The sequence below is a fragment of the Impatiens glandulifera genome, chromosome 6 (genome assembly GCF_907164915.1).
Source record: "Impatiens glandulifera chromosome 6, dImpGla2.1, whole genome shotgun sequence".
Classification (NCBI taxonomy): domain Eukaryota; kingdom Viridiplantae; phylum Streptophyta; class Magnoliopsida; order Ericales; family Balsaminaceae; genus Impatiens; species Impatiens glandulifera.
In genome coordinates, this window is record NC_061867.1 from 47,938,500 (window position 1) to 48,010,588 (window position 72,089).

At 28.8% G+C, this 72,089-nt stretch overlaps 7 protein-coding genes across 7 annotated transcripts; 3 read left to right on the forward strand and 4 right to left on the reverse strand.

Moving 5' to 3' along the window:
• The first annotated feature begins 6,514 nt into the window (after window positions 1–6,514).
• Window positions 6,515–7,325, forward strand: LOC124943718. The gene is made up of 2 exons (XM_047484193.1): window positions 6,515–7,097; window positions 7,246–7,325. The coding sequence occupies exons 1-2, from the start codon at window positions 6,515–6,517 to the stop codon at window positions 7,323–7,325; spliced, it is 663 nt and encodes a 220-aa protein (XP_047340149.1).
• Window positions 7,326–11,079: 3,754 nt separating this feature from the next.
• LOC124942547 (putative ankyrin repeat protein RF_0381) lies at window positions 11,080–20,146 on the forward strand. Its single transcript, XM_047483073.1, has 13 exons — window positions 11,080–11,230; window positions 11,313–11,375; window positions 11,475–11,645; window positions 12,487–12,618; window positions 13,942–14,081; window positions 14,575–14,661; window positions 15,040–15,165; window positions 17,065–17,217; window positions 17,972–18,028; window positions 18,179–18,280; window positions 19,417–19,587; window positions 19,672–19,751; window positions 19,833–20,146. Exons 1-13 carry the CDS (start codon window positions 11,200–11,202, stop codon window positions 19,882–19,884), a joined length of 1,365 nt encoding a protein of 454 aa, XP_047339029.1. The 5' UTR covers window positions 11,080–11,199; the 3' UTR covers window positions 19,885–20,146.
• A 1,773-nt stretch (window positions 20,147–21,919) lies between these two features.
• On the forward strand, window positions 21,920–22,889 carry LOC124942072 (PRA1 family protein E-like). The gene has a single exon (XM_047482484.1). The coding sequence runs from the start codon at window positions 22,136–22,138 to the stop codon at window positions 22,724–22,726; it is 591 nt and encodes a 196-aa protein (XP_047338440.1). The 5' UTR covers window positions 21,920–22,135; the 3' UTR covers window positions 22,727–22,889.
• A 1,437-nt stretch (window positions 22,890–24,326) lies between these two features.
• LOC124941922 (probable prefoldin subunit 4) lies at window positions 24,327–27,475 on the reverse strand. Its single transcript, XM_047482305.1, has 3 exons — window positions 27,306–27,475; window positions 27,086–27,196; window positions 24,327–24,803 (listed from the first exon to the last, which is right to left on the reverse strand). Exons 1-3 carry the CDS (start codon window positions 27,312–27,314, stop codon window positions 24,543–24,545), a joined length of 381 nt encoding a protein of 126 aa, XP_047338261.1. The 5' UTR covers window positions 27,315–27,475; the 3' UTR covers window positions 24,327–24,542.
• Window positions 27,476–31,535: 4,060 nt separating this feature from the next.
• On the reverse strand, window positions 31,536–33,043 carry LOC124941872 (pentatricopeptide repeat-containing protein At3g18970). The gene has a single exon (XM_047482234.1). It carries the CDS (start codon window positions 33,004–33,006, stop codon window positions 31,585–31,587), a length of 1,422 nt encoding a protein of 473 aa, XP_047338190.1. The 5' UTR covers window positions 33,007–33,043; the 3' UTR covers window positions 31,536–31,584.
• Window positions 33,044–34,055: 1,012 nt separating this feature from the next.
• On the reverse strand, window positions 34,056–35,797 carry LOC124941896 (sec-independent protein translocase protein TATA, chloroplastic). Its single transcript, XM_047482266.1, has 2 exons — window positions 35,391–35,797; window positions 34,056–34,378 (listed from the first exon to the last, which is right to left on the reverse strand). Exons 1-2 carry the CDS (start codon window positions 35,700–35,702, stop codon window positions 34,241–34,243), a joined length of 450 nt encoding a protein of 149 aa, XP_047338222.1. The 5' UTR covers window positions 35,703–35,797; the 3' UTR covers window positions 34,056–34,240.
• Window positions 35,798–37,467: 1,670 nt separating this feature from the next.
• Window positions 37,468–40,845, reverse strand: LOC124941094 (light-inducible protein CPRF2). The gene is made up of 5 exons (XM_047481365.1): window positions 40,407–40,845; window positions 39,137–39,233; window positions 38,429–38,618; window positions 38,147–38,348; window positions 37,468–37,982 (listed from the first exon to the last, which is right to left on the reverse strand). Exons 1-5 carry the CDS (start codon window positions 40,815–40,817, stop codon window positions 37,629–37,631), a joined length of 1,254 nt encoding a protein of 417 aa, XP_047337321.1. The 5' UTR covers window positions 40,818–40,845; the 3' UTR covers window positions 37,468–37,628.
• Window positions 40,846–72,089: the final 31,244 nt, after the last annotated feature.

Genomic DNA, 72,089 nt, shown 5'->3' on the forward strand with positions numbered 1-72,089 from the left:
TTACCCGAATCTGGCCGGTTCTGACCCGATGGGTACCCGACCCGGACCCGTTTAAAAAATAATCCCAGAATTTTTAATTTTTTTTTAAAATTTTAAATTTCTTTTATATAATTAATAATTTAATATTTATTTTTGTTTATTAGTAAAAAAAACCATTTTCAATAAATTGTTTTGGTTGATGGTATATGTATGAGAGGATATTTTACTTTTATTTGATATATTTTTAAATTTCAGTTTATCATTCTATCTATGTAGGTTATGACAAATTTTCTGGTATGAATGAAACTAAATTGGACCTGATATCGCCTTAAAAAATTGAGTATTCAAATAATTCGTATTTTTCGTTGATACCCAACCTAATTTAAGAACCAAATATTTATAAAAAATTATTTGCTTAAAAATATATATTTTATAATTTTGAACTAAATTTGTATACCTTTATAAAGTTTAGAATTTTTGACTTCTTAAATATTATTTTTAACTCTTTAATAAATAATTATTTTTTAATAAATAAAATATAATTATTATAATATTTGATATTATTAAAAAAGTTTAAATTAATTTCATAAAATATTTAAATAAGGAGAATTATACCTCTAATATTAAAATTATATTATTTTAAAAGAGTAATAAAAAAATATTACTATAAACTTAAATTTTGAATTATTAAAGGATTGAAAAAAAATACAAAATTAAATATAATTTCATTTAATTATAAAGTTGTAAACTTTTAATACATCTTTATTATTATATTTAAAAGAATAAAAGATTGTAAATCTAATAAAATCAAACATCTTGAAATGAATAAATATAGAATTTGGTCAATTTTTCTTACCAACGTACTCTCTCTCTAGGCTCTAAGCTGAAACATAGCATTTTTTTCAACAATGGCGGTATTTGTCTTCTTTGAGCTAGAAGAACCGAAACAGAAGTCGTCGGAACCGAAACGACAAAGGAGGAACCGAAACAGTTTCTTTTAATTATCGGGTCTCGGTTCGAGTCTAGGTTCTTCTGCCGGGTACCCGGAACCGAACGATTCTAACCCATAATAGCCCCGAACCGAAATGAAAAAAAAAATATCCGAATCGATCGGTTCGGTTCCTTCAGGTACCCGAACCGTCGGGGCACAACTGCCATGCCTAAATTTGGATATATATGTGAGAGTAAATGAATACTTGGGTCGGATTGTGGATTGTGAATTGATCCGCCCATAAACTTAAAACGGTTAAAAATAAAATTAAAAATGCTATATTTATGTTTCGAACTTGCAACCTAACCAGTACAACTCTTTAACTAACTAGGCTAATAAGACTTTATATATTAAAATTCAACACCAAATTTGATGAACGCGAGACCTTTGAACCATATAAGTTCAATTTTTTAACTAACTAATTTATATATAAAAGATTAAAAATAAAATTACTCGTACAAATGCATAGGCTACATGCTAGTTTTCAATAATGATATAATGTTAGAAATCTTGTCAAACCCTTTAGTAAGTGTAGAGGAAGATGATATTTAAGTTTGACCTTGGTCTAATGATGAACAATATAACGTTAATTTTGGTTATCTAGCTAAGACTCGGATAAACAATAAGAATAATTTACAAAATGATTTTGATATTTTGGGGAAATTTTGACTCCTTAAGTGATCATCAAAAATAATAATAAAAAATATGTGAAGAGTCCTTAATGAAGTAGTGGCATCAAAAATGAATCTTTCAAAAAAAAAAAGTGATCACTGAGATTTTATGTAGTCAATGTAAAAACTTATATGAAAAAACTAAACACGCTCTTCTTGATTGTGATTTTGTTAGAAATATTTGACATAAATCAAATATTCAAATTAAGTATCCTAACAATAATGATTATTTTTGAAAGATTTAAAAAACATTGAGAGGAGAGAGGATGATCAGTTGGAAAAAATTGTGTGGATATGCTAGGAGATATGGAAGGCTATAAATAATCTTACATTCAGAAATCAAAATATGGACGAGAATCGGATTATTACAACTACATCACAAAAGTTTTGAGCATATGGACAGGCTAACTTGAAAGAAAAGCAAAAAAAGGAAGCGGGTTGAAAGAAGCACTAACACATATTCACCCAAATCAAATCATGACACATGTGGATGCGGCCATTAATAAGTGTACGAAAAAAATTATGTTGTAGTGATATTGTGCATGCCAAGTGGAGAAATTATTACAGGAGGAACAAAATCTTTTGAGGGTGTTGATGTCACAATTGCTGAAATGGAGGTTTTAAGACTAACAACGAGACTGGTGGAGAAACTACATATCAATGATGTTATAATATTCTCTAACTGTCAATTGGCTATTAAAATCTCGAAACGTCAAAGTTGAACACATAATGGAAGGCGAGATCAATTAAAATAAACATTCTTACATGTCCAGAAATCAACAAGGTTTCAAAATAGCTTGGACTAAGAGAGAATTCAATTATGTCGCACATTGGATTGCAATGAAATGCAAAGAAATTGATTCACCACTGTCTTGGAATGAACACTTCAACAAATTCTAAACCTACTTCTCATTGACCACAAATATTTTGGTGAATTTGAGTGAATTAGGGACGAACCAAATTTTCGATAATCAAATTAATCAAGATAACTTGACAAACAGAATGGATGGAAAATGAAAGAATTTTGGAGAATACATATATGCAACTAAAATATTTGAAAATTTTATTGAGTTCTTTTCTTTCTCATCTACGTAATATATTTTTCTTTTACATTTAGAGTAAGCATTTTGTTTGAAAATATGTATATATTACACAAGATTGAATTTAATAATTAAATAGATACCTTAATATCAAGGATATCAAATTAGAGTAACGATATAAAACAGTAATTTGGTGTCACGAATTATATCAGAAATTATGTAACAACACGTGAGCGAACTTAAAAAATAATTTTTTCTCTCCTATTAAATTTAAAGTCTTATAAAACTCAATCACGTTATTTCCGATAGTATTTATGACACCAATTTTATATCATATATTCTTATTCATCAAATTAATTATTAAATTATTGTTATTTTGAGGACTAATCAAAAAAATATATAATAAAAATTGTAAGAGTGTCATTTTGACACCACTTCTTTCATAGTTCTTTCACAAATGAATAAACATTAATCTCTGATTCCCCTTCCCCATATAATTTGAATTTGATTACTTTATACCTTATAAATAAAATCTTTCAAGATCTCTCAATGTATTAATTTAATTTAAGTGGGAATTATAATTTTTAAATTTTGAGTTGATAAATTTAGTTTTACCCAATTGAATTTGTTAACTAATTTAAAAAACTGACTTTATTAAGAGAATATCAAATTAATTATTAAAAACACTGAAAAAAAATTAAATAAATCAAACAAAAATACAAAATAAACAAATTAAATAACAATCAAAATATTAAATAGTAAAATTATTAAATAATTTATGATCAATAAAAAACAAGTTTTGGCTATAAATAGAAGCCTCAGTAGTAACTGAAGAAAGGAAAGAAGAAAAGAGAGATTGACATCGTTTTTTGCTGTCCGCTGTACAAAACTTGCAAGTATGGAACGATCCCACATCGAAATTGGAAGAATTTTGATGAGTTCCATCTCAGCTATTAATAGAAACAGTTGTGCATCTTCAAAATGACCCCTGAGTTTTGGAAGGCTTTGACGACATTGCCTCTTAATTTTGATTCTATGTTCGTAGCGGCATCTGGAAGCGGAGAAGCGACCATTTTAAGGGTTTCAGCTTTTGTTCAAGTAAGTTCTTTTTTCAAGCTGCACTGATTATTGTATTTTAGTCTGCATGAGTAGGGGAACATAGAAATCATGCCTAGCTAGCTAGGATTGATTCTAAATGGAATTTAAAGTTTAGAGTTATATGTAATGAATAACTGATGGTTTTGATCATAAGATGAAATCAGGCTGAAATGAGAAATACTGAAATGTACATTCTGAAATCCAAATTGTCAGGTTGGGTGTAATAAGTTCATGCTATGCTAGGGGGTGTAACATATCTTAAATTTTAAATTAAGTCATATAAGTATTTAATTTCTCTTCTTTTTTTTTTGTATGACAGGTCATAATCCATTGTTTCCCTTCTATGTGAATGAGATTTTGTGATGTAAGTAAGGCATTATTTTATTTCTTCCATTTTATGGCTGTCCTTTATGGGGGAGTGTTTAATAATTAATTTGATTTCTTCTATGGTATCAGGAAATTGTTGCATGTTATTTGCTTTGCTGGAATTGAAAAACGTTACTTAGGATGCATCCACATCAACACTGTCCAGTTCCGCAACTGGACATAGCAACTCAATCAGCGACAATTTGAACCGCCTTGCTATCGGTTTGGATGGAAACGAGTTATTCGTTTCTAAGTTCAAAGAGGGCGGAAATACTTGTGCTGACCTTTCATAGTTTTTGTAGATTTTTATGACCTTCTTCTTTGTTTGTTGATGATGACCCTCTAGCTTAATAGGAAGTTTTTGTGATGAAAATAGAGTTTTAATGAATATAGTTAGTTATATGTATGCTTCTTCAAATTTTTATTTCAAAATAAAGGATTGTTAGTTAATAATTTGTAAATGTTTAATGTTTATATGTATATGAATAAAAGCCTTGGCTATATTTACATAGAATAACTAAGACCAGATTACTTTTTTTGAAATTAAGTTAATTAGCAGAAAGAATTTCAAAATATTTCAACCCACTATTCTAGTTATTTATTTTTTATATATTAAAATTACATAATTATTATCATTTTAACAGAAAAATATATTAATAATAACAATTATATATAACAAATATAATGATAATAGACAAGCAAACCCTTTTATAAATTATTTATTATAATTAAAATTGTTTAAAATTCACATTTTATCTTCCTTTTCCTATTTGAATTTTTATGAAACTTTCATGAGGATCATAATCCTTAATTTTAATTAACTACTCTAAATCTTTATTTTCTCTCTTTTCTCATGGTTGGTCTTGATCATCCTTGTCGGTTTTATTTGATGTGCCTAGAGGAGTTCAAGACCCTTCGCCATATCTATGATGTCAATATAAATGATGAAAAAGTTCGAATAGCAATTTGGGTGCTACTTAAACTTGGATATCGCAATCTTAAGAAAAGACCAAAGCGTAAAAGCATTCCATTCATAGTTTTAGATATCAGAGAAATATTATCAGAAGAAATAAAATTAAAAATATGGGACATGAGTAATATTTTTACCCACAAAATCTTGTCTCTCGTTGTTGGAACGAGCTCGTCAAAACTAATGAGGGAATGCAAGTACAACTCTGAAGTTTTCGCGTTAACAATCGTCTCTGTTTTGCTCTAATTCGCCTTAACCCACTCGAATATAGCAACGCTGAACCACTTAATAAAGATATTAGTCTTATTAATTAATATGTAATTTGTAGTAACAAGTACAAGTATTTAGTAGTATAGTGGTTATTTAATTGATTTTTAGTCGTAATTTTGTTATGTAAATGAATTTAATAAAACATATCAATTTATTTATTTTACTTTTAATTAGTTTTTAGTAGTTATTTTTAGTATATAGATTAATTCAATAAAATTTATTTATTTTAATTTCTTGTTGAAGAATCTTAATGTATATTTTTAAGAATAAATACATATTCAAATTAAGGGAATATTTTTATATTAAAAAAGTCATGATTATGATCGAATTAATTATAGTCAATTTAAATATTAAACTAAATTAGACCTTTAGATATTCAAAAAGTGAGAAAAGAGATATAAATGCAAAATATAAGGGTTTAAATTCACATCGATAACCTCCTCTAATTAATTATTAGTTAATTGAGATGTGACAATCACTATTTTTCCTCCTTTCAAATATATATAAAAATTATTTTATTTTTTATCAAAAACAAATGTATATAATATTATATTTTTTAATTAAAAAGCTAAATATAAATATAATGTTTTATTTATTTAAAAATATAATTAAACATATGTTAATATATATAATAGTATATTATTTATTTAGTTAAATTCTAATATATATATATATATTAATTTCCTTTCTAACTGTCTTGAATTTGAATAGTATAATTTATATTAATTTGTATTAAGTTATAGTATTAGAAATATTTTTAAAAATATATTTATCATTAAGGAAAAAGAAAAAAAAGCATTGTTAGTTAAGTTTGCAACAACTACCCAATGCATGGGGGAGAATTTGTTATAAATGGGAGGTAGGATATATGGAAGGCAAGACAAATGCCTACAAACCCTCGACTACCATCAATTAGAATGCCCCTAAAATAGGGGATGTAAGGCTTCTTTATACCCCCACCAAACTCCCCATCCCACCCTTTTGGTCTTTGAGAATTTCAATCATCATCAACTAAATCATCCTTCTATCCCCTCGTTGATCTTGTCTTGTCGGGTAAGAGGCGGTCGACCTTTAAGGCCACCGCCTCCATTCCCCACACTTGCAAGACGATATCTCATTGTATTATACAATGGGAGATCACATCATGATATACGAGGAAAAACAAATGACTATTCTTTCATCTTCATTATCGTTCTCTTCCTCTTCCGCCTCAGAGTCTGAAGCGGAAGAGCTTCAGATGCGATTGGACCATGCCCCTCCATTTTGGAAAAACAAGAAGATGTTGTCAAAGCAATTGTCAATGCGTGAAACTCCACGAGACATTGCGTGGGAGAGGCGTCGTCGTCAGATGCTAGAGCAAGAGACTAAAAAGAGCCGGATCGCAACCAATGTGATTAACGAATGCGACGATTGCTTGACCGATGAAGACTTAAGCGAACTTAGGGGGTCCATTGAACTAGGATTTGGATTCAATGAAGATGGCATTAAGGAGTCGGTTGGTAAGAGGCTTTGTAACACATTGCCCGCGCTTGATCTCTATTTTGCCGTCAACAGACAATTCGCAACTAGTCCCATGACTTCTCCATCATGTAGCCATCGATCTTCGCCATCATTCTCATCCTCGACGTCATCAACCTCTAGTTCATTCACAGGAGGATCACCATCGGTTGGGAGCCCAAACAGTGAAGATTCATGGAAATTATGTTCCCCGGGTTAGCAACTAGATCATCTTTTTAAACTTCTATATTTTTTAACGTGTACCATTCACCGAGTTTGATTCTCACTGAAAACATGTGTTTGATAATATTATTATCATTCACGGGTAATAAACTATAATTTAAAAATTATTAATTCTTGTAGGTGATAGTCCTCAACAGGTGAAGACAAAGCTAAGACATTGGGCTCAAGCTGTTGCTTGTTCGGTAAGGCAGGCTTGCTAAAAGGAAGGGGGTGGCAAAGGTGGGAATCAATAATGATGAGAAGATTTAGAGACCAAGAATTACTTAGGATCAAACAAATTAGATCACATATGAGTGAAAGAATATGTCATTCTAGGTCTTATTTCCATTTAGAGTACTTCATGTCGGTTAAACCGCGCTAGAAGTCTATATGACAGTTCATAATTCTTTCACAATATTTGTGATTGAAGAAGATAAACCGCAAGTCGTTGCATGTCCTTCTATAATCTGAATGTGACAGACGACATTTATATCTTCGAAAAACTGATTGGTAGCATGACATGCACCATCTTCTAAGTTATTACATTCATTTTTATTTCTTACACTTATGGATTTACTATAGGAGATATTTTGACGGTTATATGTGTATTAATTTTGTATGTCATTTTGAATTATTCAATGATAAATACAAATCTTTCATTTCAATTGAATGGTGTATGTGTTTTTTCTCTTTAATTTCCTAAGTGTGTGTCAATTCAATTACATGATTACATGAGTTGTTTTAGAGTTTCTTATTGTGCTTTTTAAATTTCTTGAGAAGTTAAATGAATGACTTGTAGTCAAATGATTAACCTAACACAATTTTCTAAATGGGTATTAACAAAAAAAAATTAAGAATATTCAAATTCATAAAATGTGGGGGTAAAAACTTATTTTTTTTCTTTATATTGAATTCTTAATGGATGGGCTAAACTAATCATAACAAATATAATTTGTAAACCAATAAAATGTGATTAATGTTATTTAGATAATACATTATTTATGAAAACATGTTTAAGGTTTAAACTTTAGGATTTAAAATTTGAAAATAGAGCTAATAGCGATGATCATATCATAATTGGTCCTAACAACGTTAAAATATATATGAAGCTTGGACGAGTCAAATTGATTTAATATAAAATATATTCACTCCCAAAGTGTGATTCATTATCTTCTATCATCATTTTTCTACCCCTATAGAAGAATGAAGAGTTTGATATAAACATTTTTTTTTTTTACTGATTCTTACCCTAAAAAGAAGGGACGTCTAATTTCTATTTTTAGGATGTCAAAAGAATCTTTAAATCCTAGTTTATGTGCAATTGATTTTTATACTAATGCAAAAGTTAGAATGTATCATCGTGTTAGAACATAGGATGATAATAGTAACAAGATCGGTTACATAAATGAAAATAATGGTTCTTTTTATTAATTTCATTTTGTATATTTTAAATTAAATTGAAAACATTTTTTTATATAAATTAAATCAAAGTTATGTTCATTTGGTTAAAATTCTTATTAAATTGTATTATGATCTAGGTTTAAACCTTAACCATTTATTATTTTGTGATTGTGTTGTTTTAAATTAGTTTTTGCATCATATTTTATATGTATATATATATATAGTTTAAGATGGAGAGTATAGATGGTAATAGAGTTGATTAAAAGGGAGAATGTTGTTTATCATTTTCGCATCATTCTACTATGACGGAAAATTTTAGAACACTTATACCATATTTTTTAAAAAAAATATTTAATAAAATTATATAAACAAATTTTTTAATATTATATATAATAATATATAGAAAATTTATATTATTATAAAAAAAAAATTAAAATATATATATATATATATTTGAAGGATAATTATTATATTTGTGGTGATGTTATATATTTAATTGTGTTTATTAGTATTCGAGACAGAATCAGGTGAGATAGGTGAGATCGGGGCACATGAGACACAGATATCATTTCAGTCCTCTTCGATGATCAACCATTGATCAAACTGGGAAAATCGTCTCTAACAGAATAATTATGATCGAAAATCATGAGACAAATTATAATTCACATCCTTATTAAATAGTGGGAAATATCTTCTCCGAAATTAAAAAAAGTATTGTTACAAAAAATTTCATTTGAGTTCAAATGGGATCCCTATCTCACTTGTTCCCTCAAAAAGAACGAAGAATCAATAAAAGAATTATTTTTTTTTTTTAAATATTACTAACACTTGTTCCCTCAAAAGGAGCGAAGAATCAATAAAAGAATTATAATTATTTTTTTAAAAATATTACTAACTGTGAGGGTACATTTGATATCCGTAACAGAGAATCTCATATATGGTTTAAATGAGATCATCTGATACAAATCCCACCTGTTCTCCCTCAGAAGAAAAAATTAGTAAAAAATTTGAAATAGCAGATAATCCCATATGGGGTTCACATAGAGGCAAATTAATAAAAAAATAATATTATTAACTGTGAGGGAACATGTGACATCCATAGTAGAGGATATCATTTGTAGTTCAAATGAGATCCTTTGTTACAGATCCCATATGTCGCCCTCATAAGGAAGGCAAATCAATATTTTTTTTATAAATATTACTAACTGTAAGTGGAAACATATGGAATTCGTAGTAGAGGATCTCATCTAGGGTTCAATAGGGAACATGTGGGATTCGTAGTAGAGGATCTCATCTAGGGTTCAAATGGGATCCACTATGGATCGTTCTCTTTGTTCCCCATAGGAAGGGACAAATTAATAATTTTTTATTTTTATTTTATTTTTAAATATTACTAACTGGTACTTGAAATAGAAGAAACATGTGAGATACATAACAAATTATCTCATTTGGGGATCAAATGAGATCCACTACTACGGATCAGACATGTTCCTCTAACATGAGGGGCAAATCAGTAAACATTTTTTTAAAAATATTACTAAATATGAGAGGGAATAGAGAAAACATGTGAGATCCGTAACAGAGAATCCCATTTAGGGTTAAATGGAATCATCTGCTACAGATTCCATATATTCCCCTCCTCATAAGGAGATCATAAGGAGAGACAAATTAGTAATTTTTTTATATTTTTTTTTAAATATTATTAACTGTCTGGGGTACCGAAAGAAACATGTGAGATCTATAGTCGATGATCTCATTTGGGGTATTTGGGGTTAGATGAGATCCTCTACTACAGATCACACATGATCTCTCACAAGGAGTGACAAATTAATAAATTTATTTTTTTAAATATTAAAAACTGTGAACGGGAATAAAGGAGTGAAATCCGTAACAATCTCATTTCCCCTCACAAGAAAGGAAAAATTAAAAAATATATATATATATATATATTTAAAATTTGACTAAATGTGAGAGGAGATGTGGGAACTCGAAACTATATTAGAAGATCCTATATAGGGTTCGAATGAGATCTTCTACTATATGTCTCACATGTTCTCCTTCAAAGTGAGAGAATGGAGGTGGCAAATTAATATGTTTTTTTTTTCTGGAAATCAGTAAAAGTAAAGAAGTAATTTTTATTTTTCTAAATATTATTAAATGTTAGGGGAATATATGAGTTACCCTCTTTTTAGTTTAAGTAATCACAAATTATTTTTTTAAATATAATGGAGTTAATTAATTTGTTTTAATATTGGGGTTAAAATGTAATGTCATGATTAAATTATTTTAAAAGTTTATAAAATTTTAATTTGATGTTTTAGTTAGAGTATATTATAATATTTAAAAATATATAATATATATAACCTACAATTAAAAAATCAAATATTACGATCTTATTTTTCATTAATTATTTTTTAAATCAATAAATCATATTCATAACTCCATAAAATAATATTATCCTAAAACAAAATTATGAAATATAATTTAGTAATAATTTTATTTTATTTCAAATAAAACATTCAAAATTAGGGACAGCTGGAAATAAACATATTGAAGTCATAGAAGTCTCTAAGAGCTTCTTCTTCTTCTTCGCTCCGCCTCCTGGTTTTGCAGTCTCTTAAACCCTACAAAACCTCTGCTCTCTCTCTCTCTCTCTCTCTCTTCTCTCTCTCTTAATAGAATCATTCCTTGCTCATGGCTTCCGATGCATCTTCTGCCCTCGCAGGTCTCTCTATCTCTTCCCTCCCAACATAATCTTTTTTTTTGTTTGTTAAACTGCATAATATATATCCTTTTTCTAATTGCAGAGAGGCAGAAAGTTCAGAACTTCTTATCTGCCGCTGTTAGTGGAAACCTTGACCTTTTCAAGAGTACGTTTTTTTATCTGTATTTACTCGTTTGTGCAGTACCTTTTTTCTTTTGAAATTCATGTTTTTTTTTGTATTTTCTTTTGAACTTTCTATGGACAGAATTAGCCGCGGGGTTTGATGATGGGAATGATTTAGCAAAATCTGTGGCGGCTGTTAAGGATGCTAATAAACGTGGGGCCCTTCATTTTGCTGCTAGGGAAGGGAATATCGATGTTTGCAAGTATTTGGTAGAGGAGCTGAAACTAGACATTAACGAAAAAGATGAAGATGGTAATTGAATTCAGTAATGTTGTGTAACAAAATGCTAACCTGTTCTCATATTTCAGTCTTAGACTCATAACTTTCAAACCAAAGGAACTAGTAATTCTTTAATCATGCTAGAGTCATCAAATCCGTGATAGCCAAACCCAATTGACTTGGACTCCATACTGGAAGTTACTAAATGTTACCATTTTGATTTGAGCTATAAAAAGTTGATTCTGTATTGTTTGTATGATAAAGCTTTCATCTTTCAGTCTTAAGATTGATAACTTGCAAACTGTAGCAACTTGTAATGCATTATGCACAATGTCAACTGAACTGTCAAACTGAATATTTTAGAGAGTAAATCTCATAATCTATTTGCATTTCCTTATTTACTCATGAAATTTAGTATCAAAGAAGAGAAGAGAGTATGCAGTAGACAAAAGTCTGTATATTCCATGTGTATAAATGGGTGTAATTTATACAAAGTGATTATGAGTAAATAAGAAAATGCAATATGGAATAAAAGAATCAAAATCTTTGATTGCTGCATATCTTACATTAGTCCAGTTAGCACAATTTATTACTTAAAATCTTCAGTTTGACTTTCAGTTGACATTTCCATAAATTGATTTTGCATAATGTTCTTACAACCTTGCATATGATTAAATTTTAGCACCTTGTATTGATTGGCTTTGTGTCCAGTAGTTATATTCCCATCAGATTTTCTCTTGATCAGGACTTTGGGTTCCTCAATGTTGAGTTTACTATTTTAAAGTCTGAGATTACGTTGCTGTGGTTAACCTATTTTACCTCTTATCTGTATTCTCTTATTTAACCAATTCAAAACTCCATTTTGTGCATATAGGTGAGACTCCCCTTCTTCATGCTGCTAGACTGGGACACATTGCCACTTCAAAGTACCTTGTTGAATGTGGCGCTAATCCTGCTATCGCCAGTGAGCTTGGTGCTACAGCATTGCACCATGCTGCTGGAATAGGTAGGTTGTTTTTCCTCCGCATGTAGAATTCATTTTTTTTTGCCTCCTTTGCTTTATTTATTTAGAAAAGATCTGTATATTGGAAATTCATCAAGCTTTGTACTTAGGACATTCTAGTTAATATTAGTTCCAAGTCAACATATGTTATCAAGTTCTTATTCTTTCTCAATTCATGTTTCCGGAGCCTTTCAAACCAAAATATATGCGATCTTGCTTCTTAGAGTTCACCTAAGTTACCTTGAAAATATGTATACTAACAGTGTCTATTTTGGGTTTGCTGCAGATTGATGTTTTTCTGTTTTATGTGATGATATCAACTCAAGTTATTTAGAAAATGGATTTTCTTGATATCTCTTCCATGTTGCCTACAAGATTTATGTTTAATTTCCAAAATCACGTTATCATATTGAATCGCATCAATATATAAAATCTACATGTTGGTTTCTCATTTACCAAGAGGTGTTCTTCTGCTAAATGTTTCTTATATAATTTTTTTTCTTAAAAGGGCAGAGGAGACAAATTTGAATAAGTAAAGTTGTCCGGTAGGATATCATCATTATGGAAGAGTTGAATCCCCTTTAAAACTATCTCTAGACAAAGAAAGAGAAAACAATGGAAGGGTTGAATCCCCTTTAAAACCATCTCTAGACAAAGAAAAGGAAAACAATGGAAGGGTCATTCAACTATGATCTCTAATTATTAAAATTTGATAGATGTAAAATACAAGTCTGCTTTACTTGTATTATTACTTTCCTCACAATTTTGGGATGCTCTTATGCCTTTTATTTTGATAGATTTAGAATGAATCTACTGTATAAGAATCTATGACTGCATTTCTTTCATTGGCATCACTATGCATTTCTTTTGGTATCTAAGGTGTATATCTATCAGTCCATTTTATCAAGAGCTATGTTGCTGAATATTCTATGCTATAATTTTGTGAATTCATTGTACGTTACCTACTGTGACTTTGTATAATTGATTTCCTTGCATGTGTTAACCCATTGAGCTTTTTTTTTTCTGCATTATCTTGTATATAATCTAATCTTTGTTTTTTCTTGTCAACTTGGATTGATATGTAGAGTTATTGCCTTGAGTGGCTGTTTTGCTTCTTATATGCATTTATGTGATTGTTTATTCTGAGCATTAATCTCTCGCCTTCTTAGCTCTTCATAGATATATGTGATGATACTTGCGTAAGTTTATTGTGTCTAGATCTGCAGTCATTTTGTCATCAGCTTTGGACTTACCATTCAGACTAAATTAAATAATACTCTTTTTGTATGTGTTCTTACGGTCAAATTTAATAATTACATTTTGCAGGAAATGTTGAGTTGCTGGAGTTTCTACTTTCCAAAGGTGCTCAAGTTGATTCACAGAGTGATTCTGGCACACCTTTGATCTGGGCTGCTGGTCATGGACAGGAAGATGCTGTGAAGCTTTTACTAGCACACCATGCTAATGTAAGCTATTAATTTCCTGCATTTTTCTGTTTGAGTATCAATTGCCATTTCTTGTTGGTTACTCATTACTAGTACACCATGCTACATGTAAGCTACACATTGCTGATACACTAAGCCCATTTACCTGAATTTATATTATATTTTGTGGGTGTTGTTCTATCTTTTCAATTACAAGATGAAAATTTTGTATTGTGTTGGAATAGTCCCATTCTCCATATCCTGTTTGAACTGGTGCCTAACCAATCAAAGTTCTCCAGCAGAATCATGATCGGTAGACCCCTAATTGGTAGATCATCATTTGCACTGCATGTGAATGGTTTCTCATTTCATAAATCTTGGAAGACACCTTTTGGATAACATTATCAAAATACAATGTTGCAGGATTAAATAAGTCCTTCAACTTCAATATATTAAATACATCTTTATGTTTTGTTTCTTGTTGGATTGTTTTGTTAACAAGATTGTATGCCTGTTTGTTTCTTTGTTTTTTCAGCCCAATTCTGAGACTGATGATGATATTACACCATTGTTGTCAGCAGTAGCTGCAGGTTCATTGTCATGCTTAGATCTATTAATTCAGGTGAGTTAACATTATCTACTGCTCCATAACTCTTTGTATTGCCTTTTGGCTAGTTTTTTAAATGCATGATCAATGTATTTGTGTATTCCTTTCCTATTTTCTTTATTTACCATGTTTTATTTTACAAGACAATGACATCATCCTAATTTAGGAAATGCCATGAAAAATTACTTGGCTTTCACAACTGCTTTCTGACAACTCCAAAGTGAAATTTTAAGAATAAGATAAGGGCTTGGTAATGGAGAATAACACTGGTTTATAGAATTATGGAGCATTATAGCTACTACTCTTTTTTACTGTTCTTCACCCGTACTTAACTTTTCGTTGTTATTTTGCAATATTGGGATGTGAATTTTGACAGCATTAGTTCCTCTGCAGGCAGGTGCTAAGGTAAATATTACTGCTGGTGGAGCCACCCCTTTGCACATTGCCGCTGATATTGGAAGCTCAGAAATCACAAACTGCTTACTTGCAGCAGGAGCTGATCCAAATGCTACCGATGAGGTTGGTAGTGCTTTGCATTACTTTATTTTCTTGTCTTTACTTCTTACTTTCTATATTCGTTTGAAAGTGAAAAGCTCTGTGTTTGTCTTAATTATCTGTTATTTCAGCACACTTTTGGGAAATCCATTTCTATTTTATTTTCCCAACCCGTTTTCTTCTTTCTTTCACTTATTATGTTCCTTTCCTGATGGATACATATTGTTCAAATTTCCTGGGACGGAGGAGTCTGTGGGGATACCTTCTTTTTTATATTCTGGCTTGCTCTTTTATTTGAAACTTGAGTATCAAATACAGTTTGACTGGAATGGAGAGAATGAATTCCTGTCAATTTTAATTGTTATAGACTCACAACATGTTACCTGTATTCAACTAAGGGAAGAATCTCATATTTTCATTCACCTTCTCACTACAACCAAATATGCAATTATCTTTTGCCACTCATGGACGATGCTTACGTTTTGCCACCTGGTTATACATGTGAATATGTTATACCTTGTAGTAGAATTAAGTATAAATCTTGAATATAAAAGGATAGAAGAATTATATTGAGATGAGTAATGAAGAATCAATGGGAAGAGATAGAACCCTAACTGTTAGGGTGAATACAATAGGGATGAGGGGATGAGGGTGAGAAATTCTAACAAGAATTTTCAACTAAATCATTTCATTAACCATTCTTAACAACTATTATTATATTTATACTATTCTATCAATAACTGTGACTTCCACCATAGTGTAATAGCCCTAATATTATTTCCCCGTTATCAGAATACACCTATTGTTCTTTTTACTCATTTCACAGACCCCTTCTTTCTTTATATATTTTTTGTTGAACACTGTCACTCACACAAACAAACCCCTCAATAATCAACTCCCTATCCTTCCGCGACTGAACCCTCATTCCGCGAAAAAGATCCATCCGCAACGATATGCTTCGTCGTTCTCCCTAGCCATAGACATCGCCTTCGCTGTTCTCCCTAGCCATAGACATCGCCTTCGCTGTTCTCCCTAGCCATCACCTCAATGAGGAAGCCATTATGTACAGTGAAGAAGAAAGTTTGTACATATTGCTAAAAATTTATTTACCTCACTTTGTTTCGGCACAGGTCTAGAAATTGTTATATATTTTACAAATTTTGTATACATTTAGAAATGTTAGAAACTGTACAAGTTATATATCCATTTAGAAGAAAAATGTTAATATTTTCCCTTGCTAATCCATTGTGTTTTATTTCACTTGGAACGATTATAAATTTATTATACATCATGGAGGTATACTTCATATTAGCATAGTGAAGTAAACAAAGATACAAATTCATCCAAATTCGTTACATTTATAACGGATTTGGATTATGCTTTTGGGATAAAAATCAATACATTAGCATAGTGAAGCAAAGAAAGATACAAAGTTTTATATTGCATACCCACTCTCGGTTTAACCACAAGGCTTATGCTAATAAATTGTGCCAAAGATATCTTAGCGATTTCGTCATACTTAGAGGGTATGAATGATAAATTTAAAAATTGGTCCCTTTTAGTCAAATATGAATGATAAATTTAAATATTGGTCCCTTCTAGACATGGTAAATAATAATTTAAGATGGATCTAGCTAGATTCATTTATATGTGAGTACTCTAATTTAAGTTTGAGAAATGACAGTTATCCAAAGTGAAGCTAGTTGGATGAAAATAGAATTGCATGTTGTAACATTTTACTTGAGAGTAAACTCCCTAATACAACAGTTTCTTATTCATATTCATTTATGTTCCTTTTGGAATTCCTGCCTATCAAAACATGACCAACATAGATTACGCTTCATTGGTGATGAGAAAGGTGAAGTAAGTTTTTTCTTGTGAATTTTTACCTTCATTCTTTTCTGCATCTTCTCTTCATTGCAGGATGGGTTAAAGTCAATACAAGTTGCAGCTGCAAGAGGTAACAGAAGCGTTGTCGAGATTCTTTTTCCCGTAACATCACAAATCCGAAATATACCAAACTGGACAATTGATGGAATCATAAATCATTTGCAATCTGATACTGAAAAGAAACTTGTAAGTGGAAAGATCATAATTCTTCTGTGCATATTTGCAGAATGTATGTTTAATTTGTTGTCTCCACAAAACTGGTGGATTTAAGCTCTGTAAATGATCCCCATGGCCTGGAAGACCAGTATTTTTCTAGCATATATGATAAAAAAAAGTCTATACTGTTGCATGTCTTTGATTTTCTCTCGATATATAGCAACTAAGCAATATCTTTTTCTTTTGAGAACGCTGGGTTCCGCATCTCCTTTGGAGTGCGACTAATCCCTGCGGGTTAAGCACATAGCCCCCGCAAACACACTTGACCAATTAATCAGGCGAGCAAAACTTGTCGCCTGACGGGTTCGAACCCAAGACCTCAGGGAGGCCGGGAATATCCACCAATATATAATTATTAGATGCTACAATAACCAAATTAAAAAAATATATTTGTAAATGTATTTGTATTTGCATCTCATCCAACCACACTTTTCATACCAAATGTATCTGGATCCAGATCCATAAATTATTTCACGGTCTCTCAGTCTGAACAGTGACCCTTCTTTTTCATGTCCTTGTAACAACCTTTTATTTGTCTGGGTATTTCATCTATATCCATGAGTTGGCCAACTAAGCTGCCAACTTTTATGATATATTTATATTAGAATGAACTTCATTGCTTTGATGATGTTTTCACTTCATTTTTCCATCTTTCAGTACTTGGTTTTCATTCATCTATTGGAGAGTTGTGCTTATTTTTTAATTTAATGCATAAAAATTGCAGGAAGGAACAGTAAATCCACATTCAGAAAATGGATCCAGTGATACAGTCAAGCTTGAGGTTGCCATTTGGTTATACTTTCTTCTTTACCTTATTACCATGATTCTGTTGTGGTCCTCTTTGTAATTTATTAACAGACGTGCTCTCTTTTATGTGCATACAATTAATCATTGACCTATGTTTTGGGATAATGTTTGATGATTTTCACAGGTGACACCTGAAGCTAAAAAGAAAGCCGCAGAAGCAAAAGCAAGAGGAGGTGATGCCTACAATAACAAAGACTATTCAACTGCCATTGATGCTTACACTCAGGTCAATTTTCATTGAAAATTGTGTGTTCTCTTTATATTACATCTATAGAAGGCATTACTAACATTTTTTGAGTCAGTATAGCAAACTTGTAAAGATGGACATGTTTAAACACTTCTAACCCCCTAGTATAGGAAATCAATTAGGTCTAAAACCTAGAAATTGAAAATTACAATCTGAATAGGAAATTACAATCAGATGGTGTGAGTAATTGGAAGAACAGAGAATAGAACTTGAGATGAGGAGCTCTTAACAAACTAAGAACTAGAGAAGAAGATATAAATTCCATTAAGCTTTTCACACCTAACTTTGGTGTCATAATACCTTATTTATAATAATAAACTGCTAATCAACTTTTTATTAACGGCATTAACTGCTAACCTAAGCCCCTCTCGAATCATATTTGTTTCTATTTCTGAAATTATAAACAAAACAGTCTATGTATGAATCCAAATGATCCCATATTAGGATTTGGTGGTTGAAAATGTGATAAGGACCCACTTGCCCTTTTGGTAATAGCTGGAGAGTAATGTTACTCCTATTTACCTATCAAGTACCTACCATACTGTACTTTCCCACCTTTTAAACATAATCACAATCCATTCGTCAAGGATCTGTAGTAGAACTGAATGTGCCCAATTCGTGACCTTCCTAATCACCATTGAAAAATGAACAACACCACTAAGAAAAAGGGAATGAGAAAGAACATCAAGAGCTTGTTTGATGCAGTTTTTTAAAAATAAATCATGTGTTTTGGGGGAAAAACTTGTTTGATGAAAAGTGGATTAATTGGGTTAAACTACTAAAATACCCTTTGTATTTAATATTTAAAAACACAAGAATAAACTACATTGGGCTGGCTTAGTCCAAATATGCCAATTCAATTGAATTAGATGTCAAGTTCTCTCAAAAGGGTTTCAATTTCGTTTTATCAGGAAGCATGTTTTCTGATTTCTCGTATTTGCTTTATTCTGCATTTTTGAACTCTTGGCTATCACAGTCAATACTACTTAAGCGTTTACTATGGTTTTTATTTTTTGCAATTCCGAGCTTTCTCATATGCTGTGATGTTGTCTATGAGAGCTTTCTATACTCCCTCTTCATTAACTGGTTTGATTAAATGATGGTTAAATTTACAGGCAATAAGTTTTGACCCAACCGATGCAGTTTTGCTTTCAAATAGAAGTCTTTGTTGGATGAGAATTGGGCAGGCTGAATATGCCTTATCTGATGCAAAGGCCTGCAGGGAACTAAAACCAGAATGGTCAAAGGCCTGTTATCGGGAAGGGGCAGCTCTACGGCTACTACAGGCATGCTATTATCATTCTTCCTTCTTAAAGCTCCATTTTTAAGGTTGTCTTTATAGATTTTTTTCCCTTTTTCTTTTTTCGCAGAGGTTTGAGGAAGCAGCCAATTCATTTTACGAGGGTGTTACACTTGATCCTGAAAATAAGGCGCTTATAGATGCTTTCAGGTTTAATAAAAATACTTTTATTCTGGTTAAAGATGTCTTTTTTGTGGTAAAAAGTGAAAACAAGTTGAAATCTCTATTCAGGGAAGCTGTTGATGCTGGGAGGAAATTTCATGGTACAGACAAACAAAAGTGATCATGGCTGCAATGAAGTTGTTGAAATCTCTTTTTTTTCTGGTTCCTTACTAGTTTGAGGATCTTAATTCAATTTTGCCTATTTATTTTTTATTCCTTATTTGGTTAATGACAAGATTGGAGTGGATATTGTTTAGGGTTAAATATGCTTGTTTTCACCATAAGATAATCTCCAACTTTCATGGGTTTCTTCATGTGGGTATATTCGTGAAACCAAAAGACTTTATTGATAATTCGATATTCTTAGTTGGTTGCGATTCTTGCATGGATTTGTAAAATGATGTATATTGGAGTGAATGTTATAACGAGCCTACACCTACTAAAGATATTTTTTTTTTAAATAACTATTTTATTAAATCAACATTTTGACCTATAATTTGATTTATTATGAAACTAATAATCAAATAGCAATATGTATATACATGAACACAATAAAATATTGGAATTTTGAAAATATCTCAAATAGTAGGTTCTTTCTTATCCACTAAAATTTATTTATTATTTTTATATAAAAATCAATCATGAAAGTCATTTAGAGAAGGGATCCACTCAAAATTTCAATTTTAGTCATTCCATTATGAAAGCAAAATTTATTAAGAAAGAAATCTCATAATGCATTTCCATGAAGGAAATAAGAGTACTAGAAAAAGATATAAGGAAATATTTCCTTCAAATCTTATTAAGATTTACCTTACATTGTTCTTCGCATACAACCTTAAAGACTTATTTTCCTTTGCTTTATTTTGAAACTCATAGATTTTAGTGAATTAAAACTTATATTTATCTTTTATTGTAAAATGATGGGTTAGCTCCTTAAAAAAATGTAAATTAATTTATTTTACAATAACATAAATTTTAGTAAGTTGCACAAGTATTTTGACAATTTGAGGAAAGAAAAAAATATTTTTTTCTTTTATTTATTTTTTAAATAATAACCTGTTATTAAATAAATAAAAGAAATCATTATTAATAACTTAATACATGAAATAAAACTTATTAATTATATATTTTTTAAACAGTAAAAAAAATACAGAATAATTTTAATACACCAAAAACTAGTTAATCATCAAATTTTTTTAAGTGTTCAATTAAATGCCTCATTTCTTTCTAATGGGTTGGTTGCAATTATTTAAATAATTTTAACATAATTAAACACTATTTTACTTCTTTTTTCATCCATCAATCATTCAATTTATTAATTAAAATACTAAAATATACTTTATTAATATCTATGATGTACTTTTACAAAAAAAAAAAAAATCAAAATGACCCAACTATAATTATGAATTGACAATAAATAGTTAAATACGAGTTATTTGTCGGGTATTGAAGTATCCGCCCTGAATCTGACATTTCAATACCCGACCTAGATATGTATATCTATTTTTATCATCATCCTCTATTCGTTAGGTACCCGATATTTAACAAATATCAATTTACCCGATTAAATATATATAAGATGGTAGATTTAAAAAGAATAAACATAATCTTGAAGATATCGAAGAAGATAAAAAACCTAACATACTCGATTACATACTTAGTTAGTAAATGTTTTAGGAGATAATAATTTTGTTGTTAATATGTGAAGAAAAAATGAAGACAAAGTAAAAGTTAAAATCAAAATTGAATATGAATAGTGAAAATAAATAAATAAAGTTTTGTTATTAAAATAAATAATCGAGTACCTTCTCCTCTCTGATTCAAAACCCAAACACAATTGAAAATAGTGGATCCCACCACACATCCTATTCATTATCATCCATAATTTATTTAGATAAAGCAACAAGAACTTAACTAACAAATATTCATGAAACTTAATTTTGCATAATAATACATTCTTAAATCTCTTTTTCATCTTTTTTCATAGTTTTTAAGTTTAAATTTATTTATTAAACAAAACAAATTTCATAGTTAAAATTCAATAATGAGATCCAACATATAATTTAGGGTGCATTAGCAAAATAACATCAAGATTATAAAGCACATAATCTTTGACCTAGCTCAAAAAGGCACCTTTTCAATCATTATTTATTGAATTGAACAACTGTCACGTTTTGGGCTTCAGGAAGAAGAAGAAGAAGGAAACCCATCTCACCTTCTTCATTCCCGTGGTGGGTTTTACAGTTTCTCTCTCAATCTCTCTCTCAATCATGGCCATTCTCTTAAAGATTTGATCTTCAATTCTTCATTTGGAATATGTTCTTGTGTTCATATTAAAGCCTCAATCATCAGATCTCACTTTTTTTCTTTCAATGTCGACTACAAAACCACCCCTTTATCCTACTTCCTCCTCCCGTTCATCAACTCCGGCCAATCGGACTCTCCCTCCTCCACCATCGACGTTTCTATCACGCACCAGAGCTCAATTCGCAACTTGCCGTCCATGGCGTGAGGTATTATTCAACTTCCACGCCTTCTCTCTTCCTGATGGTTATGCCGATGCAATTTCTCGCATCAGGAGGAACGTGAATTACTTCAGGGTAAATTACGCATTGGGTATGCTGTTGATTCTGTTCATCAGCCTTATATATCATCCAATTTCAATGATAGTCTTTTTGGTCATTTTCGTTGGCTGGCTCTATCTTTACTTCACCAGAGATGAACCGATTGTCCTGTTCAATAACACAATTGATGATCGTGTTGTTCTTGTGGGATTGATTGTTGTAACAGTGATTGGTTTGGTGTTCACTAATGTTGGTCTGAATGTGTTGATTTCTTTGATAATTGCTGTTGTTGTTATTGGGTTACATGCTGCATTTCGAATCACTAATGATTTGTTCCTTGATGAAGAAGAAGCTGTTGAGGGAGGTTTGCTGTCTGTTGTTGGAAGTGAACCGTTTTGAATGATCAAGATTATCATCTTGTTTTGTTTTTCCTCGTAATCATTGTTCATTAGTTGAGTTGTTTTTGTACTCTGAAAACTTATAAATGCTTTTATAATTGTGTTTATGCAACTTTTTGTAAAGTTCTTTCTTATCTATATGTTCATTTGATTGATTCCAGGTTTATGCAATTCTTCTTGTTCAATTTGTTTATGTCTATCTAGAATCTAGATAGTATAGGTGATTGGTTCTGTTATTCGATTTTCGATTACTGGATAGTGTAATAGCTTTCCAACTGCTCTGGCCAATGCCTTGACAGATGATGAATTGCTGTAAAGTTGAATCATGTATGTATCTGGTCCACAATAATGACCTAACCTTGTGGCTCCTACTTGGGTTCATTTGGTAACAAATTGTTTATGTTAGATTTCTAATTCTAGATGGAATTGGGGATGCGACATTTCCAATTGCGATTCAAGTAAAAACAAAGTATGATTATTTGAAACAGTCTTGGATCCTTAGTGCAGAACTTGATCAAGAGGCTATAATCAAGCTCCAAGATTGCATTGTGGGGATCCAAATTGAAAGTAAGTGTGAATCATTCTATTTTTATTTTATTATTTGTGTGTAAATGATCCGAATATGAATACTCGAATCTATAACCATGAACACATGAGTTCTTCAATTATACAACTGAACTCATCTCGGGTTCTTTGTGATCAACCTCTTCTTCTTGTCTTAATCTTTGAAGTTCTCTTTTAAGCTAGGTATGGCCCATTTCTATATAAAGCACAAACAATTTCCAGCCTTTCAAATAACACACATTCAGAAATCTATCCATTCCATTTCACTTTAGGAATGGCAGGGGTACCCTTCAACTGATTGATGAATAATCCTTTTTAATCTCCTTAAGGAATGACACGGTTATCCTTCAATTACCCGTTTAAGAATGACAGAGGGGTACCCTTCAACTAATCCATGAATACTCCATTTTAATCTCCTTTAGGAATGGCACGGTTATCCTTCAACTGACCTTGAGGAATGACTTTAGGAATGGCAGGGGTACCCTACAACTGATCGTTGGATACCCTTCAACTGATCGATGACTACCCGATTAGTTGGATACCCAATTCTGAACGACGAAGAAGAAATGTTTGTCAATTTACATATTCTTATTTAGAATGAAATTAAATCTAAATCTAAATTTAATTAAAATCGCAGGTTAATTATAAACTTGTAAAATCGAAAATTTATCTTAAATCATAAGAGTTTACTCTCATAAAATATTAGTTTATATAATTAATTAAATAAATAATACTAAAAGAAATAATATTTACAAAAATCAATTGCATAAAATAAAATAAATATTATTTTGAATTTGTAAATATAATTTCATTTCTTTTTTCTTGTGAAATAGTATAAAACTATTGATAAACACTTTATAAAGTCTAACTTTTATTAAAAAGAATAAGATAAATTCAAACGTTACAAAAATAAAAGAAAACAACTAACAAAAATTATAAACTCCTTTACAAACATAAAATTGTCATATTTTAACATTCAAGGTGACAGATTTCATGCAACTAACAAAAACATTCTTAAAGAGAAAATAAAAAGCAGATACTGCAGAAGCAAGAAGTTCAAATCTCATATCTTTTAATCTTTTTTGTGATGTCCAAACAAAATAGAAGAAATCAAGATAAATAGATGTTCTAAAATTGTTACAATGATGGCAAACATTTAACAAAACCAAAAATGTTCTTTTTTTTTCCTTTTACTCGAGAACTTCAAACACGATAAAGGAAACCAACAAACAGAGGAGGACGAAAATGTCTAATTAATCCTCCTCGAGATTGATAGAGTCATTGAATTTTGCATATAAGATGCGCTTCAGGTTGGCCATTTGAGCAATCGTAGATTCCTTTTCTTCTTCAAGCTTCTCCAAGTTCTTGGTAGTGGCCTCTTTCATTTGCTCTATCCTTCCCTCAACCTCATCTTTATCCACGTGGGTAAATACCTCTCCAATCTGGAAACGAACAATTTCCTCATCCGTCAGGATTAATTCATTGCTCGCATCCTCAAGATTCTCGTTTGTTTCCTAATATATGAATCCACATACAAAACAAACAGAAAAACTATTGTTAATTTTCCCGCAGATCTGTATCATTTTCAGAAATCATATACAATATTGAAAAGGATGTGTTTCTGAATTTGGTTTAGAAATCGACAATAAGAATTATGTGTCAAATCCACCTAAAGAAGAGAAAACTGACAGAAATAGTGTTCAATGAGCTGTTTTGTTTACCAACATGAACATAATCAAGATTAAAATCTGTACCAAAAGATACAAAAAAATAAGTTGCACTATAATTTGGATCATAATCAAGACAATACTTTGTATACCAAGTGAAGCAACTAAATTTACATTATAATTTAAAATAATCTCATGATCCACAAAAATCTTTTACCAAACCTAAAAACATCACTTTCCAACTTTTTTAACTTTTGACGATTTTCTAATGAGATCGTAATTGTGGTAGATTACTGATTTCCAAATATTTCCACAACTCAGAATTTCATGGGATCGTTGCTCATAAGTTCCTTTTAATTGCTTGGACATATACAAGTCAATCAAATGAGGATATTCAAGAGCCTACAACTAAACAATGTTGCAAGATTCTCATAAGTGAAGAGGCAGTTGTAGTTTCCATAATGTTTTGAAGCTCTTTCAAATGAGGATATTCAAGAGCCTACAACAAAACAATGTTGCAAGATTCTTATAATTGAAGAGACAGTTGTAGTTTTCGTAATGTTTTCAAGTACTTATCTATAATAAACAACAATCAAATTCACTGTAAATGGCAAGTATATGTTGGAATAAGAATACCCACCATTTATTGAGAAAAAAAAATGAGGTTTGTGCAACATAACATATTTCGATTTTGAAGTACAACTTTTAAATCAATCATAAGACGACCTATCACCCTAAGATGATTAACTGGTTCCCACAAAATGGCTTCATTTGAAGACAACTTTTATGTCACATTTGGGAACCAAACTTAGTGTGACACAAATTTATAAATTTATTGGATGTTTATCAACCGAATCTGGATCAGAAATAGAAGTGTTTCCAAGTAGGCCAATATTAGCATTAATTAGGAGTACATTATGTAGTTAAGCAAGTATACATCCAATGCCAACATCAAACAGATTATGAAAATTTAGGGTATTATAGGAAATAGTGAATAATTAAACTACAATCTAATCACAATCACGATTCCATTGGAAATTCGCCAAAATTAAACTTGAAAATGATTTTTTTTTTTTGATATGAAATTCTTTTGTAACGATGACTCATTTAGCGGTAGAGCATATGAACTCACGGATCCAGATTATAAGATGACTTTTTTGCTTTATTTAGTATCAAAATTATTGTTTGGTGTGATTTTAGTTTCATTTAGTATAGAGATTATTTTTTGGATCATGATCTATATTATTTTTTGAATCATGATCCATATTATCTTCTAGATTATTGTGATTTTTGAAAGACATATTTGGGAATGTAACCCAAATGAAGAAAATGCATCCCAAAACATAGCATACTATAAAATGAGGGAATAGTTATGCAAGTAAGATAGAAGTGTCAATTCCGCATACCCCCCCATACCCCCCCCCCCCCCCCCCCCCCACTACGGACACATTGAAGTCTCGATTATGTATACCCAATAACATGCATAGAACATTCAATTTCATAAAACATAGCAAAACATATAACATGAACAACAAAAAATCAGGAGTTCGCTTTGAGTGTGAGATTTGTGCAGCAAACTGAACTAGATAGAATGTAATAAAACAATCCATAATTGCTTACTCTAATTTTATCTAACATATTAGTCAATCATCTCGTCAATCAAATCAGTAACAAAAATACTAAACTACCCTTACTTTATGGTTTTTTCCGAGATTATCATAAAACAAACCTACATCAAACAAGATCTTGGTTCATTGAACAAGGTGATATGTGATGCAGTTCATTTCAATCGTGTAGAATAATGAAACTTGGTGTAGACTGTGGATTTCTCTCCAACTTCAACAACTAGCTTTTGAGGTATTCTTCTCTTAATATCTTGGTCTGGGTTAAAGCTCAAATCAAGATAATATCTCGGCCTAGGTTATTTCAGTTGACATTAGTTTCTCTAGTTCGTTTTATTCAATTTTCTATTGAAACAGAAGTAAAAGAATTGGAGGAAAACCCAGATTCCAGATCAATTGGGATCTTTGGAATGTATTCACAAACAGTTTCCAGCAACAATCCTGAAACCCTAAATAACTAAATCCAAAACATATCTAGGCATGATATAAAAGGTTCACTTTATTTACCTTGGCATGCTTGATTTCATCTTCAAGCTCATGAAATCGATTGTTCAATCTTCCGAATTTGTTGATGTTTTGCTGATCTTCCCATGTAACTTCTATTCCAGTACCGGAACCCTTTAATCAGGCAAGGAAATAAAAGAGGATCGTTGATATCAACAAACTGGGTACAGTATTTTAAAAAAAAAGTAGACATTTCAACTGGGATTAGAGAATTTCAGTTTACCTGCTGCATATTTTATAGAAGGAAGAGCGATGAGAGATGAAGAAGAAAGTTACGAATCAAGCTACTAGTGATGTACAAACTAATGCTGGAAGATCACAGCCGCTGGTATTAGTGTAATAACAGTGCTATAATACCCCCACAAAGACAGCTGAATGAAGATTTCTCGGTGACAAGGTTTTGTTTTGATTAAAGATCCCGTCTTTTCTCTTTATTTCATATCTATGTTCTTAACCCTAAATCTGTCTGCTTGAAAGAAAATAAAATAAATAAATAAAATTACCTTCAAAAGTTAAATCCCATTATTTATTTTATTTTATTTTAAAATAATTTTAGAAACTCATTTTACTCTTCAATTTATAAATTTTAAATAATTCCGAACAAATAAATTATTTTTTAAAATTTTTTATAAAAATTTATTACACAAAATTTTAAATAAATAATTATTTTGAAGACAGTGTCTTAATTTTAAATAATTAAATTTCTTACTATTTTCCAAAAAAATCAAGATTAATCAATAAATAAATAGATTAATAAATAGATGAGAGAAATAAATAAATTTATTATTATTATTATGTTTGTTTTTTAGAAATTAAAAAAAATATATATATTGACAAAGTCGAATGTCGTCACGACTGTCGGACCACCACAGAGCACTGCGTCGTAGTTGGTTAGGCAGCAGGGTCTGCAATAGAGCCAACGGACATTGTCAAAATATTTGAAGTAGAGTTCGTGCATTTTGGGACTAACACATGAGATATAGTGTCGATATTTTTCTCACATTTAACCAAACACTGAACCCTTTGAATTTTTTTTTTAAAACATTATTTAAACGTTCAAAATTTTTATTTTTTTAATTTACGAGAAAAATTAGACGACGACTATTGGAAACTTTATATTCGTAAAAGTTGGAAGGGGTATAAGTTATATGAGGTATTAAGATATATAAATTATATAGGTTATATGTGTTTGGTTTGAAATATAAAAGTGGTATAAACGGTATATGTTCTATAATTTTGTGTTTGATTGATAATATAAGAAAATGAATAAAAAAGAATAAAAGACTATTTTACCTTTATATTTATATAAACTATTTTAGTTATTATTTTAATATTTATCATATTTTAATATTTATTATTAATTATATTTAAATTATTAAACATAATATTTAATTATCATATAATATTTAAAAATAATATATATATATATATTATTTTCCATTCTTCTCATTTAGATCACAATGACCATAAAAAACGGCTTCATAATAAAATTATTCGATACTTATCGCATAGAAATACATAGTTCACATGTGTCGGTCATTGATTGAATATGCCATCATGAACATTGCTCTAATGCACAATATCTTTAAAAAAGTACGACAAAGTAAAAAAATTAATATATAAGTTATTATATTTTTGTTTCAAATGAATTAGTATACAATATGAAATTTATGTGGATGATCCAGACCAAACACATTGAGCTTCTTTACTTGCATTGATTGATAGAGTTAATTATGAGCATTCCTTATTATCTGCAACAAAAAAGTTAACAAAACATGCTTAAATTACGAGTCCAAGTGTCATGTTTATGCTGAATCATGTTTATGCTGAAGTATTTGTTAAGTCAATACAAATGGTGGAGTTGGAGATACTCTTGACTCTTGAGGAAGAAGTAATATGTAATGAATTTACATATCCATAAAGGAGTATATAATTGGTTGTGTGAGCAAAAGAGAGTAAGAAAAAGTGCTTACGACAACCCTAGTGTGCAGTGCGAGAAACAAGTATAAGAAGTTAGATGCAAATTACAAAAGGATACCCAAGGTAATGTGTGTTAGATCAAAGTTCTGAAACATTGAAAAATACGAAAAATGTGACATCATTCACAACCCCTTCTCCAAACAAAAAACTGTACAAGAATGGAGTCTCATCTTGATTAAGAAGCTAATCAAAAAAGTTGAACATTTTCAAAGGCATTCTTGTGCTTTGACAATGGTCAAATAAATGTTATTTACTTGCACCTTGCAAACTGAACCAATAACTGAAAAAATTGCCCCATTTGCTGCAAAATGAATTAAGAAGAATGATACCCTTTTAAATAGGTTCTAACAACATGGAGGAAAAGAAGCAAATGAGACGAAGAAAAGAGTGTACCAAGATAATCTCCTATGTCCAAAGAAACTATCTTCATTTTCTTCAAGAACTTTGTAGCCCTGGACCACATATCGGAACAATATGCATAATTTGAAAGACAAAACTAATAACTAAATGTGGCTGGCTTACCAAAGGAAATTATTGCGATGAAAATCAAATTACCAACCGCACCAAAGAGTACAATGGTCACAAAATTCCGAAAGAATTGTGCTTCTTCTTCGCCTGGAATCGGATGAATTCATTCACTGAATTGGGGGAATTCATTACATAAGAATTCTAAAAACAAAATACAAATACAAATACTTCTTACTATAATACATTATCCCATGTTAAAAATAATGGGTGGAAGAAGGTAAATGAAGAGAAGATCTTCACTGAAAACCAATAGATGTGAATTTTTTTCTTAGAAAGGACAATAATCCCAGTTCCTAAACCTAATGTAATTAAAGAAAATATCAGCATTTATCTCTTACTCAACAAGACTACATAATCATGAAGTTTAATTAATAGAAAAAATTCACAATTACTAGAGCAGACTCATTTATTTAACAGCCACATAAGTGTGGTGAGAAGCTAAAACACTCTTCTTCATCACTATTAAGGAAACACAAAAATCCTCCCATATTGACCTATATACAAAGCCAAATCACCATAGACTTCTTTTTGACTTATGAAGTAGGATTCCCAATTTTTATATGGATTTGCTCCTTAGGTTGAAGTAGAAGAAGAAATTGATAAGATTAAAAGAGAGATAAAATGAAAGATTAAAAATGGCCAATGGATTAATGAGAATTTAAAATTTTATATGGAGGGTTAAATATGGAAGGATAAGATTAGTAGAGTTTATACCTATGGACTATCAGTTACAAGTTTTTACTTAGTATGAGTATAATTTATACTTATTATAATATATAATTTCTAACCAAAATAGAATGTTATTTGAGAATTATAGAAGGGATTTAGTGTCACTAACCTTTTATCTTGTACTGACACAAAATTCCTCGTATTTAGATATTTCATTTGACCGCGAAACAAACAAAATCTAATCAACAAAAGAAGATTGATAAGTCAAAAAGAATTTTTTTTCAAGGATTCTAACCGATTTATTTAATATATTTCAAAATTTTGAAGACGTATTTATAATATTATTTATTATATAAAAAAGAGAATAATGTCGTACATATCAAATTTACTTATTAAGTTTCTAAATTCTATTTTTTTCTATGAACTTAACTAACTTTGTCACTTAATTCTATTTTTTCTATGAACTTAACTAACTTTGTCAATTTTATTTAAGTTGACAGAAATTTCAAACTGTCCACATATTATTTTTTAATTTCATATTATCACGTTCAAACAAAATATAATAATTTTTTTTTTTTTCAACATATAACCTTTTTACCGGAACCTTTTATGTAAATCACTAACAAGCATAAATAATTTATTAAAGACTTTGAAAATCAGTTCATAATTGATGTAATCGAAGACAGCTGTTCTAGAGCACACAAGGTCTCAGCCTAAACTCAAATAAACCCCTAGTTTAAACAATTCACAAATTTCATTTTTATTTTTATTTCAGTTTTTACACTCTTTAATCAATCCATGGTTCTTAATTCTTATAACATGTGAAGGTACGAAAATATTGAATCTAGTAGTCTTGATCTATTCATCTTTAAGAATTTAGCAGCAGCTTAACTGGAAGTCATCAATCAACGCTCGCTCGACAAATTATGCGCTTGGTAGAAGAAACTATACAAACGAAGTGAAGGATCTCCACATACGAGAAAAAAAACAATTATCTTAATAATATCCAATATGTCAAAGTAGATTTAACTTTAACAGATAAAACAAGAACAGCAACGAGAGATCTTCACACTCAGATCAAACTTCCTTTCATGTAATTGAATCAATTTAAAAAATAATTTAAGCATTAAGAGATATTGAACGACAACCTCAACTTATTAATCTTGTTCTAGGGTGGGTATATGTATTTTTAAAAATGGTCTAGAACCATGACCAACATAAGTTAGGCTTTCAAGACTTCGTTTGGGAGGCTTCGATCGGTCATACATACTTTTTGACAAAGTGTTTTCTGTTCATACTAGTTACCCCGAAAAATAAACCGTTGGTCATGAGTTATCGAATAAATGAACACGACTAAATCCTGGATCAATTTGTACCCCTTTAACCTTCATAACCTCCCTCACCATCTCCACATCATCCCATCTATCAACTAATGCATATGCATTTGACAAAGCTATATAATCTTCACTTGCATCGATTTTCTCCGAATCAAACTCAAGAAGTATCCGCCCCACTTTCTCCGCCATCAACACTTCCCCATGAAGCTTACACGCGTTTAACAAACTTCTCCACACAACAGCATCAGGCTTCCTATTCATTCCAATTATGAATTCATACGCCTCGTTCAAAAGTCCAGCTCGACCTAACAGATTCACAATGCAACCGTAATGCTGTATAGTCGGTTTAATTCCAAACCGACCCTCCATGCTTTCAAACAAACATAAACCTTCTTGTACCAACCCCCAATGACAACAAGCAGCTAACAAACTAGTGAAAGTCACTTCATTTGGTTTTAAGTTATTAGATTCCATAGCATTCATAAGCTCTATAGTTTCTTTTCCTCTTCCATGAATTGCTAAACCTGTCATCATGGCAGTCCAAGTCAGGACGTTTTTAATCTCCATTATGTTGAATATACGAATAGCAGTATTGATCAAACCGCATTTTGAATACATGTCTATTAGTCCTGTTCCTATGAAAACATCGATTTCAGGTTTATAAACCGTCTTCTGTATATACCCATGAATGCAAATTCCATTTTCTAGAGAACCCAATTGAGAAACTGCAGAAAGAATACAAACCATGGTGCTTTCATTTGGCGATCCAACTTCACGATTAATCAACATTTCTCTAAACAATTTGATTGCATCACGAGCATACCTTGGAATTTTTTCTTTCTGAATACAGTACCCTCTGATCATAGCACTCCATGTTACTGAATTCCTCATTGACATTTCATCAAACAGTTTACGTGCAGAATGAATCTCCCTATGAATACCATAAAAATGTATAGCAGTGGTTTGCACCATAATATCTGAAAACAACCCATCCTTGATTCCTCGAGCATGAACTTGTTTTCCTTCGAATAAAGCGGAAACAATGGATAAACGAGCACAAGATCCTAAAACGAAGACGTAAGTGCGATTGTCGAAAACAAGATTGGGTTTTGATGATAAAGAGTCAGCGAAAGATGAAATGGAGTTTCTGGGTGGAGAACATCTGATGAGAACGTTTAGAAGATATACGTTTGTAGTGGTGGAAGTAGAGTGGGTCTGAATTGATTTGGCATGGTTGAGAGCGGGTTGAGTTGATAAATTGCAACAAGATTGAATGAGTTTGGCGAGATTAGATGAGTGATTGTTGCCATTGATGATCAATTGAGCGTGTATTTGTTTGAGATTAGAGAAGGAGATGTTGTTGGATTGAAGAAAAGTGAGGAATTGAAACCTTGGTGAGTTTGATTTCATCTTCAAGTTTGTGAAATCGATTGTTTAATCTTCTGAATTTGTTCTTCCATGAACACTTTATTGAATAGTAAATTTTGATTTATTGGTTACTTCGGATTGTTAAAAGGTTGGTTCTTATAATAGATTTCATTTGTTTAATAGAAGCTACAATTATACATCAAATTTGTATTAAAAAACTTATATAAGTAGCATGTATCCCGTGCATTTGTAGGAGTAATAATATAAAAAATCGTGAAAAAAATATTACAGTAAAATTTTTATGAGCGGGTCAACCCACAATCTGACATAAATATTACTCTCACATATATCCAAATTAAGCACAGCTCTCGACCGGCAATCCGAACATTTTAAAAATTAAGCATCATTATATATATATAGATTATGTATATTAGTTTGAGAAATAAATAATAAATATATAGATATTTTTTTAATTATTTAAAATTTAATTCTTATAAAAACAATTAGATATGACAAACTTTTGTTTTCTCCTATTCTATTTTTAGTTATCTCTTCCGTTTCAACCCAATTCAAAACACTTAGAGTTAAAATCAAACTTGTAAATATTTTAGTTTGTCTAATCGATATTTACTTTGGTAGTTAGATTTAAATAAATCTTAAAAGTTAAACTCTTATAATTTATTTTTAAAAGAAGAAATATAAGAGTTTTAGAAGAGAAAAATGATACGTATGAATTATGATAGGATAGAAAAATTTTAAAAGAAAAAATTTATAAATACGATGATTTCAAAAGATTAATGTTACAAACGTTCGATTCAACCCGAAAAAAAGAACTTGTATGGGATTCAATTTTTTCGAATTTATTGTTATTCAAAATTCTTATATTATTTTCTTATTTTTGTTTTTGTATTTTTAAATAACATATTAAGTTCTTTTAGTAAAATTGACATATTTCAAAATAAAAAAAAGTACTACTTATTCAAATTAATAAGCTATTTTAATTAATTTTGTAATAAATCTTATGAACTGAGATTAAATTCATTTTATATCCAACCTAACCTATATCAATATTGGATTTTTCTTTTTCTGAATTGAGTCAATATACCAGCTAGACGGATCATATTTATTTTGAATGCTTATTCATAATATTTTGAATTAGGAACTTAATTGATATAACAATTCTCACCCATTAATCAAATTTCTAATAAAAAAAATCTTTGAACAATAATAATTTTCCAGCTTCCCTATTTTACATTACACATTATCTCATCGAGCGTCAACTCTCTTTGGCGCTACTCGAGATCTTGTTTTCTTGTCGCTCCACTTCAATTGCAGTTGTCGCGGATTTCTCAGCATCTACTTCTGTTGGAGAATCCGGTTCTTTCTTAAGCTCAGTCTCGAACTCCTTCGCAGCCTGCGACAATAGAAGAAGAAAGAAAAAATGATTTAAGGATGTAGTAATGTACTTATGGTGGAATATAATTGGGGCAAATTTCTACCTTAAAAAGTACACAATTTAAACACCAATGTCAAATAAAACATGAGAAGATTCATAGATGTTCATTGTTAAAGGCTGGTTTGAAAAATCTTGTTTCCATTTATTTTTCTCAAAATTCAAATTAAGAGCCTCAAAAATGTATCCAACATGATGTACTACAATACCCGTTAATCAAATTCAATCGACTTTCTTATATAAAGAGCATATCAAGCACTCGAGAAACAATTGGAACCAATGAACTAAGATTACAAACATGTATTCTAAGCATTTACCCTGGTTTAGAATCATAAAAGAACTTGTTTTGGGCAGTGACATCATTCAAAACTCAAGTTCATATGTATAATAATTCTAAATGATTTTGATAGGAAAGAGTATGAAACTAAATTAAGAAGAATCTTGCCCCCAAAAAACAAGATAAAATCCTAGAGTTCAAGATGATAAACTCCATGAATATTTTTCTGTCATTTCATTCAACTCAAATTTTGTTTCCCATCCAATTTAAAGTCCAACTAGAACACACCCCAAACACAGATTGTCCACATTCTGAAATACAAATAAAAATTGTTTTCAAATAAGATTATTATCAACCTTTTTACTCATGAATATATCTGATTTGATTAAGAACTTGCATAAGAATCTCACAATCTACTTACCAAAAACAGAGCATTCTTACTGAGAATTGAGTCTTAGCTAACAACATCTGTGTTTCTTCTATTCTATTGTACATAATCACTAGCAAACACATAGTTCCAAATCAACTATACAAGATATAGCTTTGTTCCAAAATGAGCTGATAAAGTTTGTAAATGGGGCAAAATATGAGGAAAAGATGACCCAAATACACAAAACCATGAATTGCAAGAAAATTGAGATACATATGAATATAAATCCAAGTACCCAAATGAGAAATATGACAGATAAATCTAACCTGCTGGAAGCTCCTAACAGTCTTGCCAATACTACGCCCAACTTCCGGCAATTGCTTAGGACCGAAGAGAAGGGCAGCAACGCCGGCAATAACCGCCAGCTCCGGCACGCCGAGTCCGAACAAACAGGTGCAAGAGAGACCAGAGGCGTTTCTGGGTCGACCCAGAACGGCGATTTGGCTGGCCTTGATGTTTTGGGTCAAGGTATTGTTGAAGAAAGTAGAGTTTGAAGCAGAGAAGGAGATAGAAGGAGTAAGTGATGGATTTGTTCTTGAAAGGGGAGGAAGAGTTGCAAAACAGACGGGAATCGCCATCTTGATTGAGGGTTTCGATCTATCTATGAAGAAAACCTTTAATTTTTATGGATTTGATGATTCGAGATCCACGATTAAGATGATATGCTGAGCGGCGGATTGCTATTGGTTGATGATGATATGGTTCTTATAGAACATCTCTTATTTCTATAAAACTCTTTTGATTATATTTATGACCTGTTTGTTTCAACCATTTTTATGTTGTAAAAGGATTTTAATATTTATTATGAATTATATCAAAACATGAATTTGATAATGTCAATTTCAAAATATTTATTATGCATGAACCATTATGAGCTATGTAGTTAACCACTATTTCTCCTTGTCGGAGAATTAACAAAAATAAAATAACCTAAAGTTTAAAAATAAAATGAATTAATTAGAATAAATCATATTGGTTAATTTTAATACAAGAAATAATTATATAAAAAAAAGCTCTGGGTTGTATAGGGTACCCAATGCTGGCCACTAAATATAATAAATTTATTTTATCTAATATATTAATAATTCAATTTTATCAATCAAATAAATTAAATATTCATATTATTAGTTTAAGACAAAATAAAATCTTAAAATCTTAGGCTTATTTGATAAGGATTTAGGCAATGTCAACCTATATTGGGCTTAAGCCCAACCCAAAACGCTTCTGGATTTAGGGTTAGTGCGTAGGGGAGAATTATAATATGTCATCTACGATTTTTTAACCAAATTGTCTAGTTTTGGATTTTTTTTTCTAGTTTGACCGGTAGGTGATCAAGAATGGAATAGAGATGATATTTTTTTTGAAAAAAAATGGGTAACTCTATATGTTGGATAGTGAAGTACCTGTCTCCGAACCCAATTTTCATTTCACTACCCGACCCCGATGTGTATCTCTATTTTTATCTCCATTCTCGATTCTCCGGATATCCGATTCCCGATTGGTATCCCATTACCCGATTAAATAACTATAAAGTTGTAGATTTAAAAATAAAACATAATTTTGAAGATGTTGAAAAAGATAAAGAGACGTAACATATTTGATTACTTACAGTAGATTTTGAAAAAGATAAAAATTGTATTACTATAATTGAAAGAAAAGTTATGACGAAGGTTTTAAAAAAAAATTAAATAGTAAAGAGTAAATATTAAAAATGAAGATTGAGAGGAGAGAAATAAAGTTTTGTTATTAAAAAATATAAACTTAAGAATATTAAAAATATAAGTTTGAAGTGGACTACGGTTAAAAACAAAATAAATAATGTATTTATTGTGTTGGATATTGATCCTAAGTTCGAGATGAAAATTAACCCTAAGTTTTTACATTTAACTCGTTTCTGCGCTTAGATTAAATGGCCGAAGCTGGTAAATGGATTCTCCACTCTGATCTGCCTTATTATCATTTTTACTCTTTATGCTCTATTACATCTATTAACCACAAAAGACTAACTTAGTTAACTATAAACAATCTAATAATATATATTTATACCAAAAAAATAAAATAATAAACCCTAAAAAATGAAGGTAAGTTCTTCTCAGAGACATAATATTTTCTAGAGATAAAAAGAAGTTAAATACTGTTGAAAATTAATCTCACATCATTCAACTCATAACTAAACTAAACTATATGCCTCTTTGGGCCACAAGATGTTAATTCTAAAATAGCATAAGAAAGTTGAACATAGTGCTCATTATTTTACTTGAACAAAAAAATAACAAATGCTTTTCTGAAATGTCATCTTCCAATTTTTCAAAGAGAATGGGCAAAATAGACAGATGGAGGTGGTGGTGGTGTAATGACACATATAAATCATTGAACAATAGAACTCCAAGGAAAGAACCTGTTTTTTTTATCAACAAGGGAACACTACAACAATTGAAATCCCTTAAATACAACTAAAGGGTAAAAAAATGACAATTTCATTTGGCACCAATCTTATAGAAAATCTACTGTTCTCCATTTCCCTTCTGACTTCCCTTCGAACTGCAACCGCCCCTTATCCGCTTCTGCAGATGCTCCAAACTAGCCACTCTTTGCATTGACGATGTCCTCTCCATCTTATTGTTACCTCTTACAATGCCTGCAGGAGGATTAATCTCGACAATTATGTTCTTATCAGATGCAAAATTGTAGAAATTCTGCTTTGATTCGTCTTGTATAGGAACAGCTGTATCTGTTGTTGTATCGGATGGGCTACTTCTATCAAACGATCTCACCCCCATTGAAGATGCTTCAGACATTGCTTGAAAAAGCGGATTTAGTCCACTCATTCGCTTGACAGTCTCTTCAGCCATCTGAACCTGTATTTTTTTAAATTTAAAATTGTTAACCATCAATATAAAGAAACCTGTCAAACATGCCCATTTGGAAACACTTTCTGGATCTAGATGAGATTTTTAGTAGATAGATAAAAATTATAAATTTATTGATGGCTTCTCTCATCTAAATCGATTTGGAAACTTGCCTTTGCCCGTAAAGTTTCTACATCAGCTTTAAGGACTCGGTTGTCGACAGATGCATCATTGTACTGTTGACTGATATGGGTTAATCTTTTAAGCAAAGAAGAATTCTCGACACGTAATTGAGCAACCTGAGTCTCGAGATCAGTTAAATGGGCTTGTTTTCTTCTTCTAGATCGTCTAGCTGATTCCCTATTCGAAAGCATTCTGTACAGCAATTTTAAGTTCAGTTGTAAAACTTGGGAAATACATAATTAAAATAAAATTGAAAAAGGAAGTATTGGTACCTCCTAACGCGTTTAGCATCGGTTGGATCAGTGCTCTGCATTGTTTCTCCCTCGAGTTCATCGTCGTCTGACTGTTCAGATCCACTTGTTGCCGACTTGAGAGATTTACTTTGTATGGATGCTGCTGGTAAAGAAGGTATTCTAAGTGGTCCACTCACTTCTTTATCCTTGGAAGTTCCAGATTCAGTTACTGCAAATTTTTTAACCCCAAAAAAGAAAAAAGATGTATTAATCAAGTGCATATAATTCCATCCACCAAACAAGGACATGCGACAAAGTGCAAATTGATAAGGAAAAAAGGGGTCTTTTCTGTAATTATTTAGAGCTTGTACCTACTTGTTTGAGGAAGGTTTTAAATTTTTTTTAAAAGGTTTGATAAGATACGAGATAATCGGGCTTTTGTAGGTATTGTCCCATATGCCCGCTGAATTGAGGTTTATATTTTATTAAAAATTGTACAAATAAATTAAGAAGAAAAGTATTTTAGAGTGTATAAATTGGCTTCATTTGGAAACATGATTTCTATCAGATTTATCGTGGATCCAGTTGATATCACATTTGAAAATTAAACTTAGTCTAACTCATATCAAGCAATACCATAGTAAAATCATACACTTTGGTAAGTAGTATTAAGCATCTGGTTATTCTAAACATGAATCAACATTAATATAATTACAAGACTGCGCTTATTTACTTTGAGATACAAACCTTTTGATGTGAGCTCAAAACCGAGCTGAGCAGTACTAGCTTGTGTCCCATTTTCAGTAGCAGCAACACCAGTTTCTTGTGTTTTTCCAAATGATCCCTGCATGGAAGTGATTAAGAACGTTTGTTAGCCTAATCGCCATATCCTTTTTTAATTCAAATATAAAGGAAAGAAATGGTGAACAAAGCTTATTAATGTATATATAGGGATGAAAAACCTTCTTTGAATAACTAATCAAGAATTTGTTATAATTCATTAAGTAGAGCGCAAATATAAGCTAATACAGCTATACTTAATGGAAAAACTTTTAATTTCTCGATCTAGATTTGGATACATACACGTTTGAAAACTAAACTTCGTCAGACACGACAAAATCAAGAAGTGCTTCCAAATGGGACCAGTAATTAGTTAAGAATACAAATTCTTTCTAAGTGTCATTTATTAAAAAGACATCGAAGGAGCGTAGAAAGTACCGTAAAAAACATAACAAATAGACAAAAATAAGAAGTCGACAACAAGCACAAAAAGTCCAAACAACGACGATCACTGTCAGTCCAGGAGATTCCAAACAATTGTCCATAAATGCAAAAGAATTAAGGAAACCGCGATCTTTGTTCTTCTAACCGAACATTCCTTATCATCAAAAGATCTCATATTCCTCTCATTTCAAGTCACCCACCAAATAACAATAAGGATAGTGACCTGCCAATTTCTATTAACAGCAACCAATCAACTGATTTTTTCCTTATAACCAAAGTGTTTGGACCAGTTTTTCGCGCAGCGAAACTAAACTAACCGTCATGACTCTCACTTCAATCAATCAGATGTTTTGAATGAGAATCGAACATCAGAACTCAGGATAGTAAACCCCATCATCCAAACCTTTTGTCCCTGAATCTGATCTACCCAATGTTGGTCCAACCAATTCATTGCTCCCAACAAAAAACAAGCAATTGATACTTAAAGATTAGATCTAGATTCATTTGCTTAACACTTTATACTAATTGTTTAATATATTTCCCATAGAAGAATCCCCTTCTTCAAATATTTGTTTTTCAAGATTAACTTCAACTATCATATACATATATATATATATATGCAGATCCATGAATATGCAATTTGCAAAGATTGACAGACTGAGGAAGATTATTAAAACTTAATAAATCTATACAAATCCCCCAAAATTTCCAGGGAAATTCCATCAAATCCGACAACTTAGATTCTATAGAAAAAAACAATTTACAGAGTAAAAAATGGAGAATGAAATCGTACCCGAGTCATTGCAACAGCAGCGCAAGCCAAATTAAGACGGCTTTCAAGGAAAGCATGATAATCTTCAGAATCCATCGGAATATTCGGAGATAATCCTTTTTCAGGAAGAACAGATATCGATGTCGAATGATTCCGGTCATTCTTTTTCACTGATTCGATTTCTGGCCTCGATAAAGAAGACTCTCCGCTGCCGGAAACTGAAAGAGAAGATGAAGGAGGAGATGATTCAGATTGCTTATGATTAGCTTCCTGAATGAATTTCTCAAATGCCCATACAGATAAGCTACGATTCATAGCTGCAGCTGTTGACGGCGACGTGATCTCGTCGGCGGCGATTCTCCGAACGGACGCCGGCGCCGGAGAAGTCCAAAACTGTTCAGCCATGTCATCCACTGAAAAGACCCTATCCATTTTCTCTCTCTATATCTCTCTCTCTTCTACACTTCAAGGATAGGTTGATAGTTTACGTAAATATATATATATATATATATATATAATATAATAAAAGAATAAATAAATAAATAAATAAATAAATAGATAGATTAATTTTATTTATTTAAAATTAAAATGGATTACAAAAATCTATTGCATAATTTCTCTTGTTCTTATCCATTAGTAGTAGTTTCCTTTTTTATTTGAAATACGTTACAATTGGTCAAATATTTTATAAAATATAAAGTACTATAATTTTTTAATTTTTTTCTATATAGTGTTTTGAACTTTTTTGACATTACTTTCAATTTAATTAGGTTGATTTTTTATAACTTATTTAAATTTCTTATTCATTATAATGATCTCATTTGTAGATTTAGAGTTTTAATACAACTAACCATATATATTAAGGTTGAATATAATATTTTTTTTTTCAAATAATCCAATCAATTTGAAAATAATCTAAAATAGGTGAATGAATAAAAATTATTATTTTTATTTATTTGTTGAGTTGCTTTTTGACTTTTATTATTAAACAAATTTATTATTTATTCCATTAAAAATCTTTGATTTTAGATTATTATAATATTTAGTTTGGTATAAAATTTTATTTTAAATAAATATTATTTTTTATTTTATTTATTAAATTAATTTACTTTTCTTGATACATTTCATTTGGAATTACTTTAATATATATATATATATATATATATATATAATACAATGATACTTAATTTTTAAATAGTTTAAATTGTCGGTCGAGAGCTGTTGTTAATTCAGATATATATGTGAGAGTAAATGGATACTTGGGTCGGATTGTGGGTTGACCCGTCTATAAACTTAAAACGGTTAAAAATAAAATTAAAAATGTTATAGGTATATTTCGAACTTACAATCTAACAAAACAAGTACAACTCTTTAACCAACTAAGCTAATAAACTTTATATTTTAAATTCAACACCAAATTTGATGAACGCGAAACATTCTCAACAATATAAGTTCAACTTTTTAAAGTGTCCGAATTGTCGAATCAAGAGTTGTGGTTAATTTGGATATATATATATATATATATATATATATATATATATATATATATATATATGTGAGAGTAAATAGATACTTGGGTCGGATGGTGTGTTGACTCACCCATCAACTTAAAATGGTTAAAAATAAAATTAAAATTGATATATTACGTTTTGAACTTGCAACCTAACAAAACGAGTATAACTCTTTAATCAACTAGACTAATAAGACTTTATATTTTAAATTTAATATCAAATTTGATGAACGCGGAATATTCTTAACCATATAAGTTCAACTTTTTAACTAACTAATATATATATATATATATATATATATATATAATAATAATGCTTAATTTTCAAAGTGTCCAGATTGTCGGGTCGAGAACGGTGATTAATTTTGAATATATATGTGAGAGTAAATTGATACTTGGGTCGGATTGTGGGTGAACCCGCCCATAAACTTAAAATGGTGATGTATGTTTCGAACTTTCAACCTAATAAAATAATTACAACATTTTAACCAAGTGTGATTGAGATGTGATTTGCCGAGGTTTAATATGCCGATAATAATTGAAAGTGGTTAAAAATATAAATCAAATATTTGATTGACCAAAGTGTGAGGTCACAATGTTAAATATTAAAAAAATATAAATCAGATATTTAATAGACCAAAGTGAATATATATAATGGTGCTTAATTTTTAAAATGTCCGGATTACCGAGTCGAGAGTTATGATTAATTTGGATATATATGTGAGGGTAAATGGATACTTTGGTCGGATTGTGGTTTGACCCGCTCATAAACTTAAAATGATTAAAAATAAAGTTAAAAATGTTATATGTATGTTTCAAATTTGTAACCTAATAAAACAAATACAACTCTTTAACCAACTAGGCTAATAAAACTAAAACTTTATATTTTAAATTCAACACCAAATTTAATGAACGCGGAACATTCTTAACAATATAAGTTCAATTTTTTAACTAACTATAATATATATATATATATAGAGATATATATATAATATGATGTTTAATTTTCAAAGTGTCCGGATTGCCGGATCGATTGTTGTAGTTAATTTGGATATATATTAGAGAGTAAATGAATACTTGGGTCAGATGGTGGGTTGACCTGCCTATAAACTTAAAATGGTTAAAAATAAAAATGTTATATGTACGCTTTGAACTTGTAACGTAACAAAAACAAGTATAACTCTTTAACCAACTAGGCTAATAAGATTTTATATTTTAAATTCAACACCAAATTTGATAAACGCGGGATATGAATATTCTTAACAATATAACTTTTTAACTAACTAATATATATATATATAATATAATATGATGTTTAATTTTCAAAGTGTCCGGATTGTCGGGTCGAGAGTTGTGGTTAATTTGAATATATATGAGAGTAAATGGATACTTGAGTCAGATTGTGGTTGTCCCGCCTATAAACTTAAAACGGTTATATATGTTTTGAACTTGCAACCTAACAAAACAAGTACAACCATTTAAACAAGTGTGATTGAGATGTGGTTTGTCGAGGGATAATAGGCCGGTAACAATTGAAAGTAGTTACAAATATAAATCAAATATTTGATTGACCAAATGTGAGGTCACAATGTTATATATTAAAAATACGAATCAGATATTTGATAGATTAATGTGAAAGTATAAAGTCACGAGATAAGAGTTCATTGGAAAAAAAATATGTAATGAGATATATGAAAAGATGAATTGTTTTATTGAAGTGAATAAAATATGAAATAAAAATATTTTATTTTTTATTTTAATATATTATTCGTGATTTATTAAAAAATTTAAACATTTAATATATATATTAATTTTGCCAGTTATATTAAAAATGGTATTAAAATGATGTAGAATGTGAATTATTCAATATATAAAGTAGGATATTAAAATATTATTAAATTGATTCAATATTTAATGCTAATTTTTGGATATTATAAAGTAGGATATTAAAATATTATTAAATTGATTCAATATTTAATGCTAATTTTTGGATATAAGGGTCTAATATAATATAACCGACCGCAGTTACATATAAATTTATTTAAAAAATGAATTCAACTTAATGCGGTATCAACTCACTTTAAGATGGTTTTCTTACTAATAAAACCTGAAATTTTAAAATATTTTAATTAAATTTTCTTGACAATAAATGCATTAGATCTCTACTTTTTATTATTATTTTATTTTAACATTACAATTATTAAGATTATTAAACAATTTTAACATCGCAAATAACCATTTGATTGCTAATTATTTGTTAAAATCAAAATTGAGTTGAATATTTTTATAATTTGATTTTTTTTTTAATGTAGGAAATTAATACAATGATCACAATTTTCTAATTTTAAGTCAATTTTAATTATAATCAGAATTTTAGATTTTATTTTGGTTAAGAGGATGATATATTTGTAGATGTATATCTAGATTAATGACTTATTTGAATTACTTTTATTTTAATTGTAGATGTATATGATGTATATCTAGATTAATTAATTTATAATATTGTATTCTTTGTAAACACTTGTCAATATAAAAATATATTTTGGGTTGCATTCTTTTTATACACTTGTTAATATAAAAATATATTTTGGAAACACGTAGATAAAGTTTGAGGGGAGATAGTTTAATAGAATAAATTTTAATATATACATAACTAAAATATATTATATTTTAGAACATTATTTTAATAAAATATTTAATATATATATATATATATAATTTTTAAATATTTTTTTTCCCAAATTCATATAACTCTAAACATTTTCAAATATGGCCGTTCTTAATACTTCAATTAAATAAAAAAACTAACAGTGATATAAATTATATTTTTATACACTCTATACTCCAATACAATTTAAACATTTTATTGATGTTATTATTTTTTTTTAACTCAATCTGAATAAATAAATAAATAAATAAATCATTTATAGTTATTTAAAAATTTAAATAGATTATAAAAATCTATAGCATAATTATATTGGTTTTCTTTCTTGTTTGAAATATGTTAAGATTGGCTAAATATCTAGCCATCAAGTTTTTTTTTTTTAAATAGTGGATCAAATTTTTATGCACCTTAGTGAAATTCATTTAAAAAAAAGACATTTTTATTACTACTTGATGTTGTGGAGTCCACACTTTAATTATATTCTTATTAGATTCAAACAAGCCTTTAAGTCTCTTAGGACTTTGTTTGATTGAGGTTATTTGTACTTTTCAAATAATTATTTATACAATCAATAAACACTTTATTTATCAAATTCACAATTGCAGTTTTAAAAACAAATAGTATTTTAAAAAGTTAATTGAAAAAGTATATGAAAATTGAAAAAGGTGTGAAAAAACAACTTTTTAATTAAATTTAGATTATCTTAAAAAAAATATTATAGATAATAAAATTTTGACAATGAATTATTTTTAAAAATTTCAATCTTTTGATAGATACCAAATATTAAATTATCTATGCTTAATTTTTTTTAATCAAATTTAAATATTAAAAATAAAACTATTGTAATAATCTAATCAAATAATTTTAAATATTTCATCTTTTCAAGAAACATTTAAATTCATAATCCGAATTTTTAAATTTTCAATAAATACTTTAAATAAACTTTAATCCAATCAAACGTGACATCTTCAATAAAATTTTATATAAACTATTTAAAAACAAGAATAATGTTGTGATATATAAATTAGGTTTTCTAGAGTGACAAAAAAGTGGTCATTAATTCAAGTTAAGACAATATAGTGAAGAATGCTCGAGTATTTAGATGAGGTAAGAAAATACTATAACCAGTTGTCTAACATATTATCAAGTACGTAAATTTTTTAGAATAATAATGATTTTGAAAACTTAATTTACCAATTTTTTTGAATGAAATTAAAAGAATGCCATAATAATATAAAATGAATAATAAGTAACAAAGGAAATTATTATATTATCTATAGATAATCTGTCTTTTTAACAATTATAACATACCTAATACATTTATTAGCCTAATTCTCACTATCTTGGTTGAGTTATGTACACTACTTTTAACTAAATCAACAAGTAATTTAATTACTATATTAAATTTAGTAATAGATAAATATATATATATATATATATATATATATATATTTGTTTTCCACTTCAAGTTATTTCTTTGTAAGTTTTTCTAATTGTCAAAACACTCACCATGTTATATTAGTTATGTTGAACCACCTCTTTTTCAATAAATGTATGATTTCTATTTTTCATATTATAAAGCTCAATTTTTATATGTTTATTAAACATAATATATATATATATATTTGTGTCATTTGCATTTTTTTAATATTTATTTGAACAAATACAGCCTGGGGTATGTCCCATCGATTTGGCAATTTTTTCAAGTGTCCAAGTTTGTTTGATCATTATTCATAAATAATATTGTTTTGTTTGTTACTGAAAAAAATAGTTCCATAATTATTTGAATAAAATGAAATAATTTTAATTTTGTAAATGTAAAAGAATAAAAATATTATACTATTCTGATTGATAATTTAAATAATATTTATAAAAAAATAACAATTTATTGAATAATAAATTGTTTGAAAAGAATCAAATAACAAGTCTTTTTTTTTGAGAAAAAAAAACTTATCTATATATATATAATGATGCTTAATTTTTAAAGTGTCCGGATTGCCGGGTCGAGAGCTGTGGTTAATTTGGATACTTGGGTCGGATTGTGGGTTTACCCGTTTTTAAATTTAAAACGGTTGAAAATAAAATTAAAAATGCTAGAGGTATGTTTCGAACTTGCAACCTAACAAAACAAGTACAACTCTTTAACCAACTAGGGTACAAAGACTTTATATTTTAAATTCAACACCAAATTTGATAAACGCGGGACGTTTTAACATTAATATAAGTTCAACTTTTTAACTAACTAATCTATATATATATAATGATGCTTAATTTTTAAAGTGTCCGGATTGTCGGGTCGAGAGTTGTGGTTAATTTGGATACTTGGGTCGGATTGTGGGTTTACCCGTTTTTAAATTTAAAACGGTTAAAAATAAAATTAAAAATGCTAGAGATATGTTTCGAACTTGCAACCTAACAAAACGAGTACAACTCTTTAACCAACTAGGGTACAAAGACTTTATATATTAAATTCAAACACCAAATTTGATAAATGTGGGACGTTTTAATATTAATATAAGTTCAACTTTTTAACTAACTAATATATAATAATGTTGAGTAAATGGATACTTGGGTCGGATTATGTGTTGACCCACCCATAAATTTAAAACGGTTAAAAATAAAATTAAAAATGTTATCCGTAATTTTTTTCACGGTTTTTTATATTATTACTCGTGCAAATGCACGGGCTAAATGCTAGTTTATATAAGAATGATTATTTGGATAAAATTACCAAATATATTTTAGATTTAAATACTTCCATCTTGTTGTTTTTGTACAAAAAGCCATTCCCCCCATAAAATATATGTTTTTGGTATAAAAGAAGATTTATTGAATTATTTGAGTTAAATAATTAGAATATTTTTGTATTTAAATTTTAAAATATTATAAATATATATATAGTATGGGTTAATTTATTATTTAATGAAATAAATGGTTAGTGATAAGATAAAATTATTTATTTAGATTAGATTTTAAAAATAACAATAATTGACTTATTTATATTTTGATTTATTATTTGAATATATAAATAGAGTGATAATTTAAGGAGATAATAATTTGAAAAGAAAACAACTAGTAATGAATGAGAATAGAGTTTTTTTCATTCTTTTTTTTTTTATAAATTTAAATGGAGTTATATTATGGGTTATTATTGAATCCACAATATGGTTTTAGTCTATACCAGCAAAAAGGCAATGCATTTGCACGAATGGAAATTAACACATATATTAACTAAAAAAATATGGAAAAAAAATTAAATATCAAAAAAGAAAAATTAAATTTTATGTTTTTTTTATCTTAATAAATCTTCGTTTGGTGAACGGCCACTAAATACTTGTAGTTGCTACTTAAATCTACCATTCAAATAGATTCTTTTGTGTTATTTTTTGAGATTCTAATATAAATAGATATTATAATAGTTAGTCTAAGTTGTAATCATAAAAAAATATAAGATAAAATAATAAGTGGAATGAATATCGATAATTGGACAATATTTTTTAATACATTTTTTTTAAGGTCGTAAGGATCGTAATTGGATACAACACAAGGAATCATAAGTTCTAATTTCTCAAAATTTATGACTATAAATATCATTTAAAAGTCCTACCAATTTGAGACTATAAATATCAAACAAAACTCTTATTCAATCAAAACTTATCCAAATTAAATTACAGAGATTAATAAATACGATTAAAATCATCATCCGATAAAGATTTAGTGGTTCTACACATTCAAACAATAAAATTGCTGTTCGAATTTTTTTTGTATGTTCTTTCAGATAATTTCATTTTAAATAGAAAAGATGAAAAAGTAATAAAGAATAATAAAAAATATAATATCAAAATGCTAAAAGTTTGGTAACTTTCTCAATAAACATCTTATTATTTCAATTTTAAATCACTAAAATGTAGAATAGTGACAAGAAAAATAAATAAATTTATTATCAAATGTAAAGACAAATACATATATAAATACCAAAATAATGTAGATATTGAACAACCAGCAATATAACATTAAAGTTAAAACATGTCAAAAAATAATAATAATAAAGTTAATAATAATAATAATAATAATAATAAAATATTCATTGTTTATGAATTTACTTGTATCACCTAATTTAAAATTTTGTAAAATGAAACTCATTTTTTTTTTGTTGGTGTCGAAAATGCTTATAATCCAATTTCCATAATATTTGCATTAATTTGTTTTATTTGATGTTAATTATTTGGATAAATTATTAATATATATGAATTTAAGGTTGTAATAATATTTAATATCCATTAATTTTATTTCCATTAATTAGTTATAAATTATAATGAAACTGAATGATTTATTTTACGGATCGGAGGTTATAATAATATTTATTATCGTTAGTGAACATATTCAATATGAGTATATTTTTTTACAATTTAAATTCCCTAAATAGTTTTCATAATTAATATTAATATTTATTGCAAATCTCAAATAGAACGAAAAGGGTTTGTTTTATTTGATGTTAATTATTTGAATAAATTATTAATATATATGAATTGAAGGTTGTAATAATATTTATTATCTGTTAATTTTATTTCTATTAATTAGTTATAAATTAGAATTAAACTGAATGATTTATTTTTATGGATGAGAGGTTATAATAATATTTATTATCCGTTAACATATTCAATGTAAATATATTTTTTTACAATTTAAATCTCCTAAATAGTTTTCATAATTAATATTAATATTTAATGTAAATCTCACTAATTATATATGACTTTTTAGATGAAAAGGGTTTATTTTATTTGAATTTATTTATAAATAATCAAATTATTTAGATGAAATATTAATAAAAAATATTAATATATATAGATGGTAGGTTATATTTATTGATTTTATTTTTACTAACATTTATTTTTATAAAAATAAGAGTATCAAAAACTAAAATATACCATAAAAATAGAAGTTGCACAATAAAAATAAAATTCATAAAACACATTATTATTTCATTAAAATTAGGAGTATTAAACAAAATACTTGATCTTCAATTATTTCAAGTTAGTATATACCTACGAAGATACAAATCTAGAGCTAAACATAATTATTTCAAAATTAAAGTATTTTAAGTAAACAAACATTCAGAAGTATAATAGCTTGCATCCATAATATGTAAGTATATTTTTTATCATAAAATTCGTTTGTAAAAAGATTTTTTAATTTTTCTATTACATTAATTCCTAATTTTGTTTGGTTTATTTCAGGTACTTTCAATCATTGTAGACCATTATACTTTTGAATGCAAATTATTGTACTTCTGAATGTTTGTTTACTTAAAATACTTTAATTTTTGAAATAATTGTGTTTAACTCTAGATTTGTATCTTCATATGTATACACTAACTTGGAATAATTGAAGATCAAGTATTTTGTTTAATACTCCTAATTTTAGTGAAATAATAATGTGTTTTATGAATTTAATTTTATTGTGCAACTTCTATTTTTATGGTATATTTTAGTTTTTGATACTCCTATTTTTATAAAAATAAATGTTAGTAAAAATAAACTCAATAAATATAACCTACCATCTATCTATCTATATATATATATATATATATATATATATATATATATATATATATATATTAATATTTTTTATTAAATATTTCATCTAAATAATTTGATTATTTATAAATAAATTCAAATAAAATAAACCCTTCTCATCTAAAAAGTCATCTATAATTATTGAGATTTACATTAAATATTAATATTAATTATGAAAACTATTTAGGAGATTTAAATTGTAAAAAAATATACATTGAATATGTTCACTAACAGATAATAAATATTATTATAACCTCTTACTCATAAAATAAATAAATCATTCAATTTCATTCTAATTTATAACTAATTAATAGAAATAAAATTAACGGATAAACCAAACAAAATCAAGAATTAATGTAATAGAAAAATTAAAAATAAAATTTACAAACGAATTTTATGATAAAATGATCTAAATTTCACTGACTTACCAATGCTCACATCTCTAGGCATTATAACACGATTATCACCAAAACAACTTTGTATAACCATGATAGCACCATTATCATAAAAACCTAATAAAAAAATCAAAGTTATTTAATCTTGAATCCAATGAACCCATCATCTCCATCAAAACATCAATTGAAATATTAAAATTCAAATATTAAAGTAATGACTAAAAGTACTTGAAATCAACCGAACAAATCGGGAATTATTATATATATATATAGTCTACAGATAACTTTGCTCTCATCTGTCACTGAATAACAAATGTCACTGAATAACAAAGTAATACTTAAGGAGAGACGAAACATAATAGAGAAGAAAAATTATATTTCAAGAACTAATAAAAATATATGATAAGAAGTTTAGACTTGAGTTCAAGAGTTCATACCGCATTACACAAATATGGATCTTCTTTGAAATAATTGAAAGCCTCGTTCTCCCTATGAAAATGACAAAATTACGTCAACAAAAACTTAAGAAAAAAATATTCATTGCATCAATAACAAATAAACAGAATATGTATAATCAACAACTCTCTATAACAAATAAAGACCTGAGGAGAGACGATTTCTGATTTCTTGGTGAGAATGAAAGAAGAGAAATATATATATATATATATATATATATATATATATATATATATATATATATATATATATAAAAGAAAGAGAAAATACCTATGATGATGATGTGAATCATTTTGGAGAGAACATGATTAATATATATAATATTTTAGAAGAGAATTCATTAGGTTTATTTTTAAAATAATTAATAAAAAAATATTAATATATATATATATATATATATAAATAAAAGAGTAACCGACATAGAATAATTAATGATGAAACTTCGTTAAAAATATATATTTTATATATTATTAGTGTGAATATATATATATGATAAGGGATAGAAAAACAATTAATTAATAAAGATAAATGAAGAGAGATAAATATATATATCTCAGAAAGAGAAAATACTATGACGATGATGTGAATCATTTTGGAGAGAGCGTGATGTACACCTCCAACATTTTAAATTAAGCGTCATTATATATATATATATATATATATATATATATATATATATATATATATATATATATAAAAGAAAGAGAAAATACCTATGATGATGATGTGAATCATTTTGGAGAGAACATGATTAATATATATAATATTTTAGAAGAGAATTCATTAGGTTTATTTTTAAAATAATTAATAAAAAAATATTAATATATATATATATAAATAAAAGAGTAACCGACATAGAATAATTAATGATGAAACTTCGTTAAAAATATATATTTTATATATTATTAGTGTGAATATATATATATGATAAGGGATAGAAAAACAATTAATTAATAAAGATAAATGAAGAGAGATAAATATATATATCTCAGAAAGAGAAAATACTATGACGATGATGTGAATCATTTTGGAGAGAGCGTGATGTACACCTCCAACATTTTAAATTAAGCGTCATTATATATATATTAGACAAACAATTTGTCACACACTAGATGTGCAAAATATTTAATAATTTGATATTTTTGTAAATATTAAAATATATGTATAATAATTTAAATTTTTTGTATTTATAAATAATTTTAAAATAGTTAATTAAAAAAATATAGAGACAACAAAATAATAAAAAATTTAAATAAATTTTATTATTAAACAAAGACTTCATAACTAAGTTATATGTATTTTTAAAAGCAAGAAGCTAACTTGATACACTATAGTCCTAACTTATATTTTAACTTAAGACTATAATTAAGTTTATAAATAATAATAATAGTAATAGATAATAATTTTAAAATAAAAATTTATAATTAAAAAATATAACAATAAATAAACCATAACTAAAATAAATAAAGTTTTTAACTAAATACAAATAATTAAATTAATTAATAAACATAACAACTCAAAACAATAAAAAGTCTAAATTTATTTATATATATATATTTCTTCTAAATTTGAAACAATTTTTTTTATAATAAAAAGTTAATATTTAATTAGTTAAATATTTTATATCAATTAAAAATAATATATAAATATCCTTGACCCTCATTACCCAACTTTAACTTAATATCACAAATTATTACTTGAGTAAACTTAATGAATTAAAATGATATTTATTTTTAATAGTTAAAAATAGTATTTAAATATATAAATATCATTTATAAAATAAGTTTATAATATTTTATTTTATTAAATTTATTAAATATAATTGTTGTATATTATAAATTCAAATAAATACATTTATAGTCAATTAATTGTTGGTTGATTGTAGTTTCTTTTGTAACCTTCCATTAATAATGATTGATAAAAATAAATACAATATATTTTATTTTGTTTGAAATCTTTCCCTTCCTATATCTCTCAATCACATTCTCTCTTAGTTGGAAACTTCTTTTGTTAGAAAATGTTTGAAAATGAGAAATATAACTAATTTAATTAAACATGGTTTTCATGAAATTTTACATTTATTTGATAAACAAACACTAATATGTTATATTGTTTAATCAATTATTTATACAAAAAATATTTTTAATTGTTTCCATTTGTTCATTACATTATCAACATTAGAGATATTGAAAATTGTTCAATTATTTTATTATTTGAAGTAATAATAAGTTTTAATATATGATAATTATTAATTTATAAAGTACCAACCTATTTGATATAATCTAATTTATGTTGATACAATTTTCTTTTGAATCATATATTATAATATTATTTTTCGTTATTATAATTTTACTAATTGTTTGAATATTTTATTTTAAATAATTTAATTGTAATATTTCATAAATTAATTATATATAATTAAAAATAAAATAGGATACATAAATTTGAAAATGAATCATTATTTCAACTCAATATTAAAATTAATTATATAATTTATTTAAAAATATTTTAATATTCTGGTTAATCATAAGCTATTTATGTAAATTAGTTTGAATGAATCCAAAAAAATATTTAATATATTATAGTTTTACTAGCCTCTTATTTATTTACGATTATCTTACTAAAATTTAAATTATTTTTTGTTATGAATTCAATAAAAAAATACTATATATTTTGTTATGAAGTATTTTTTTAATTATAGTTTGTTAAATTTAATAATTATGTATTTGTATCAAAATTATATAAGTTTGCGTTCTGATTTTGTGTCTAGTTAATATTTAGTTAATTAAGTAATTTTGGTTTTTAAAAGATATTATGACATTATTTTTTAACTAAGTTTTTAAATATAAAAGGAAATAATAAAACAATTATAATGACACCCATTGATATTTAAAAGTAGATAATATATAAAATACTATTTACTTATAAAGATAAAAATTATATCTGCCACTTTGTTATTTTTGAGTTTTTAAAAAAATTCAAAAAAAATCCATTTTATTATTTCTCAATAATCATATCACTTCTTTTATTAATAAAAATACTAAAATACCTTATATTTTAAATTATTATTATTTATTTTATTTATATATCAATATCTTTTAAGTCTTTTTACTAAAAATAATCACTCTCTCCTCAAAATTATCAACAATCATTATTTTTCTTCTTCTTATTTTAGGTTTAAAAAACCCCAATCTGAATAAGCCATGTGGGAAAAGTTAGAATATATATATATATATAAAAGTGTTCGGATTGTCGGGTTGAGAGTTGTGATTAATTTGGATATATGTAAAAGTAATGGATACTTGGGTCGGATTGTGGGTTACCCACCCATAAACTTAAAACGGTTAAAAATAAAATTAAAAATGCTATATGTATGTTTCAAACTTGCAACCTAACAAAACAAGTACAACCATTTAATCAACTAGGCTAATAAAACTTTATATTTTAAATTCAACACCAAATTTGATGAACGCGTGACATTTTAAAAATATAAGTTCAACTTTTTAATTAACTCATATATATAATGATGCTTAATTTCAAAAATGTCCGGATTGCCGGATCGATATCTGTGGTTAATTTGAATATATATGTGAGAGTAAATGAATATTTGGGTCGGATTGTGAGTTGACCCTCCCATAAATTTAAAACAGTTGAAAATAAAACTAAAATGCTATATGTATGTTTCGAACTTGTAACATAAAACACAAGTACAACCTTTTAACTAACTAGACTAATACGACTTTCTATTTTAAATTCAAAACCAAATTTTATGAACGCGAAATATTTTAAAAATATAAGTTTAACTTTTTAACTAATTAATATATATATATATATATATATATATATATATATATATATATATATAATTAGGGCTGCAAATGAGTCAAGCTACTCGTGAGCCGCTCGGTTAAAGCTCGGCTTGAGCTTGACTTTGACCGAGTTTGAGCCGAGTTCGAGCCGGCTCGTTTAATATTCGAGTCGAGCTCGAACTCTTATAATGTTTGCTCGATGGTTTGTCGAGCTTTTTCGAGATTCATAATATATAATATATTTATTTATTTATTTAATATTAAAACTCAAAATTCAAATAATATTTCTTCCCTCTCTTTATCTTCAAAGCTCATATGTAGGCCCACAATCCCTAAAATAAAACATAATTTCTAACATATCTACGTGACTCTTCATCTAACATAAGTGTCTCTTCGTCAATTTTTTCATTCTTCCTTCATTTTCTCCTCATTTTTCACAATTTCTTCCACTCACTCTTCACAATTTATTTCACTCTTCATCTTTTCTTCATTCATTCTACACCATTTTCTTTAGCTCTTTGTCTTTTCTTCTTTAGTCTTCATAATTTTTTTCACTCTTCATCTTTTCATTTTCTTTATTTTCAGTCATCACATCGATCTCATTCATTCAGAAGAGGCTTACAGGTAATTAAAATTTATTTTCACTTTTATAATAACTATTGTTTTTGCCTTTAGAAAACTTTGATTTCTTTTTATTTTAAGGAAATCTAGCAACAAATAAAGGAAAAAACTATTTTATTGGTTAACACATAAATTGGTAAGGTATGTCTTGTTCATCTTTTTTTTATGTATTTAAAAAAAACTTATGCTTATATATCATTTTTATGTATTAGGAGAAACTTATGCTTCGATTATTCTATACATAGGGTTGGATGAATACATATTATATATAATAAAAAGTAAATATTAAAGATATAATAATTGGTTTATTATAGAAAGAAATAAAAATGATTAATGTTTTATTTATAATAAAAGTATATTATATATAATATTGAAAGAGATAAAAAAATTAATATATTATATATAATAAAAATAAATATTATGGATATAATAATTAGTAATAAATATTATGGATATATTACGGATACAAATGGGTAATATAATATATATAATAAAAATTTAGTATATATAATATTGAAATTGATAAAAAAAATGTTAATATATTTTAAATAATAAAAGTATATTATATATAATATTTAAAGAGATAAAAAAAGGTTAATATATTTATATTATATATAATATGAAGATAAAAAAGATATATATAGAGAAAAAAATAATTTATAAGATTAATAATATATATTATAATATATAAAAAATTAATAGATTCTTGTTATACTTATACCCAAATAATTTAAATATATATAATGTTATCTAATTGAAAAACATATCAAGTCTTTTGAGTCTTTTGAGGCATAAATTAAGTTGTGTTATGAGAAAACTTAATTTGCGAGTTGTCGAACAACAAACTTTATTGATTTTTCACTTTTTCATAAAGATAAGACATACCAAGAAATTTTGTTGTCGGTATCTACCTCTTAAAGTAAGTTAATTTTTAGTTATTTCTTTTAACATTTATTTTTTATATTAATTATTTTTAAGATTAAACATTTTATATTATTGATTGCAGATAGTTGTACGTGTGCTATGATTGAAGAACCTAAGTTAAAAAATTAATATGTTGAATGTTCAAACAATTTATATAGTTTTGTATTTTGATTTTTTGATTTTTATGTTTTAGAAATTTTATTAGTAATGGTGATTTAATGTTTTGGATTATCATGTTTTGAAATTTTGAATAGTTATGATTGTTTTATATTTTAATTTTGAAATATCATGTTTTAAATGTTTAATATATATGAAAGTTTGATATTTTAATTTTGCAAATAAATTTGGTTCAAGTTCGAGCTAGAGTTTAAGCTCGAGTTCGAGCTTGAGCTCGAGCTTGAGTTTGAAATTTAATTTTTGTTCAAATTTTTCGAGTCGAGTCGAGCTTGTAGGTAAATAGTCGAGTCGAGTTCGAACTCAAATTTATAAACTCATTCGAGTTCGAGTCGAGCTAATAAATACTGAATCGAGTCAAGCTCGAGCTCAAGCTAGTTTGAGCTCGACTCGGCTCATTTGCAGCCCTATATATAATGATGCTTAATTTCAAAATTATCCAGAATGCTAGGTTGAGAGCTGTAGTTAATTTGGATATATATGTGAGAGTAAATTGATACTTGGGTCGAATTGTGGGTTGACCCGTCCATAAACTTAAAATGGTTAAAAATAAAATTTAAAATGCTATATGTATTTTTCGAACTTGCAACCTAACAAAACAAGTGCAACTCTTTAACCAATAAGTATAATGTCCGATGTCAAATAGATAGAAGGGTCAAGGGGACCCCAATCACGGTCAACAAACATGGGATGCCCTTCATCGACCGAAAGAACTCCCAAGTGTGAATCCGCGATTTCTCCTTTTTTCTCGAGTGACAATGGTTATAGTAGGCTACAAGCCATTTTTGGGAAAAAATAACTTTCTCATTTCAACATTGTTTTCTTCCGTTCAAAAAGGGATATTATCACGAAAAGACCATGATCATTTCTCTTAGGATCTTGCAAGATTTGAGGAATCTGGTAAAATAAATTTGGTCAATAAATTTTTGGCCAACTTATAGAAAATTGAGAATTGGGGATTGTTGAATGCTTGACTCAAGGTAGGGCGCCTTTAAAATTTTTTGGACATCATTCGAGCAAGGGAGAGAGAAAGAGGAGGAACCTGAAAACTAAAATCACCATTGTTGAAGTTTTGAAGCTTTCAGATGTTTTAATTTTGAAATAAAAAACTTTGATTAGTTGCGGGATCAATTGGAGCTTGTACCTGGACTCATTTGTAACGCGTGTAAGCTTCTAAACATCTTCCATTCATCATGTAATATCATTATTTTTCAAAAATCCGATAATGAAGAAATTGTAACGCGTGTAAGCTTCTAAACCTCTTCCATTCATCATGTAATGTCATGATTTTCCAAAAATCCGATAATGAAGAAAAATAATATTAAGGTGTTTTTGCTTCCCATTCCTTGATTTAATGATGTAGTTATATTCTAAATGCAGGGTATAACGAATCTAGTAGTTTTGTTTGGATGCTTGTAACAAACTAAAATCGAAAAACTTAATTTCAAAATTTTGAATTCTATTGTACAAATTTTGTTTTGAGTTACATTGTTGTTAGTTCGTTCTAAATATGGTAGACATGTTCTGAATGCATTTTAAGAACGTTTAGTACAAGGAAAAATGACCAAAGTCTCTATTTTAAAAAATATCTATTTGACTTATATATAAGTTTTCGATTTCTATATTCATGGTTGTCATTGTGTTCGAATCAGGATTGGAAAGATGTATAATGTATTGTATATTAATCTAGGATTGCAAAGGGATTGATTTAGATTCGAAAAATAAATAAATCAGTTCCTAAAATATGTTGATGTGTTGGATTTAAGAATGACTAAGTATCTCGACCCTAGCCTAGTTTCGATCGAGTTAACCAATCAACAACCGATAATTGCAACTTGTTTTCTGACCGAAGAACTAGGCTAATCATCTCACCGATAAAATTATGATGGTGACCAGAGAAACAAGAGATCGACTTAGAGAGTTAAACGCTTGGTAACCTCAAGTTCTAAAAAAAGAAAAAAATGCGGAGGGTAGGGTTTAAAGTGAGGTCATCCCAGGAACATGCCCACACCTAGAGCTTCTGCACCATCACACCTTATCTTTATAATCAACTTTCTTATTATCTGAAACCTCCTCATTTACCATAAAAAACAAAAATAGTGCTTCATAGGATTCGAACCTAAGACTTCTAGTCCCTCCCTAATGACTAGGCCACCGACCATCTAAGTTAGGGCCACACATGTATCTAGACCCGAATGTCTACTCACGGTCACGTACAAGTGCTTAGACCTGCCTACTATTCGGCCTGCCCATCTGACCTTAAGCCCCATTTTTTGTTATTAATTGTTACAATTTCTTTATTTTTTCTTTTAGTTGCTCTTCTTGGACACGAGTAGAAGCTCTCATCCGTATTGATTTGTGTGTATCAGAATAATCATAAGAAATTTTTTTATATGCCTTATATAATCAAGCGAAATTCCATTTTACTGCAACGAGAAAATAAAAAATAAAATATCAAAGAAAATAAATTTAAAAAGGTAAATAAAAACTTATTAGATATCAAAACCAAATGTATCTGACAAGTGCTGCCTACAATTGAATTTGAATAAATGACTATCGCCTTATGAAAGCAATACTTTAACTAAGACCTAAATATTATATAATAATTGTAGTAAATGAAATATCTTTAAGTGAATATATAGAGAAAAACTATTTAGCACATAAAAAACCTACATGTAAAAAAAAATTTACAGATAAAATATATCATAATATGTATAATAGTGAGGGAGTATGGAACAAAAAAATCCACTTGGTAAATGGTAGAAATGTTACATAAACATTTTTAGGAAAACTCAAGGAAGAGAGAGAAAAACTCTGGAGATTTTAGGTTTTCGGCGAAAATTCCGGCAGTAAATTCTCTCACCACGAATAGACGAATAGCACGAACGGCACGAACGACATGATCGACACGAACATCACGATCGGTACGATTTGAACGATATCAAGGTCACGGATCGCTTATTGTTGCACAATCGGCACAATGGACACAATTAGCACGGTATCAGTTCTAATTGCTAGGTCAGTTATTCATCTACAGAGCTTGGTTGGAAGATTAGAGTTTCTAGTTTACCCTATTATGTATAGTTAGAGTTTCTAGTATACCATATTCTGTAATTGCTCTTCTCAATTGCTTTGTTGCTTTGTTTTGTTATTCATTAAAATGGGAAGAAAGAAAAACAATAGGTATAAGGAAGTCAAAGAATTTGTAATGGAAGGTTTAAGGGAGGTGTCTGAAAAAAAAATTGATATGATTGCTGAAGAAATAATCTAGGAAAAATAAGAATGCAACAAAGGTAAAGAACCAATTGCTGTTAAAAATTCTGAAGAAAATATTGCAGGAAAAAATAGGGGAAGAAAAAAGTAATTTGGAATGTTGGTTATAATGAAAAAGTCAACCTGTTTGGTCTTAAAACCATATTACCAAACTCCTAATGCATGCTAAGAATGGTGAAATCACAATCAGTAAAGAGAAAGCTCAGCAAATAACAGTCCAACTCAATATTCATTATCTCCAAGACTGTAATTTACTAAAGAAAACAGAATATGAGGAAATAGTTAAATGGTCAGTTGATACAATGAAGGAGCTGATGAAGGCTCTCAAAACCAAGACCTACACTCTCAGGAGTAATTCAACATGGAAAGTCAACGAGGTATGGAAGAATAAAACAAAAAAGAAATTTGAAGATCATGCCTACAAAGAAAAAATCTACTTGGGGGATATCCAAACAAAGACAGAGGTACTCAACTCTCCTTTTGAATTCAAACTGCCTTCTAAAGTAGATGAGAAATGTATTGAAGACTGAGAGTTTGTAGTGGTTGGAAACTTTATTGGGAAAAATAGAGTATCATTCCTAACTACCAAAGAGACTCTAATTAAATAGTGGGGAGAAAAGAGGCTTGAAAAAGTTTCTATAAATATACATGATCTCTACTTCTTGCAGTTCAAAAAGGGCTCAAATCTGAAAGAAATCTTAGAGAAAGGGCATACTTACATAGGATCAAATTGCATGAAGTTGGAAAAATGGTTAGAAGAGATGAATCTACAAAGCAAACCAAACAAAACAGCCCTGATTTGGTTCAAGTTTTGGAACATTCCAGCCCATATGTACAATGCTGAAGCAATTAGTCATTTTGAAAATACAATTGGGAAACCATTATATATGGACCTAATAACTGAAGGAGGAGAGCACTTGTCATTTGCTAGAATTAGCATTGAAGTTCATCCTAGGAGTGTCTTGCCAATGAAAATGGCAGTTATTGACAGAAAAGGAAAGCACAATGTCATGGAGATCTCTTATGAATAGAAACCAAAGAGGTGTACTTTCTGTAATACTTTCCTGCACAATAAATGTGATAAAATTAAAGAAGAATAGAAGAAAAACCAGAAAAGTCAGGAAGTAGAAAATAAAAAGAAAGAAACAGAGAAGGCCAAACTCAAAGATCAAACAGTTGTAGAAGAAAGCAAGAAGGATTCTAGGAAAAAGGAAAATAGTGAAGGAAAGAAAGTAAAAGGAATCAAGGTGAAGAGGAAAAAAAATCTATAATGCGAAGGATCAGGATGGAAATGGAAGATGAACCTCAAATTATTGTTGAGGAATAAACTCAAGAGGAAGACACCCAATATTTCAAAGCTGAAACAAAAAATTCAAAAGCCGATAAAGAAGATTCCAAAACCGATGTGGAGTCTAAAGCTGAAGCCGAAAATAAGGAAGATAAAAACACAAAAATTCAAGTTGAAGATAACAAATGTAAAATCCCTGAAATTCTCAAAAATAATTATTTCTATCAAATCAGAACGGGCTCGTACAAAGAGAGAATTCAAAATGAGAAAAAATAATACTCATCATCCTCTTCAATACAATCTCCTTACATCGTCAGAGGAAGAGGAAAGGAAAGAAGGCCTCTCAATGAAGATAGATGGCATGCGAAAATCCCAGGCTGAGATAGTTATGTTTGAATGTAGTTTTTTTTGTTTGTAATCTCTGTTTTTTTAGAATGTATGAATGCTACTAATTTGTTTTTTAGGGTCTTTTGATTGTCATCCTTAATCATAGCTAGGGTTTGTCTAGCTTTGATTTATGACCCTCCCACTTTTGGGATTTTAATGAAATGGATTTTAACCGTTTTCCAAAAAAAAACATGTTACATAAATTAAATAAGTTTAAAAATACAAATTATGTGTATCAATTAATTTAATTGTGTTTATGTCTTTGTTTTGTAGATTTAACAAAAACATGTCAAACAGGGTGTAAACACAACATGACATCTAGATCCTAAAAGGATTTAGACAATGGCATGGCACTGTGCACAGTCAAGAACCTAGGCCCGGTGGTCAAGGAAGAAGGCCCAAGAACAAATAGATGGAATGATAAGGGGACTCAGTCATGGTCAAGAAACGTGGGACACCCTCCAAAGACCGAAGGAACGCCCATGATCGATTAACGATTTTGCCTTCTTCTCTAGGTGACAAAAGTTATAGTAGGCTACGATCCAATTTTGAAAAAAAAACAACTTTCTCATTTCAGTATCATTTTATTTCGTTCAAAAAGGGAAATGGTCACGAAAAGAACGTGATCATTTCTCCTAGGATCTTGCAATATTTGAGAAACCAAGCAAAGTCAATATTGCCAATGTACTTTTGGCCAAATTTCAGAAAATTGAGAAAATGGGGTTATTGGATGTTTGGCTCAAGGTAAGGTCTCATTAACCATTTTTGGATATCATTTCGAGCAAGAGAGGAGAAGAAGAAGTAAGGAGAAGCTCGAAAACTATAATCACCATTGTTGAGACTTTGAAGATTTTAGATGTTTAAGTATTGAAGTAAAAAACTTGTATTTGTTGTGGGATCGATTGGAACTTGTTCGTGGACCAATTTGTAATGTGTGAAAGCTTCTTAAACATCTTTCATACATCATGTAATGTCACGATTGTTCAAAAATCTAATAATGAAGAAAAATGGAATTCATGTATTTTTGCTTTCTATTCCTCGATTTACTAATGATGTTTTATTATGAATGTGAGGTTTAATAAATCTAGTTTTGTTTGGATGCTTGAAATAAACCAAAAACGAAAAACTCAGTTTCAAAATTTGAAAATTCAGATGTGCAAGATTTGTTTTTGAGTTACATTGTTGTTGGTTCGTTCTAAATATGGTAGGCATGTTCTAAATGCATTTTAAGAATATTTAGTACAAGGAAAAATGACCAAAGTCTCTATTTTAAAAAATCACTATGTAACTTTTATAAAAAAAACGATTTCTATATTCATGCTTGTCATTGTGTTCGAATCGGGATTGAAAAAATGTGTAATGTATTGTATATTAATCTAGGATATCACAGTGATTGATTCAGATTCAGAAAATAAATAAAGGAATTACAGAAAATTTTCAATGTGTTTGATTTGAGAATGACCAAGTGTCTCGACCCTGACCTAATTGTCGACCAAGAAAACCAATCAATGATCGATAGTTTCCACTTGTTTTATGACCTAAGAACTAGGCTAATCATCCGCCCGATAAAATTCTGATGGTGACCGAAGAAACAACTGGTCGACTGAGAAAGTTAAGCGCCTGACGACCACAAGTTTAAAAAATAAAAAGGGGGAAGGAAATGTTCTAAATTGTTGTTGGTTCGTTATAAATATGTTAGGCGTATTTTAAATGCATTTTAAGAACATTCATTACAAGGAAAAATGACCAAATTCTCTATTTAAGAAAATCACTATTTGACTTTTATAAAAGTTTTCGATTTCTTTATAAATGGTTGTCATTTTGTTCGAATCGGGATTGGAAAAATGTACAATATATTGTATATTAATCTAGGATTGCACAGTGATTGATTCAGATTTGAAAAATAAACAAATTAATTATTGAAATCTTTGATGTGTTGGATTTTAGAATGACCAAGTGTCGACCCTAGTCTGGTTGTCGATCGAGAAAACCAATCAATGACCGATAGTTGTGACTTGTTTTATGACCTAAGAATTAGGCTAATTGTCCGACCGATAAAATTCTGATGGTGATCGAAGAAACTTGTGGTCGGCCAAGAAAGTTAAGCATCCGACGCCCACAAATTAAAAAAATAAAAATAAAAAAGGGGAAGGGCAGGGTTCGAAGTGCGGACATCCTTCATAGAGAGCATGAACATGTACACACCTAGGACCACTGCGCCAACACACCTTCTCTTTATCATCGACTTGCCTACTATGTGAACCTCTACATTTACCAGACAAAAACAAAACATAGTGCCTCATAGGATTCGGACCTAAGACTCCTAGTCCCTCTCTAATGACTACTCCACAGACCATCTGAGTCAAGACCACACATGCATCCACACCTAAATGCCTACCGGGGTTAGCCCACGCCTAAGTATTCAGCCAACCTATGTGACCTTAATCCCCATTTGTTTCACTAATTGTTACAATTTCTTTATTTTTGCTTTTAGTTTCTCTAATTAATTTTTTTTAAATCCCCAAAAGTTATAAAACTCCAAAAAATAGTACTTCTAACTAAAATAAATATTTTGATAAGGGTATGTTACTTTATTTATTTCAAACTAAAATTTTATTTATTTTTTAGGTACCCCTTTTTCTCATCGCTACTTGATTACATATATTTTCATTTTTTTTTAATTTTAGACTTAGGATTTATGACAATAACAAACACATGTTTGTAGAAACAGATAGATACCAAACTAGACACATGTTTAATTTGAATTTATCCTTAGACGCATTAATAAGACGTAATACATAAATAAGGTGTAAAATAATATTTTTAAATGTCCAATAGTTTAAAGTAGAGAGCGTCATGTGACGGGCTTGTGAGACATAATGTCGATACCTTTTCTCATTTGTAATCAAGCACCGAACAAGGAATATAATCTATAAAATGTGTTTGTACACGCTAAATATATTTTTTTTCATAATTTCTAGAGAAACAAATTATGTGGAGACTATAAAACGATCAAAACTAGTCCAAAACAAAACTCTTTACGCGAATTCTAATTGCGCCTAACGTTTTAGTTTGTCGTCGAGTCGAAGAAAGGTAAATTATAGAGCAACGATTATTGAGCGTGATACGCGATACTCTAAAGGACATGATTTGGGCGTTAAAATACTAGTCCAATATTTCAAGTTGTATCATAGTATATTCCTACCTCTTTTTACTATCATATTTATTGAATTATCACTACATTTTGTCTTAGTATCTGTAATCCCCAGAAAAAAAAAATACCTTTTGTATTAGGGTTTTGCAGAAAAACTCGAGGTTCAAGAAATTCAACCTCGGTTTGAATGTCAAGAATTTTATTTTTAAAATAAAACATTATTTAAAAGATTTTTTTAATAATTCTTAACCGCTTTTGAAATTATTTAAAAATAATTAATTTCGAGGTTAAATTTTAAATAATTCGGGAATTTACGGTGATCAAATCACAATTTGATTTTTTAAGAAATCCTTTAGTTTAAATTAATTAAACATAATTAATTTACAAGATTATTTATTTTGAAATAGAGTCGCCAATTAATTTTTGAAAATCAATAAAAGTTAGCATGTGTGTATAAATGTATTGACTAGAGTTTCTTTTAGTTTGTAGTTTGGTGATATTCGGGAAATGACTTTCGCGCTTCATCCTCTATACCCGTTTTAAAACGGTCTCTACTTATAAATTTTGCTTTTGAAAGTCGGTTGTATCATGTTTTATTTTTACAGATTATACTTTCGATCCTAAGCATTGCATAAGGTTTGTGCGTTATTTCAAATATTGCAACAATAATATTTAAAATACTAGTACATATTGCTGATGTCGTTGACTTAAGGAGGAATACCTAAAGAACACCAGTCATTTTTAAAGACATTAGAGTTTAAACATAAATCCTAATCAAGCCTTTATCGAAATATTTTGCAGAAATATCCCAAAAATATTTTCAAAAGTATTTTCTAATTTTTCGGGATTTTTAGAAAATAATTTGAAGTTCCAAAATTAAAAAAATAATTTTTCGATTTTGAAAAGTTGAACCAAACAGGCCTTAGAACAGGAGTCCTAGGCCTTGGGTTCGTTTTTGTGGGTCGAGGTCTAAAAAACCTCGATTCAGGTCAAGGCTCGGGATCTTCGGTCGGAGTATCGAAGTCCTTCGGTCTAGGTGCTAAGGACTATTAGTATTTGTCTAAGATCCTCGGTTTGGGTGTATAAACCCACTGATCCTAGTTTAGCTCTAGGTTAAGTTCATTCGTCTGAATGTATGAATGTATGAATCCACCAGTCTTGGGTTATCTCTAGACTAAGTTCATCAGTCCTAGGTTGGGGAATACTCGGTCCTAGGTTAAACCTCTCAGTTCTTGATTAAAATCCTCGGTTAGACCTCTTGGTCCTAGCTCAAGAACATCGGTCGGACATCTCGGTCCTAGCTAAAGAACATCGATCGGACCTCGGTCTTGGGTCTCGGTCCTAAGTCTCGGTCCTATAACAAGCCTTAGTCCTCAAGAACACCAAAGTTCATTTTTTAAAATTTGATTTTTTTACTTGGATTCTTCCATCCAAGGTTTGGGTAGCTTTACAAAGCTCCTAGGAACATGTTGATCATTATTTGAAGGTACCAATCAACCTGGATGATGATCAAAATTTTCAAAACAGTTTGTGATCAAAATTTGAGTTTTTGATTTTAAAGTTGTTTTGAGGAGAAATGAGCTACACAATAACTTCATTGTATCTCATATACTTAATTGATACCAAAACAATAATACTAGCTCTTCGTTTTGACCAGATTAAGAACTCAAAATTTTCAATTATTTTGAATTTTTTGATTTTAATTAAACATGATCGGAATGGATCAAACATGATCCAAATAGTTGCCCAACATCATTATAATCTTGTTGGGATGTTTTTTAGGTTGTGAATCAAGAGAATAAGCCCAAACAACAAATACCTTTTTATATTTCAAAATTAAAATTTTTGTTTTTCTATTTTAGGATGATTGATTGTCTCTAACCTATTCAGAAAGTTCATAAATGATCTTAGGATCAATATCCAATCATAAAACACCATAAACAACATACATAATAGCTTATGCAATTTGAAATATAAAAATTTCAAATTCAAATTGTAAATATGAATTAGAGGGTGATTGGAACCTTACCAAGGATTGGAGAGCACTCTTTAATCCTTAAGGAAGCTTCTGGGATTCTCAGATCCAAGCTTTAAGGCTTTAAACAGATTTTCGAAAAATCCAGAAACTTTGAGCTTCAATGAAGGATTTTTTGTAAATCGCGATTTAAAGGTGGAGATTGAATTCATTCCCTTCAGAATTGTTCAAGGGGACTATTTATAACATCCTTGAGTCGGTTGGATGACTCAAGTGGACTGAATCAGCCAGAAGCCATTAATGACATTTTGGGTGTTCTTGAGTAAACTTGTCGAAATATGGATGAATCATCCCTATGGTTGTAGGAAAAATGATCACCGTTGTAGGGTGATCATTTTGGCCTTTAAATTAGCCGAAATGGTTGATTATAGGATTAGTTCTAAGTTGGCAAAATCGAAGACGAATCTTCATCCTTATCTTCGCGGTGTCACGATGAAGAATACGACCGGAGGCCAAAATGAAGTCGTTTTTCACACGTTTTGGCATTCCGTCAGCAATCCGTCAAGGCGTCGTTGCGTTTGGGCGTTTTTGACTAACGGGGCTAACGTCCATTTAGTTGATCCGGTTCCTCGTGAGCGCACGCTCCCTCTACTACAACGAGCTATGTGGGCGCGCTTGGAGCGTTGGATGACAATTCAGTGCTCCTTTAACTTCGGCTGTAACTTCTTCTTCCGATTTTGTCTACACCCGATTACTAATTTATTTTTATCTTAAAACTTTAAGGGTTGGTTTGAAATTGATTTTTCTTTCACCATTTTGGCTTTAATTTTGATCTTTTTAAATACACAAAATATTAGAATAAATATGACAAATATTTTATCAATTTATTTTATTTTATTTTTGCATATTTTTAGGGTTAAGTAAATAATTTTGGGAGATGAAATATGTACCTCATTTCATCCTAAATTATTTATTTTAATCTCTGAATTTTTCTAAAATTATTTTAAGAAAAATGAGTACAACATTTACCCCCAAATAATTTTATTTTTATTATTTTTACCATTTTCTTTAATTAATTAGGTTTTAATTATCACAATAATTAGTCTAATTAATTGTTTTAATTGGTTTGACAATGGGGTTAATTATTTTAATTTTATTTATTCAAAAATAAATCAAAATAATCATTTTAATCTTATAAATTGGTGTGTATATTTTTAGTGCTTATAGAGTGCCCCTCTCGAATCGATTTTGAATATAACAAACTAGTTTTGAAAACGTTGATTCGAGTATGACATCTAACACTAGGTTATGTAGTCCAATTTATAATGAGGGGGTTTAGAAAGATATAACATGTATCGTGATGATTATTAGAGTGACATGGTGATGATGTGCATAGTAATTCGTCAAGGTGATTCCAAGCGTTGTTGTAGGGATCTTTCATTGATGATTATCTTAACAAGGATAACTTATGGGGAATATTATTTTACATAACTCAACAAAGTACCTGTAAAATATATGGGATAATGATAAAAATATTATCATAGGTATTAAAACATCAATTCTTATCTTAGCATGAATATCAACATATTATTCAAGATACTCATGTACAAAAGGCTAAAAGTTATTGTCATGAGATATGCTGGGAACATAAAAGTTATAACAACGTTTCATGTGAGTTACTAACAAGTAACATTTTTAGGATGATCATTAGACCATTAACGAATAAGTCTTGGGTGAGAGCTAATAAGCTTACTTATGGGGTTTATTAACAAGTAATGCATCGTGTGATCATGTATATATATGATCATGGTACTATCCACAAATAGATTTACCGAGAGAGTTAACAAACTTTCCGGAAAGACCACTCACAAATGAGGTATAAAACAATCACATATAAACGATCATAGTGTTATCAACATATAGACTTTTGTGGATTAATAAGAGAAGATCTATTTGGAAACTTAGGATTTTATTGGCGTACATATCGAGAGATAGGGTTTGCTTGAGTACCTTATCAAGAGATATGGTTTGGTTACCTATTAGTGATAGAGTTTTGGGAATTTGGTTGTACATGTTTTGATTTTGAATTACATTGTTGTTGGTTCGTTATAAATATGGTAGACATGTTCTAAATACATTTTAAGAACTTTCAATACAGAGAAAAATGACCAAAGTCTCTATTTTAAAAACATCACTATTTGACTTATAAAAGTTTTGATTTCTATATTCGTGGTTGTCATTGTGTTTGAATCGGGATTGGAAAGATGTATAATGTATTGTATATTAATCAAGGATTGCAAAGGGATTGATTCGGATTCATAAAATAAATAAATCAGTTCCAGAAATTTGTTGATGTGTTGGATTTGAGAATGGCCAAGTGTCTCGACCCTGATCTAGTTGTCGACTGAGAAAACCAATCAACGACCGATAGTTGCGATTTGTTTTTCTGACTGAAGAACTAGGTTAATCGCCTGACCGATGAAATTATGATAGTGACCGAATCATGATTGAAAAGATGTATAATGTATTGTATATTAATCAAGGATTGCAAAGGGATTGATTCGAATTCAGAAAATAGATAAATTAGATCTAGAAATTTCTTGATGTGTTGGATTTGAGAACGACCAAGTGTCTCGACTCTGGCCTAGTTGTCCACCGAGAAAACCAATCAACGACCGATAGTTGTGACTTGTTTTTAGACCGAAGAACTAGGCTAATCGTTTGACCGATAAAATTATGATAGTGACCGAAGAAACAAGAGATCAATCGAGAGAGTTAAGCGTCTGACGACCGCAAGTTTTCAAAAAGAAAAGGGGGGGGGGGGAAGGGCATGGTACTAAGTGGGAACATCCCTCGTAGAGAGCAAGAACATGTCCGCACCTAGAACCAACACACCTTCACTTTATCATCGACTTAATTACTTACTATTTGAACCTCCCCATTTACCAGAAAAAATAGTGCCTCATAGGATTCGAGTTCTTAGTCCCTCTCTAATGACTAGGGCACAAACCATCTAAGCTAGGGCCACACATGTGTCATGACTCGAATGCCTACCCGCGGTTAGCCCGCGCCCATGTACACTTACTTAGAGCTGCCTACTATCCGGCCAACCCATCTGATCTTAAACCCATTTGTTTTATTAATTGTTACAATTTCTTTATTTTTTATTATTTTCTCTAATTAATTTTTTAAAAATTTCAAAATGTTATAAGACAAAAAAAAAAAAATATTTCTAACAAAATCAAATATTTATATAAGGGTATGTTTGGATTTTAATTTATTTTCAAACTAACCTTTTATTCCTTTTTAGGAACCCCTTTTCATCGCTACTCACTTACAGATATTTGAATTTTTTTTAATATGAATCTATGACAATAACGTAAACACGTATTTTTTGAAACATGTTGATACAAACTAGACACATGTTTAGGTTTGAATTCACCCTTAGACGCATTGGATGTAATACATATAAAATGTGTAAAATAATACTATTTTAAATGTCCAATAATTTAAACTAGAGACCTTATGACGGGTACGTGAGACATAATGTCAATACAATTTCTCATGTATAACTGAGCGTCAAATCAAGAATATAATCTCTAAAATGCATTTGTACCCCTAAATATTTTTATTTCCTAATTTATTGAGAAGTAAATTAAGCGGCTGTCAAAGCTAGTCCAAAACAAAACCTTTTACACGAGCTCTAATTGCGCTTAACATTTTGATTACTCGTCTTACTTGAGACACTCGAGAGAAAAGTAAGTTATGAAACAACAATTATCGAGCGCGATATATGATCTCCGAAGATATATGAACCTCCGAAGGAGGAGATTTAGGCGTTAATAAACTAGTCCAATTTCTTAAGCTGGTATATTCCTATCTCTTTCTACTAACATATTTATTGAATTATCACTACCTTTTCTTTAAGCATTTTAAAGATATTTAAAACTTCTTTTTAAATATTAAAGATTTCAAAGAATGAAATAGACATACTAGCTTGATACATTTGTTTATTAATTTAATATTACAAAAGAAACTTGTTACATCATTTAACTTATTATTTAAAATATTATAATATTTTATAAAAATAAAAAAGATTATTATTCAAAGATTCATGATACCGTCACAAAAATCACTTACACTGCACAACAAATAATACAAACTATGACATGTTGTAATAAGTAGTAATAAACAAATAAATCAATGTCAATACAAAATGAAACATCAAATATATTTTAAAAAATCAAAATAAACAAATAATAATAATGATATTAATAATTGACCTTTATTATCCTTTTGTCTAAATATTCTTAAATTTTGAAGCCTTTCTCTTTTGATCTATTTTTTTTTTTTTACTATAATTGATTGTTCTTCCAATCTTTTCATTTTTCTCTACATGGGGTATAACTTGATTATTTTTCTAAATACAAAATAAAAAATATTTTCATCCCCAAATAATCCTACATCAAGCAAGTTCCTAGAATACTTAGATAAAATTAAGATGTTAGATTTAAAAAAAATATATTATTTAAGTTTAATTATTGTTTTATCATTATTTTAAATGTATAAATAAAGAAAATTAAAATAATAAAAGTTGTTTATTTTTTTAATTATTCATTTAAATAATACAATTAAAGCACAATATCTAATAAATCCATAAAATAATCTCAAATAATCCTCAGGAAAAATATTTTTAATCATTCTACTATAAAAAATTTAAAATAATTAATAATAAAAAATCAATAAAACCACAAAGGGAAATACGATAAAGATGAAAAAACAAACCCAAAATAGCAAAATTCTTGATGGTGAGTTGATTATAATTGACATTTAAAATAAAATATCTTTGCGGGAAACAAAAAAAAAATATCAAAAGGGGACCTAATCTAGTGGGATTCGATCTGAACCGTTAATATCACTGTCCAAGTGGGAGATCTGACGGACAAAATGTAGTGGATGTGGGACCACCAATCATTCGTGTCGTAAAGTTGAATGAGAGAGGTAAAGAAGATTTTGTATTGTTTGATTGAGGAAATATGTGAATAACCATTTTAAATTAGATAAATATTTGATTGTTGGATATTATTTTAATAAATTTTTGCTCTCCTCAACCTTTATCATTTTTTCGATTAATAATACGAATAATATGGTGACAAATTCCCTACATCTATCGGCTTCTCAATTTTTTTTATATAATTAAAATTGATATATAGATTTTGTTCCAATTATTTGAGGGTTTTATCCCAAGAAAGTTGTTTAGAAAAAAATTAAGTTATTTGAGTTATTAATTTGTTAGAATTATTATAATGTTTTTTTATTTAAAATATAAATTTTATAAAATAAAATAAAATAAGAGTATTTTAGTTGATAAAACAGATGATTTGATAGGATATTAATGTGAATTTATAATAAATTATATAAAATTCTAAAATAAATTTAAACAAAATATATATCAAACCAATTCTAGTTTATTTAAATAATTAAATCAATTCAAATA

Bases quoted from the DNA above. Each gene is read 5' to 3' on its own strand.
- LOC124943718 (XM_047484193.1), top strand. From the start codon at position 6,515: ATGGGAGATCACATCATGATATACGAGGAAAAACAAATGACTATTCTT. The intron at 7,098-7,245 runs GTTAGCAACTAG...TAATTCTTGTAG, and splicing joins ATGGAAATTATGTTCCCCGG to GTGATAGTCCTCAACAGGTG.
- LOC124942547 (XM_047483073.1), top strand. From the start codon at position 11,200: ATGGCTTCCGATGCATCTTCTGCCCTCGCAG. The intron at 18,029-18,178 runs GTTGCCATTTGG...TGATTTTCACAG, and splicing joins GTGATACAGTCAAGCTTGAG to GTGACACCTGAAGCTAAAAA. The intron at 19,752-19,832 runs GTTTAATAAAAA...ATCTCTATTCAG, and splicing joins GCGCTTATAGATGCTTTCAG to GGAAGCTGTTGATGCTGGGA.
- LOC124942072 (XM_047482484.1), top strand. From the start codon at position 22,136: ATGTCGACTACAAAACCACCCCTTTATCCTACTTCCTCCTCCCGTTCA.
- LOC124941922 (XM_047482305.1), bottom strand. The intron at 24,804-27,085 runs GTAAATAAAGTG...TTCATATATTAG, and splicing joins ATGAAATCAAGCATGCCAAG to GAAACAAACGAGAATCTTGA.
- LOC124941872 (XM_047482234.1), bottom strand. From the start codon at position 33,006: ATGAAATCAAACTCACCAAGGTTTCAATTCCTCACTTTTCTTCAATCC.
- LOC124941896 (XM_047482266.1), bottom strand. From the start codon at position 35,702: ATGGCGATTCCCGTCTGTTTTGCAACTCTTCCTCCCCTTTCAAGAACA. The intron at 34,379-35,390 runs GTTAGATTTATC...CTATTGTCGCAG, and splicing joins CTGTTAGGAGCTTCCAGCAG to GCTGCGAAGGAGTTCGAGAC.
- LOC124941094 (XM_047481365.1), bottom strand. From the start codon at position 40,817: ATGGATAGGGTCTTTTCAGTGGATGACATGGCTGAACAGTTTTGGACT. The intron at 38,619-39,136 runs GTTTGTATCTCA...AAAAATTTGCAG, and splicing joins TTTTGAGCTCACATCAAAAG to TAACTGAATCTGGAACTTCC. The intron at 38,349-38,428 runs GTACCAATACTT...ATTGCTGTACAG, and splicing joins GATGCTAAACGCGTTAGGAG to AATGCTTTCGAATAGGGAAT.